A 51,919-nucleotide genomic window follows, 5' to 3' on the forward strand; every position below is an offset into this window, starting at 1 on the left:
ATACCCCCTACAGCGATTCAGGCTTTTTCTATTCACCTGAGTCACCTTCCATCATATGTGCCACAAAGAAAATTTTTCATTGAGAGAAAAGCTTCAGAGGTTATTAATTTCCCTCCCCACAAAGAGATTGACTGGCTCCATCGGCCTACAGTTTTTTACAGCTGATGTTTTGACAGTGTTTGACGGAATATAAATATAGGACCCGAGTGATTGAGAAGGACAATTAGTCTCTCTGCCTATTTGCTTGGCATTTGTAGGTTGAATTCTATCTTACTTTGCTATCAAAAAAGCTACAACTTCCTATAGAGCCTACTTTAAATGACTGTAATTACAACCTATTGTGTTTAGAATAATGTTTTTCTTAGAAAATAGAGAAAAATAGTATATTGCTATTGCAGTTTGCAAACTCACAAACCAGTATAGATACAGTATTTGACCATAAACCGCTAGGAAGAATATATGAAGGAACTTGAGAGCTTTTATAATATATAAATTTCAATTGTTTAATCAACAATTGAGGACGTTCAAATGTAGATTAGTACTTTTTCATGCAAGCCTTTTATATGGCACATTGGTAACACTTATTTAGAACGATGACACTTTTCGGAACAGTGATGTTGAAATCTTTGTCATTTGCTTTTTTTTTATTATTTTTTAGGAAATTTTCAATAAGAATACTTTTCCAGTTATCTTCTTTGTACTTTATTACCATTTAAATATCGAAAAAACTGATCATTACGGAAAATAATTAAATTTTTGTGTAGATATTTTGAAGTGGCTTTAATTAAATGCAACCATGTTATATTTGAGCGGGTTTTGTGCATGTACGACATTTTTCATAACTGATTGGTACTAGACATATATGTATTACTCCTATATTGCTAATAGAAAATGTTCGCAATGTGTTTTGAATTCGAAATCAAAACAAGACAGCCTATACAAATTTTTGTGATTGTAGCAGCATAAGTATGACAAGAAAAAATTTAAATTTAGGTACATTCGATTATTGAGTACAAAAACAAAAACGTTTTAAAAGCAATATGTCGGCACTCTGATGGTTGGGAATTAGCAATATAGAAGTATTACATATATGGTACTAGAAAAGTGTGTGCACACTCAGCAAAGGCTGCATTCATTTGAATGCTTATCCTGTGTTGAAAAATGTTTGTGTTTCATTCAATAACTTCATTCTTTCTTCGTATGAGTTCAGGAGTGCATTCTTTTTTCCACTACTGAATGAAGAATGCGTTAACTTTAAGCAACGTTCCTTAACAAGGAATGAATGAATGAAGAGCAAGCATTCTTAAATTAATGATTTAAAATTTCATATGATTATACAGTTTTACAGCTTTGGTGACCAATTTGCGAAATTTCAACCCAACCAAAGTCATTGTTTACTATATAGTTTGGCAGCTTAAATTGAGGTTATGTTGCGAATACAGTGGAAGGCAGTGAAATAGGCAGTCGAATGACATATAATGAAGGAATGGTGTTCGAAATTTTTTCAAAGTTAAAAAAAAATTGATAAAAGCTTTTATATATATAAAAATAATTATTTATTTTGCCGGCTTGTTTATCTCCAATATATTTCGGCTACACACCGGTAACCGTCTTCAGAGCAGACTGTTGACAAACATAAAACCTTTAAATTATAATTAAAATCACATTTTTAACAAATAATATATTTAAATTTTAATAAATAATAAAAATCAACATTAAAACAAAAAAACAACACAAAGATTCTACAACAAGAGCAACAATACAGCAATCGCTTCACTCTCGAGATGTTGCATATTATAAATACTCCAACTAATAGACGATTAAACTATAAAACGGACTCCGATCATCATTCCGCTCACTTATACAAACATTTACTGACAAACAGACAGTACACAACTCCACGTCACGCAGTGCAGACGTGTAAATAAAATGTATGTAAACAGTATTTTAGTTTTAATGTTGATTTTTATTATTTGTTAAAAATGTGATTTTAATTATAATTTAAATGTTTTATGTTTGTCAACAGTCTGCCCTGAAGACGGTTACCGGTGTGTAGCCGAAATATATTGGAGATAAACAAAACCATATGTGTTTTATTTAACATTGACCTAAAGCCGGCAAAATAAATAATTGTTTAAATCAAAAAGGTCGCTAAATACACTAATTTATAAATAAAAATATTGTTTTACTAACAACAAAAACGCCTTATATATTATATATATATAAATTCCTAAGGATTATGTCACTTTAAAATTTGAGCTAAATAATCTAAAGTTTTTTTTTGTAACTAAGTCGAGAACTGTGCGTGTCAATGTGCGAATTTTCGCCGATCAGCTGTTAGTTGCGCTACTTGGTAAGATCATATATATAATACTTCACTATCTTCCTTTTGTGCAAATTTTCTGTCAATCATTATTTGCTGAAACTGTGCAAATGTATTGTTACCAATATTAGCAAAACTAAGGAGTGCTGCCATCTCTAAGCCGATGCTAAGCAGTGACGTGAATTCACATCCATAGATCAATCATTATGTATCTACATAAACGAAACAATAATTGCGTCTACACATATGTACCATGTACGTATACGAGCAGCGGAGAGTCAATGCACAAACCCATGCATATATCTGAGATACTTCTATAAGTACGCAATGAGAAAAACTATAAAATTGTGCAATTGTAGTTACAGCTGAGAAGTTTGAGAGCTGCTGGACTAGTAGATTCTGGAAGCGCCTAGAAAAGGCGAAGGTTGAAATCAAAGAGTATAAAAGGCGGCAATTGTAGAGGCGCTGGAATTCAGTTTTGATTTGAGATTTCGATTAAGACGCTATCTAGCGAGCAAGAGCAGTATTATTTTGAATAGTAGAGTTTCATTGAGCTATCAATCAGTGTGGTTATTAAGCAAGCTATTCGTTGCACAGTTTGAATGTTATTGTGAAGTACTTTAATAAAGGCCATTTTGCATTATTACATATTGGAGTTATTTCCCTGTAAAAATCATTGGATCATGTGGTCCACTGGAGTACTTACATTTATACTCCACAGTAATGCAGCAATGGACCAACTCATGTTCCTACACGAACATATTGTAAGCCGATCATTGCTCGTTTTTAACGATTGTAATCACTACACGATGTTCATTGGACTGAGGGTACTCCATGTATTACTCTGATGTAATGCGGAGCTGGAGTATATGGTCCGGTCCTAGGACATCGCAATGTTAATTGGACCATATTTTTTCTATGAATTGTGGTTAATTTTGGAGCACTCGCTTGGTCCATAGCGAGTACTCCATACATGCATGCATGAGTACTCGCGATTTTTGCAGGGTTATTCAACAGTTTAGTGATTCGAACTTAGCAAAAGGGCAAATAAGTAGTGATGGAAAACTATCGATGGCACTATCGATAGTATCGATAGTCGGGCACCATCGCCGCCATCGATAGTTTGGGAAAACCATCGATAGTTTTTCGACTTTTGTTACCATGCCTAAATTTTTTTAAAAAACGAAAAAATGGATAAATTTGTCATTAGAACCAACGAAGGTAAGTTAAATAAAGCATACAAATCTTGCGTTTTAATTTTATTTTAACCCAATACCATTATTGTAGAAAATGAGTTCCCTGTTACAAATGCCGATTCGGCCGAAGTTGAAGCCACTGACGAAGCTGGCGGAAATGGGAGGATTAAGTGGATATCTTTGGTAAATATTTATAATTCCTAACGTTTGCATGAAGATGTTAAAACGTTTATCTTAAAGGTGTGGAAATATTTTAAAAAGTCTACTGACAAGAAGTTGGCTAAATGTCTTATATGCCAAAAAGATTATAGGACAAGTGGCAACACGTGCAATTTGCGTGACCATTTGAAGAGAATGCATCCCAACATGGAAAATGAAAATGATCGTTGCTCAAGCGGCTCCAGTAGCATCCTATCATCAATGCGTTCAGTAGACTCGCAATTCAAAAGAGGTGCAGAATATGATCCTACAGCATCGCGAAAAAAAGAAATTGATAAGGCTTTGGCTAGACTAATTGGAGCTGACTTGCAGCCTTTCAGTATTGTTAATGATAAAGGATTTAGAGCCTATACAAAAATACTAGATCCGCGGTATGTGTTACCGAGCAAAACCACTTTAAAAAACGCACATATACAAAATATGTTTGAGCAATGCCGGTCAAAGCTGCGTGATTTGCTCTCAGCTGTTGAGTACCTCGCTATAACAACGGATTGCTGAACTTCGGCCGCCACGGAAAGTTACATAACAGTAACGTGTCAATTTATTGACCCAGACTTTAGTATGCGAACGGCAGTACTATCAACTATGCCATTACTTGAAGCCACTAATCACAACGCTGACAACATTGCCAAATCTTTGCATTATATTTTTATTAACTATGATATTTTGGATAAGGTTACATACATTGTTACTGATAATGCTTCTAATATGACTAAGGCGTGCGAAATTTTGAAAAAGAAGAATCTTCCATGTTTGGCCCACACTTTGAACTTGGTAGTACAAAATAGTCTATTGCAAGACAAGGACAACATACATCTGGCTCCGCTCCTACAAAAGTGTAAAATGATTGTCACATTCTTTAAAAAAGTTCAAATGCAACTGAACTGTTTAAGAAGGCTCAAAATACCGAGACCCCTCTGAAACTTATACAAGAAGTTGCAACACGCTGGAATAGCTCATACATGATGATCAAACGAATATTGGAAACAATAGGTGCCATTTCATCGGTTTTAATGGCAAATAGAAAAGCACCTGAACCGTTTACCGAGGAAGAAATGGCTACGCTAAAGCAAGTCGAGAAAATACTCTCGCTTTTTTACACATTGACGGTTAGGTGTTCCGGAAACGGGCTAACAATATCGCTTATAATTCTTTTGGTCAATGGGCTTTACCGAAATCTTTGCGAAATGGAAACTAAAATAGGTATATATGTTTTAATTTTTTTTGCCGTTTAAAAAACTAAAAATCGCTATTTTTACCCTAACCAGATAACGTTACCGCTTTACGTTTGTGCAAAAGTTTAAAAGAAGGGGTTGTAGAACGTCTCTTTCCATGCGAGAAGAGAACCGCAACTAAAATTTCAACACTACTGGTTCCTCGTTTCAAGACAAAGGCTTTCATCTCAATCCTGAACGCGAACTCAGCTGCTATGCTTCTTGAATTAGAAATGAACTTTATAACACCTTCAGCGAGCGAACGGCCTATCGAAAATATTTCCCAACCCGGAGGTGATCCACTATTTCAATTCTTAGAAGATGCAAGGAATGAAGAGGTGACATCCCGAAAAGTAGACAATATAATCATAAAAAGACAATATCTTGAAAGAACCAATTTAATTCAGAGGGCGAGTATTTTAGATTTTTGGAGGGTACATATTTTCTAAATATTGAGTCAATTTATACATAACATTTTTTTAATACTTCAAAAGATGAGTTTATAACTATGAAGACGGTTGCTTTGAAATATCTCTGTATTCCGGCAACTTCGACAGAATTAGAACGCACATTCAGCAAATGCGGAGTTGTAAGTTCCGAACGGCGAAACATATGGATAAAATAGTTTTTCTCAATAAAAACCATTGGCTTTCTTGAAATACAAAACAAAATAATTGGGGTGTTCACAAGGTATTGTAAAGTATTATATCATTGTATAGTTTAAAACCGCTTTTATCAGCATTGTTGTTTATTGTACATAACTTGAATATCGCCGTACAGCTGGCTTTTGTCGCTATTCAAATTTTTTACAGCAAACAACAATGCTGATAAAAGCGTTTTTAAACTATACAACGATACAACACTTTACAACATATTGTGAACTCCCTAAATAGAAGTTAAGCGTTTATTTAAAAATACATACAGGCATATGTATGTATGTAATGTACATATACGAAGTAAATTAAATGTAGATACATATGTATGTAGGTACGTTGAAAACCTTTTTGAAAACCACAATGTCTATTTACCCTTCTCAAAATAGTTTTTAAAATAAAAACATACATAAAATTAACAATAAGTGTTTATTAGCAATATTATTTCAGAAATCAACTTTATAATTTTTGCTATATTCACTCATGAACTTCGCATAGTCAACTTAAGACAACTATCGATAGTTTATTCGATAGTCAATCTCAAACTATCGCAAACTATCGATAGGTCTGACTATCGATAGTTTTCCAACACTACAAATAAGAGGATTTGCAAGTAAATTCGTTACAGTATGTTCTGCGTATGCGAGGGCTTTGTTAGGTTAGTGAATTGTAGTAGCGTGTGTAAAAAAGTATTAAAGGGGTACCAATGGGTCACTATCCCCTTTACCCAACTTTTGCATACTAATTGTTATAAAATCTCAGTTTAGTCGATTAAACAATGAAAACACCAACAAATACAATACAAGGCTTGATGTCTTTATTATTTAAGCATGGGCTGCAGCCATACAAAGTACATTATTTACATAAATAGTACAAAAAAAAAAAAACAACAAGGCGAAGAATTCTTATTTTGGAAATGAAAAAATTCAAATATATATGTATGAAAATACACATATACATACATCCCAACAAGCATTTCTTTAAACGTTTTGAAAAATTTAAAATGAATTTGCTTGAACATACGATATAGTATAAACGTTTTAAAAATTTTACTTATTTTGAGTACTGGGCTGGCTGCTATTGGTGTTTAAATAATATCAATTTTGTAAATTTTACTAATACCAGCTGAAAACCTTACTACCGCTAACTAGATTTGTTTCCAATTTATGCCATTTGTTGCGCCTACGCATATTTTGTGCATGAGAAATTCGTAGTTGTCAGTTGACATTATTTGCTTTTTTGTCGCTTTTTGGTCACTAAGGGCTCAGTTACATACCTATATCTGCGCACTCAGCACAAATCGGTAATGCTAATCTGCGTAGTTCTTAAAACAATCAAAAATTTTATAATACTAATGGAAAACAAAAGCTTACTTTTTCATTTGGAGAACGAAATAGCCTAATGTACAATATTGATAGAAGCAAGACGGCTTCCCTTCAAAAAACGCAAATACTCCATAAATAATGTAAGGAATACTCCTTTGGGAGTATAAGTGTTCCAAAACTAATCTGTATTCATACAAAAATGTGCTCCAATTAACATTGCGATGTCCTAGGAGAGGAGTAGGTGATCCCACTCTCGCTTTGTTTGTGAGTGTTCCATAGAGTACATACGTGAGAGTACTTTCCAAAGTATTTTCACTCTAGTACTCCATGGAGCACCCACAGAAGATCATATGCCAAAGTACTAAAGAGGAATTGTGTCGGAAAGAATTATCGGAGTGAATTTAATTTAAAATGAAAGTGAATGAAGAGGGGCAATACAACTTTTATAATTTTTACTACGAATATTCTTATGTTATTTAGCATTTGCGTGAATAAAGAAACTAATATTTCTCTATACTATCGTATGTATACATAAAACCAGTGCGCGGTTGCATTTTATCAGAGTTGCCATAGTAAAATTTTATTATCAGTTATTTGTATGCAATATTTTACTTTTGGCAATTTTGTTCGATCGTCATCGTGTCGTGATCACGGTCGTTAAAAAACGAGCAATGATCGACTGATGGTGGTCCGCAAACGCATTGCAAAGGAGTATTGTTAGAGTACTTCAACATGAAGAAAATGGAACACGTAATCCAACAGTTTTTGCAGGGTTGTTGAAATATACATATATTTAAGACCCCTTTTTAAAAAAATTTAGCGACAGCCTTGAGATTTTGTCTCATTCTCTCGTTGTATATATGTACTGTAATGTTTGACAGGCTGCCCAGTTCAGAAGCGATGTAGGGCGGGGGGTTGTGTAAGTGTATCGAGGTTGATGGCTTTTTGCCAGGTATAGAACCGGTACGTTCCGGTAACAAAAACCCATTAAGGTACTAGCCCGACCATCTCGGGAACAATTAATATGACCACATTATACCTTCTAGACTATCCCGCCCTCCCTACCCCCTAGTTCGCCTTTGGGGTCGGCAGTGTAGTGTCTACACTTACGCTTACATTCTTTAGTATTCCAATCTACCAATACCAATAGCACGCACTACGGTTACGCTTACCCATTCTGTAATACTTCATACACTATACCAAAATCCTACCCCTACACTTACACGTTCTCTAGTGCTCTAAATAGTTTACCAATACATCACAGTACACCTGCAATTACAATCTGCATACCTATATCCTCGTTATAACATGTCATTTACAAGGTCTTAACTTACGCTTACTTACATCTTTCGCTTACTCAATATTGCCCCATACTGTGAGCAAAGCTGTTTACACACCACAGGATGATTTCTGCGTGAAATTCATAACGACTGATTTCAACTCATAACCGATCCATCTTTGCGTAATACTTTCGAGGAGTATTCACGATGTTACTACAAAAATAATAATACAAATAAGTAATTTCATTACTATTTTATTAAAACGCACATTCACGATATAAACTACTTAGCCTAAATGAAGTAATAAATAAAAGTATACGTTAATTTAATTTAAAAAGGTGTACATTTAATTAAGTAATAATAATTTGTATGTGATAGCTCGGAGTTTAAGGCTGATATTTTACTCCTACTAAAACCTTTGCAACAAATTGGCGGTTCCAACATTCATTTCATAATATTGACATTTGTCAATAGTAAAATAAGAGGGCTGTGTTGAATGTAGCAGTGCGTGGTACCATCTAATAGGTGCGATCACTCACAAATTGTTATCAGGATTCCGAGGAAACTTACAGTTTCGTTGTACCAAAGATATATCAATGTTAGAAACGTTCATTCCAATTGAAAAGATGGTTGATGTCATGTGAAAATACGTTACAAGCGGGACATACATTGGTATGTCGGGGTTGAGACTGAAACAGCTTGAACTTTTACTTATACAGAGTTTAACCCAGAACAAACCAACATTTTCATGGTATGTAAAGAGAATCAACGACTGCAAAAACTACATCTCCATGATCCAATCCTGTTGGAAATGCCAGTAAACTAAGACTCCCGTTGTATGAATCTCTATAAGTGCAACAACTATCAAGTCCAAATTGCTTTTATTTGTTGTTGCTTTGATAAAATAATATTTTACCAAGTATGTTCTTGTTGGTGTTTCTCGAGTGAACTTGGTAAGCTCGTTACTTATAGTTTTAGGTACTAGTTGCTAGCTGTGACGAACGATTTTGGTCGAATCTTCTGGGTTACCGAAACCTTTTTGTTAACATAGGGAAGCCAAAGCATAAAAAATGTACGTATACTTGCATACATTTATATTTGCACCATGATTTACCTTGAGTAGGTAAGATTGGCATTTATATACAAAAAGCTTTTTTACTTCCTTTATTTTTAGCATGACTTCGCTTTGGCATAAACTTAAATTGAAGTAATCTTTATGTAATATGTATACTATTTATAACCCTTTAACCTCTTGGATGCATTGTATATACATCAAACTATTTTCACAATCTTTCTATTTCAGTACGAACTATAATGGGTTTACGTGCACATTCTTTCTCGGTATTTTCATTTTGTTCTGCTAATTCTTGTTGCATTATTAATTTTGCAACTGTAAATTTAATAAGTGATTGTCGACGGAGTGAAAGTTTTTTAATACTACTTGCATATCCTAGAAATGTTAGATCGATTCCATCAAAATTGCCACCCATCAAGGGATCTTTAGAATTTTCATTTTGATATGAGCTAGATTTGGTATTAGTTGTAATATTGACATCGGTGGTTTCTGTTTCTAACTGTTGCGTGTCCTCTACATAATCGGATAGATCATAAGTTATGGCTTGATAAGGATCATTAAACGGGTCGTTTAACGCTTCATCCTTCTGAGCTTTTTTCACTTCCAAAGCTGGCTCGCTTTTTACGTTAGTTTTTAATCGACTTCGTTCCTGGGATCTTCTATCTTCTTCGAAATGCCCTTTAAACCTCTTCTTTATGATACGGTTTGAGGTAGCGTTTGTTCTTCTGCGATTTGACTTTTCTTTTCGTGAATTCCGTGAAATCGCTTCTTCGCTATTATTACCATCAGTGTGTAACATGTGCGATTTAAAATAATTCATTTGGCGTGCCCATCGCCAGGATCTATATCGTGCTTCTAGTCTTTTAGAAGTATTCCCACTGCGCAAATATTTTGAGTAACAATCTTTCAGAGTCCTCCATCGCTTTTTGGCCGCATCAACTAAAAATGAGAATCGATAACGTAAAATTATATGTATGCTTTTTTTTTAATTTTAAACCTGTGATATTTAAATCTGGTGGCAAACGACTTTTCAGTAATTCCCAAGCTACCTCTTTCTCGGTGCCATCTTTGATACGAACATATTTTCGATCATACAAAACTGGAAACTGTTTTATCTCCTCTATCAACTTTTCGGTAAATGTTACCATTTCAGCTGAAGCCAACATATTCAGATTAGTTGGAATAAACAACTTGTTGCGGGAAATATTTTACGTTTATAAACAATCAAGCTAAACAAAATGTTCGAAGACATTGTACAGGTCTACAAGTAGGATATGTAGCAGCACGCACATACACAGCCACGCTCACCTGATAAAATGCTTGTTCTTGTTCGTTTTTTGTGTGGATGCTATTTGGCACTGTTGTACTTCTTAGGACCAAAATAAGTTTAGTAGCTGCTATCGAAAACTGCTTAAAATTTTTTTTTCTTATATTACAAAGAAATATACTTATTTACTTTCAAACGAGCTCTTAATTACATCTCTCTTTAATAACCATATATTTTGGACAATTTTAATTAACAAATTGTGATACTTTATTACCGGGGACGATTGCTAAAACACGACCAAAACCGTCGGGGGAGGTATTAATAGACGCGTTTTGGCCTCGCTTCCAATAATTCGAATACTTTTCTCTTCGGACTATTGACAACAGGACAAAATGCGTCTATTCATTTTTCTTTCCGCTTTTTTGGACGGGTTATTGCAGTCGACCTCGGTTTCAAACTGTTTTTCTCGGAGAACTTTTGAACGGGTAGAAAAACTTAACTCACGTGTTTGTATTCTTAATACTGAAATAACTACGCGTCCTCAGATACCCCAATTGAAGACTTTTTTATAATTTTGTGAAGAACTCATATGGGTGCACTTAAAATTTCCTACTAAATTCGTTCAAAAAAATTTACCATCACAGCAACCCATATCTGATATTCCGATCCCTTTTTTGCTTCCCTGTGTCGCTTTCGACGAAGCAACCCCGGTAATTTTGACACTTCGTTCAGTGTCAAAACTCATGTTCCACGCAGGTTCCACTGGGTTCCACGCTAGTTTGACCCTGACCGAAGTGTCAAACTGCCGTGTGTTAGAAAGGGAAAGAAATTGTTTCCCTCTCATACATATCATACTTGTAAACCTGTACAATGGTTCGAAGATGTTTAACACCTTCGAAACAGCGATGCCACATTATTTTTTCTCAAGCGCGGTAAATAGGCTGCCAACTTTTCGGTTTTTTCGGCGATATGCTCGAATACCATAAGTGTGTAAATTAAACTTCCTTAACCCTACGCCATAGTCGTAACAATATCCATAACCATCTCCAATGTCATCGATTAATGATGCTTAAAACTAAAAATCGTCAAAATTTCATAAAAATGAAGAAAACGCAAAAAATTACAAACATATTCCACAAAAAATAAGTCTCTTAGTCATAACGTATCCAAAACAACGAATAAAATAGCCGTGTTTTTTAACACGCGTATATCCGTTTACGCTTAAACTTTATATTGACTGCTAAGAGACAAACTATAAATACACCTCTGAAATTGCTGCGCATAAATTTTGTCCTACTAAATTTCAATACGCATTATACTCAGATGTAACTGAAATATGTGTCTTTGTTTCACCCTGTACACTAATTCTATGTATTATATGTGTGTCCACAATTCATCGCAACTGATTCAGCTATATGTTATACCCTATGGCCATCAGAGCGTTGCGTCTCCGCTTTTCGGTACACCCTGTTGCTGTAGCTAGTTGTTTTACCACAGCCGCTAGATGGGTCTCCTAAGCATTATCTAAGCGAAGATAGGCGTTTTTTAACACGCGCAAACGAAACGTATACGCGCGTGTTAAAAAACGCGGCTAATATACAAAAAGTTATTAAATTCACCAACTGAAATATTTTTAGGCTATGGATATGGCGAGAAACCAAAATCCAAATGGTTGGCTATGGTATGGTCATGGCGTTAGAGTTATGGTATGGCACCTTTAATCGATTATATTGATTTCCATAAGGTAGGTTCGAACAGCTGTTTTGTCTGGTTATGGCTTTATGTTTATAAGTCACCATTAATTCGCCCTTTCGTCTTTACGATCAATAGCTGTATTTTTTTACATCTATATATATAATAAACTTAAACTTTATATGAATTGCTAATCGTTAAACTATATCTACTTTTTTGGCATTGCTGCACAGAAAATTAGTCCCTCTAAATTTCAATACGCATTATACTCAGTTGCAAGTGAAATGTATGTCTGTGGTCATCATTATGAGACAAATGCGATCCTCGACTGTGGTCGAAATAGCTGATCAAAGAAATTTTCATTCGGTATTATGACACTCATTCGATCAAGACTAGGGCGGGCGATCAATACTGCAACTAGCCAGAAGTATAAAACGCTGAAATGAATTTCAACGCGTAATTGTAGCTTTCTAAACATTGTAACTTTCTAAACATGTTTTTACATGTGTTAAAAACTAGACTTCATAATGACCATAGAAGCGCTCACGGACTTGCTATCCAGTAAAGATGAATGGCTGCAACAATGCACAAGAGCCAAGTCTATTCCAACCATTTTGAAACTGGCAACAATTCTCAGATTTTGCGCTAGGGATTGTCTCAACTGAGCGTCGGGTACCAGAATGCACTCGGGATTTTTTCCACCTGATCCTTTTTACAAGTTCCTTTTGTTATAAACGGATTTTGTCCAATTTTTGAAACCAGTCTTCCAAGCAGTTGTTTTGTATTCACGACCTTGGTCCGCCATGAATCAAGCACAACAAAATGTTCGATTGTCGAATTGTCTCAACTGAACATCGGGTACGAGAATGCACTTGGGATTTTTTCCACCTGATCCTTTTTACAAGTTCCTTTCGTTATAAACGGATTTTGTCCAATTTTTGAAACCAGTCTTCCAAGCAGTTATTTTGTATTCACGACCTTGGACCTATATGTAGAGTTCTTAAATTATATTGACTCAAATATTTTTATTTAACTTAATATTGTTATTAACTTAATATTATTAATATGTTTTACTAAATTTTCAATATTGATTCTTCTTTTTTCAAAAATTTCAATTATTATTAAATTTTTCATTAAGAAAATATAACATTTTCTTTTAAATAATTTTTGTGTAGATATTAATTTTAATAAAATTAAAGCATTCTACAATATATACGTTTAATACAAATAGTTTAAAATTACTATTAGGTAGCAAAAAAGTAGAAGATAAACATGGAACTTGGGGGTGGGGAGGGAGGGAATGGCCTGAAGGTTTAATATGGCCACATAAATCGTTCCCGAGATGGTCGGGCTAGCACCTTAATGGTGCTGTGGTACCGGAGCGTACCGGATCTGTATCCGGCAAAGGACCATCACATCGATAACACTCCCCAAACCTTCGGAGAGCAACCTTATCGCTACAACAACAAAAACATAAACACAAAAACGTTTCAACCAATTTTCTTCTAATTCGATACAGCGTCGACAACAAATTTCTATTCGCTTCAAAATTAGATACACAACGAAAATTTCGAGAGAGATTAGATGTCATAATACCATTTTCAAATTCGATTTTCGATAGCCAGCTAAGATCGAAAAATGCTCATAATAGAGGCCTATGTTTTACCTCTACACTACTCTATGTATTACCTCTACAAATGGGGCAACCGATTCAGCTATAGGTTATACACTATGCCCAACATAGGTGTGTGTCTCCGATTTTCGGTAAAACCTGTTCTGTAGCTAGTTATTCAACCCCTGCCGCTAGATGGGTATCTTAAACATTATCTAAGTGATGATAAGTTTTTTTTTTAGCCGCAAATGTAGATGTATATACGTGTCAAAAAAACATGGCTAATATAATTGGAAATTGAAATGTGAAAACCGGCGTGCAATAACTACGTGCGACTCTTGAATCAATTAAACTTTTTGCTTTTTGTCAATGCTGGATTTGTTTAGATTTCCATCTCAAAAAACCAATTTAATAAATGTCTAACGACGTATTTGCAAATATATATACTTGTACTATTTCGAGCTAGCAAAATAAAATTATTTTCTTAAATTTTTTTATAGTTTTTATTTTTGTCCTTCCTTTTTTATTGGCATTTTATTTCTTTAAATATTCATCGATCCATGGAAATGGGTGAGCAAATTTTTTGTAAAAAATGTTTGCCGTGCAACTGAAATTGATTTTAAAATTGAGGAATGGCAGCCCTCTAATACTGAAAGTAAAAGTATGGACCAGGAATAATCAATTCCACAAATATTCTTCTTTCAGCTCGAACTCGTTGGCACAAATTTTTTCCTATACCAAAGTCTTCTTTCAACTGTTAGTCTCAACTAACCGTTACATCCTTTCCGACATCCCTCTCTACAAAGAGAGCAAGTTTTTAGATCTCAGCAGGAATATCGGGAAAAAAACTTATCTCGCCGGTCCTCCGCGACATATTTCCATACCTTTAAAAAGGTTGTAGGAAATAAATTAATTTTGATAAATTTAAGATCAGCAGAGGTTGTCCTTATTGCTGCAAATGTATGAACACATTTGTTTGAAGCAATTTTTTATTTACAATTTATTTAATAGTTTTTGAAAAATTTAAACAACGTGACATCAAGACGGACAAGGCGACAGCTATTTCGATTATACCGGGTAAATCTCTTTAAAACCCTTTCTCTCGGGAGTGGGGTTTTAATCAGCACTCCTACGATGGTAGAAGTATTACAAACACATTCAGCCACGTCATGCCTTAGTTTCAAAGAAACTGGTATTTTCACTTTTGTTCTGTTTATAGAACTTTAAAGAATTAACCAATGTTGTCTATTTGTATGAATTAAGCGGGGGTTGCCTTTAAAAAGCATAGCTGCCCTCTTTTGAAAATTTGTCATATATCGAACTAACTTAAACTAACTCACATGCATAGCAAATGCATTGGTGAATTGTAGAAGGGAGAATAAAGATGACATATGCATATAGTTAAAGGGTAAGGATTGTGAACTCAGCTCTAGAGAACTCGTAACAACCCTAAGTGACGGCTGAGGTAACCTCAGCCACTACTTCTCATCCTATCTACCCGTTAGGCAAATAACTGTCAATGCGGGATGTTACCTTACAAATCCAACTGAATCTGCACAAATAATATATGAGACACAAATTGTTTGAGAAAGTGATACTAAGAATCGTACTGCAACTGTCTATAACGGGGTCGACAGCTAATGCATGTCCAAAACTGTTGAATGAGGCGTTTTGACCTTAAAATAACGAAAAACTCCTCGGACCGCTCCTGGAAGTGGGATCCATTGTGTATGAAACAATTGTGATATCTTATCCGTCCACTGCTGACAGGATGTTCAAGATGTCTACTCTTTAGCGTTTTGACTGAATGTTCAATATGGCGACGCACACGGTTGGTTGGCTATCTTCAGCTGGTGAAAGAAGGATATACAGAATGAGACGACGACAGTGGCTTTAAAAATCAGCTGTCTGGCCTGTTTGCATAACTTATTTTGACGGTTATACCAAAGATACCACACTTGTCTTAACCACAACAGTGAGATCTATCAAATTTTTACGCAGCCACTGACGCGTAAGCATATATGAGACTACTTTATTTTTGCTTGGATTCCAAGCTAAAAAACTGACGAAACTTTATCGAAACTTCAAAATACAAAAACAATTTCTATCATGAAAAAGCGAGACCACTATTCCCACAAAATGAGTGAGTTTGACATGTTTTTGTTTATGTTTTACAGTTATGTGTATTGGGCCAAGTTTTATAATTGTATAATAGTACTTTTTTGGAGCTTTCTGTTTTACATTAAAACTTTTAACAATAAAAACAATGCAAATAACACGCGAAAATTATTTCGGTCTCTAATGGTTCGCTTTTTCACAAGACCGATTTTAATTGTGTTTTTATGCACCAAATTTTCTAACTAGAAACAACATTTTCATGTGTCAGAAAAAAATAAAGAAAAAACTGCCGAATGTCAAAAAAACCTATCGAAATACAAACTGGCTCGTTTGTTTTTAATGAACTAGATTGTATTTCCCTTGTATTTCGTTAGTTTTTTTAAATATAGTTTACACAATTACACCAGTACTTACGCCGTATTATGAGGGAGTGCGACAAAAAATTGAAGATAAAATACAAGAAAAAATACACGAAAATAAAGTGGTGTCATATAGGTAGTAGAAAAACTTGGCTAGGTCGATCACCGCCTTGGGGATAACAATTAAAGCCTATCAAAACAATTTGAAACTTTTTTGGTAAATATTCTTTTTCTATATTAAAAAGTTTTCCGCCTTGGGATATTCATACCATGGGCAAAAGGCATCTTTGTATGCCTTTCCCGACTTTTATGGACGTTTTTTAGCAGTCCATCGCTCGTATTGACTGTTACTTTATTTTGGCAAACTCGTAAAATATTATGATTAAAGTGTTAATTACACTGGACAGGACAACCTACGCCTCTAACAGCAGCACCCTAAGATCCAGCCCTTTTGAAACTGCTACTTTCTCTGCACTCCCGTTAGAGGTCTTCTTTTAAGGTTCATGCACATTATACGACGCTACATGTAGCGACACGTTCCGACAAAATATTCGCGGCATTTTTGCTAGTTGGGTCAACTTCGTCGTGTCGTGTCATACGACTGTCGCTGTATGTGCACGGCTCCAAAAGAATACATGCAAAGAATATTTTGTCGCTACATGTCGCGTCGTATAATGTGCATGAACCTTAAGAAATATATTTGGCCAACTGTTTGCCTAGTTTGTTCTCCGCTTAAGCAAAGAGGATAGATATAATAAGAGACGTCAATGGAGAAAAAGTAGCGAATTTGCTCGCTCGAACGAAGCAACGAATGTTTGCTGAGACATAGTCGGTCAGTTGTTGCCCATTGATATTCGCATTTATTTTACTCATTTGTGTTGTATTCGCCTCGCGCCATTATGAATGTGGGGAAATATGCCAAATGAAATGAAGTCTTTGCAGAATTGCGTGTTTGTGAAGTTGCAGCAAATTGCAGAAATTTTTGTTTATTTCTGCTGAACAATTTCTGTACGAACAAAAACCAATTAATATGCCCAAATGTATAACTTTCATGATATGTATGTTAATTATTCATACATTTCTGAATTATCTCATCCCTTTTTATAAATAATTTAAAAAGTACAAAAAATGTATGCAAAGTAAAAATGCATGTAAGTACTGTTTTGCCGACGGCATATGCACACTAGAAATCTATGTATATTAAAGGCTTTTATGTTTGAAGATAATTAAAATGTTAGGAATTATTTAAATTGGAATTATAAAATTGGAATTTATTAAAGGTTGTTGGTAAAAATGTATTTATATTAACAACGTTTTGCCAACTCTCAATGAAATTAAAGATTTATTGGGTTTTTATCTGGACTATGGGTGGGAGGATTATTGGGTAAGTATTACTCAATATATCTATCCTCTTTGGCTTAAGCATGTCACCAAACGTCAAAATAGTATGTTGTTGTCATCTCCTTTTGTCAAATGCAAATTATTGGTAAATGTGAAAACTGTTTGTTCCGGTTCTGTTCGTGCGACCGTGTAGAGTATAACTACTTCGTTTGTAAATTCCCTGTATTTGCAATTGCGAAGGGAAATTTCGCAATAGAGGTAATTTGCCTTAAAACTTCCCTGTTTATGGTAATTTTTTCAGGGAAAACTGTTGTTAAAAAGAGCTGCCGTGTCATTCTTAATTCAAGTTTGGAAAGAGTAGTGATGATGTGAAGATCGTGGAAGGCGTAAATTGTACGCATAGACCACACAAGCGAAAAGCAAGCAATTGGATCAAAGAAATAAAGGTGTGAAAAACCAATAATCATTTTGGAAGCGAAAATAAGCCAATCCGTGTGAATTTTGATCGATATTCATAACTTAGTCTTGCTCAAGATGAGTTTTGTGAAAGTCTAATCGTCGAAGGAGATAAAAAGTTGAAAAATATTGATATTGTAAATAAAATACTACAACGATTTAAACTACCAAAAACCCAAGTTAAATATAAAAATAAAAGCAATCCTGTCCGTTGTGGAGTCGCTATTGTTTTTAAATTGCCGTTTTGTCGACCACATGACCGACGAGCTATCCAAGTGTGTAAAATTTGAACGGCATTTTACATACGAAAGTGGTGACCAACGGAGTTGTAAAAACTTTTATCAATAATTTTATTGTGTACTTTGAAATTAAATCAACAAATTCAATCAACTACCATTTTAATAAAATCACCAAAATCACAAAACCGAAAAAAGTGCAAATCGTAACGAAATATCAATACTCGTAATAAGCTTCTTCGACAAGAGTCGAAGCAACATTAAAACCTTGTGTGGTTAACTGAGGTGGAAAAGATCGGTGGAGTATTTGGAAAGCAAGAACATTACCCTTTGTTGTATAAGATTAAGCTAAAAAAAAGTGTGGTTTCTTTGTTTTCACTGTTTTTTTAATTGAATAAATTCAACACAAAAGCGAATTCCATTAAAAAGAAAAAAACTTAAGTGTGCTTGGGCTTTCAAACAGTGCAACGTACAGTGGAATGTGATCTCCTATAATAATTGTAAAAATTAGGCATATCTGAACAAAGTCCGATTTCTGGTTCCGTGAAAAGGATTAATCTATATAAAAAAGTGGCTGAAAAGGAATTTTCTACTGTGATTTTTCCATTATACGGATATTAAAAAAAATCGTTATTTGCCTGCCAGCCATTGTGCGTTCGTATACAAAACAGCTACATATGCATAAGAAACGATACACTATTATTCGCAAATTCAAATGGAATTTCGTACAAGATAGAGTGAGAGCAATAGTGACCAAAAATATTTACCAGTTTACAAAAAAACTAAAAACACGAAGAAGCTCTACAAAGTGAAAATATAGTGCAGCAGCCAAATAAAATAAGGTGGTGGAAAGGTTTACAAAGCGAAAAGTGAGTGTAATATTTTATAATTTATTCAATTATATTATCATATAATACACATACACATACACACACGAACACATATATATATATATATATATATATATGTATATGCGTGGAAGGAGGTAATGAAAGCAAAATTTGTATTTAAAATGCCCATCATTGGGCAAATGTGGCAACTCAGCAGTTTTATTAATGGTTATGTGCGAGTGTGCCTTGTTCATACTTCCACGTTTTACATATGATGAATTTCATATCAAAGGCTGAAAAAACGTACATTTTGAAGCCAACACCCTCAGAATTTGATGAAATTTTGCATGGGGTAACATCTTACCCACCCAAACACAACCTCAGTTTTAGAAATTGTATTTTCGAAAAATTGTGGGCGTGGCATCGAATTATCCGAAAATATTAGAAAAATGACAATAATAGGTACTTTTAAAGTGTGATTACTACGGAATGGCTTTACCGATTTCAAAGATCTTCATACCATTAGAAAGGTATTGAAATAAGCTTTCATACCATTAGAAAGGTATTGAAATAAGCTTTCAAAAAAATGCACTGTACAAATTTTTTAGTACACTAAAAAAAAAATTTTTTTTTAATAAAATTTAAAACTGAAAAAACACTTCAAAGATCAAGCGATTTTGAAAAATAAAATTTTATTTTAGAAAGGTCTATTTAATATATATAACATATCTGAAACCTAAAATGGGGGGTTTTTTTTTAAATTTATTTAAGTAAATGCATCTCTTGGTTACTTTCTGATATTTTGATATCACGCGTAAACTAATCAACCGATTTCAAAAATTTTTATACCGTTAGAAAGTTATTAAAATCACCTTTTGAAAAAATACACTGTAAAAAATTTTTATTCCAGTGGGGTGCACCCCAGCTAACATCAAAACAACGGCTCGAATACTTCCCGTACAAGGAAAAGGTCGGCGGCTCAAGGTACTTGAGAACATGGAGATATACAAATTAAAAACATTTGACGGCAGGATAATAAACGAATAAAGAAAGGTCGATTTAATATAAAAGCTAGAATGGTGTTTTTTTCTTTTAAAAAAATTTATAAGTAAAACCATCTCTTGTTAACTTTTTTTATTTTGCTATTTTTTTGAAAGCTTATTTCAGTACCTTTCTAATGGTATGAAGATCTTTGAAATCGGTAAAGCCATTCCGTAGTAATCACACTTTAAAAGTACCTATTATCGTCATTTTTCTAATAGTTTCGGATATTTCGATACCTTGCCACGCCCACAATTTTTCGAAAATGCAATTTCTAAAAATGAGGTTGTGTTTGGGTGGGTAAGATGTAACCCCATGCAAAATTTCATCAAATTCTGAGGGTGTCGGGTTCAAAATGTACGTTTTTTTCAGCCTTTGATATGAAATTCATCAAATGAGATAGTGTGCGTACACTTTTGGGCTATGTAGATATGTATATCGGGAGGTTGAACATATAGAATGGGCCGAATTAATAAAAGATGAACTGCTTCACTTAAATTTTAAAGCCTTTTTTATGCAATGTATGTCAAATTTTCGAAACTTTCTATTATATTGACGCTAAGGTTAAAACGAGTTTTTTTATATCTCTTCCAACATTTTTGGATGTGTAATAACTTTAAACTTTTACAAAAATCTTATTTTTTTCACACGACCCCATTTTTGCCTTGCATTGAAAATCCGGGCCTTAATATATGTACGGAAAACTATTATTCAAACCAGCAAGGAAATTCTTGTTCTATGAAAAGATGAAACGAAAACAAATTTTCATATATTTGATTAAATTTTTGTTGAAAATTCTTTTTTCATTTCATCACTTTACAGTGGGTACGAATACAACAACAACCACATGAAAATCGCCAACTTCAACTGCAAATATCTGACTGAGATAAAATTTTTCTTTTCCGCCTTCGGATTATTGTTCTCGAGATTAATACGCGTCTTTTGACCTCACTCGATATTTTTGGTAGCGTATTAGCAGTCGACCCCTCAACTAGACTTTTACCGAATTTTCCCCCAGATATAAAAAAAAATTTAATTTAAGCTTGGCTTTTGTCGCCTTATTTAAATTGTTGTTTGAGGAAACTCTCAAGGAAAAGGTAATTTTTTCGCAAGAATAACACATTTTCAAGTGGTTAAGATGAAATATATTAAGCAACTCTGCTAGAATTCGATGTTAATTTATTTCAAGAGCCCATGCGTGTACAGAATACTGTGACCTAGCAAGGAAATTCTTGTTCTGTGAAACGAAGTGAAAACAAATTTCATTGAAAATAAAGTGTTGTAAACAGGAGTCCAATAATTGCATGCGGAAAAGTCCGTGGGCCGCCAACTTTTGAATACATTCAAGTTTTTGTTTTAATCAACGCTACGTTTGTTTTCATTTCAATACTCACAATACTCATAACAAAAATTCTATATCGTCGGTCCAATGCCAAAGTCATGAATGAGCATATTTGATGTGTTGAGGAAAACGCATAAGATATTGTTGAAAATAGAGATTTAATTTTGTATTTTTCAACCACTTTTGGAAGGTTTACTTTTGTAAACCACTAAGTAATGTTGATTGAAAAATGATTTTTAAATTTTTTTTTTCAAAAAAATGCACATTTGTTGTTTTGGCTTGGCAAAATTTGACATATATATTTCGTTTAAACAAAAATGGCACATTCGTGACTTTGGCATTGTACCAATGATATGTGCAAAAATATATTATAATGCTTTTTCTGTCTGACTGTTTTGATTTTTTGCCTTCCCCTTAATATTATTTCTTCAAATAATTTTCAAAAAAATCTGTTCATGTAATCGGGTGAATCAATTTTTAAAAAGTGTTTTTCGTGCAACTGAAATTAATTATAAATTGAACAGTTAACGCTCCAGAAGGCTAGATATCATACTAGAAATGAACAGCTTATATATCATTTACACAGGCCTCAAATGCTACTTCCAAATGATTTATTTGAAAGCATTAACGTTGGCCTCATTTGCATCTCGCTTAACATTCCCTGCGAGACCCGATCGCGAGGACACCAATCTATTACAAGAAAATGCACTAACGTAATTGATTAAACAAAAAAAAAACTGAAAAATGACCCGCGAGTCCCTCCGAAACTGGGAGTGAAATCCAAATGCGCAGAATATCGTTTTGCATTGGCGGCCTTCGGCCGCGCTTATACAAAATTACCCTGGTCCAACACCGGTTTGGAGACCAAAACTATATCCGCGCAAAACACTTATGTTCACATTTTTTTTTTGTGGTACACTAACATTACAACAACCACAAGAAAATCGCCAACTTCGGAATTGTGTGGCCGCAATTCATTAAAAAATTTAGGGAACAACCTTGTAAAAAAATTCCTTGAAATATAAAATGAATGGCAGCCCTGCTAGATCTCAACTCTTCTCACAACAAGCACTGACAGCTGACAAAATATCAATTTTTTCGCAAATTGTGTTCACTGAAAAACTACTTTTGCTAAGATCTTTATTGCTAGTTTATTAAATATAGATGCGACTATTGCGTGAAATCTGTGCCAGTGAATTAAATATGGTAAGGAAGATTATAATTTATTGTTTCAGCATAATTGCTTTTGAATTAAAATTGCATGCAAATGCAGAATTTGTTATTGTTTTGGAAAACAAGCTACCAAATTTTATCGTTTCACGAATAACTATAAAGGGGAGGTCATTTATCTAACGAAAAATTGTATATCTTCAACACGTTATTCCTCTAAGATTAGTTTTTCGCTATAATTTAACATAATGTAATAATTTTCCCGACATAACCTCAAAACAAGCATGCTTTGCTTATATAGCTTTTACATTTTCGGTAGGTTTTTCAGATACAAGTAAACATAAATGCTCCATTTCGTATTGTTCATGGAACAAGTAAGGGTAATTCTATACGACAGCATCCCACTGCTAATACGCGTCCAAAAATATCGAGAGAGGTGTCAAATGACGCGTGTTGACATCAGTATTAATAATCTGATTATTGTTGTCGAGATTAATAGGCGTCTTTTGAGACACCTCTTTCAATATTTTTGGACGCGTATTAGCAGTGTCATGCTGTCGTATAGAATTACCCAAGTACTGAGAGATATGGTAAAAAACGTATATGCAAAAAGGTGTTCTGTAAATGAAACCGTTGGAGTGCAACCTGACATGAGGATCGACTGCTACGAACACCAAAAATGTGGGAGTTAAGCCCTATTAAAAATAATTCGAAATACTGTGGTTTACGCACCTGATTTAGACTGGGCCAAAAATCAAATTAACTTTCGCATTGGGATTAGTGATTTGGGAGTGAAAATGAGCCTGTAAAACGTTACCTAAACGTAAAGTTTTACAAGACGGAGCATCACCTAATTTGTAGCCAAAATTATCAAAGGTGATTGTTGTTGTCGTTGTTGTTGTTGTGGCAGTGCTTCGCCCCATCCAATAGGTGCGATCGATCACTAATTGTCATCAATATCCTCTACCGGGATAATGAGGGGTGGCGAAGATTTAACATTTTATTTCTGCAGAAAGTATTAGTTGCCATAGTCCAAATACACTAGCGATCCGTCTCTGAGGCCTCATTTCGTAATAGAGAATTTGGCCCTAAATCCGTTGTAATTGGGCAATTGATAATAAAAATTTCGAACCTAAAATCCACAGTCCCGACACTCGAGGTACAAGAAGGTGCCACCAAAATACTGCCCACGTCCGCAAACCCTCCCAAAGACTATACGATAGCATGACACTTTTAATACACGACCAAACATTCAATAGGAGTGTCAAAAGACGCGTATTGACATCGACAAAAATAATCGGAAGGCGGAAAAAAAAGTTTACCTCGCTCAAAAGATATTAACGAAACACCCAAAAAATGACACCTAGTCCCTCCGAAATCGGGGGTGTGATTCATAATATTTAGGTGAGGTTGACAATTGAGGTGGAGAAGCTGTAAATTGCGTTGGCAACCCCTTAAAATGGTTGCGCTACACAACTTCTAAAATTAGTTTGGTATTTTAGTCTCCTCTTACGATAGGCATACCTGCCGCGGGTATATTCTAAGCCCCATAACCCGCTGAGGGTGTTCGGACACCTAATTATACCCGCTTGTTGTTGTTGTTCTTGTAGCGAGAAGGGTACTCCCCGAAGGCTTTGGAGAGTGTTATCGATGTGATTGTTCTTTGCCGGATACATATCCGGTACGCTCCGGTAACAGCACCATTAAGATGCTAGCCCGACCATATCGGGAACGATTTATATGGCCACATTAAACCTTCAGGCCATCCCTCCCTCCCCACGCCCAAGTTCCCGTCGGCTTCTTATTGGGTATTCTGACAATGAAAAAAGAAATTTCCGGATTTGAGTGATGTAAGCCCGGACTAAACTGCTAATTTATTCCTATAAGAGCATAGATATTTCCAACAGACGTAACAGTTTTCTCAGGGACGTCAATATCAGCCGTGTTTTTTTACATGTTTATACGTTTACGTTTGCGCGTAAAACGCTTAAGCTCGCTTATATAATGCTTAGGAGACCCATCTAGCGGCAACTAGCTACAACACATTCCAGCCGGTTAGAAAGAGTTCAAAGGAGATTCACTCAATTCGCCCTTCGACGAATGTTCACTTTTGAATCGATGCCATCTTATGAACTTATACTACGTTTCCACCAAACCCAAACTCCGTGTTTGCCACTTTCGTAAGACTGTTAAAGCATGTCTAAAAATATCGCGAAAGCTATCGAAAAACGCGCTTTAACTTCGGTATCAATAATGCGAAAGCAAAAATCAAAAGTTGCATTTCTGCCAAGAGATATTTTGCATAAAAGTGTTGGCAAACACGGAGTTTGGGTTTGGTGGAAACGTAGCATAAGATGTAGAATTTTAAATATTCAGTGCCTTAATATTCGAAGGAAAATTAGTGGTATTTTCTTTATCAAAGACATTTATGACAACAAAATCGATTCTCCGGAACTACTTTTTCTTCTCCCCTTCTATGCACCTGAAATGTGTCGTAAGGGACAAATACATTTTCTACGTTCAAACGCATAGAACGAATTTTGGAAATTATGAACCTATTCACAGAATGATCTCCTTATGTAACTCTGCTTGCAATCATGCCGATTTTAACTCATGAAAAGAACATTTTAAAGCTGATGTTATTGATTACTTTCTTTTCAATTTATATGTTCCAGTATTCCTATTAATATATAAATGTTTGTACATGTGTATTTATTTAAGCAGTGGCGAATTTTTTACAAAAATTTCACACAAAAATTTTTGTTATAATGTCATTGTATTTATAAATGGTACCATATATTTTTCTACTTCGATAATTTTTGTTTAAGTTGTTACATATCTGTGAGGACTATGTCCGGTAGATAATAAATAAATAAATAAATAAACACATGATGTACCGAAAATCGCAGAAACAAACCTCTGGTGGCCATAGTGTATAATCCCTGCAAAAATCGTTGGATCATGTGGTCCACTGGAGTACTTAATACTACACTGTAATCCAGCAATGGACCAATTCATGTTTCTACACGAACATATTGTAAGTCGATCATTGCTCGTTTTTAACGACTGTAATAAATACACGATGCTTATTGGACTGTGGGTACTCCATGGATTACTCTGATGTAATGCGGAGCTGGAGTATATGGTCCAGTCCTAGCACATAGCAATGTTAATTGGACCATATTTTTTGAATGAATTGTGGTTAATTTTGGAGCACTCGCTTGGTCCATAGCGAGTACTCCATACATGCATGCATGGAGTACTCGCGATTTTTGCAGGGAACATATACATAGCTGAATCGGCATAGCATAGACTTGACTTGGCGTAAACTTGGCAACTTAGCCACGATTATACTCCAGTTAGCGCATACAAACTGGCATCATAATCAATAAATGTCAATTTGTATGACAAAATGTCAAAATGAAATGGAAACAAAGAAATCGCATCTCAAAATGTAAACGTCACTTAGAACTTACATAGAAAATCAAAATTCAACAGACTTCTAAGTCAAGTTTTGAGTAATCAGTAACATGAAATGCTCATTTAATAGAACTGTAAGTGACAGTTCTCAAGTCAAGTCAAGTCTATGCTAAGTATCAGTAATGGACCCTAAATTCGCTAGAGAGACTAACGAAACGTCGGGTTGGAATGGTGAAGTAAGTTGTTTTTATTTGCACCAAACGCTAATGGTCAAAAGAGCCTAAGTAAGCATTGGTGAATGTTATAAATAAATTGACCGGAAAATCACAAAAAAAAAAACTTACATTTCAAACAATTTCCCTCTTATTCGATACAGCGTCGACAACAAATTTCTATTCGCTTCAAAATTAGATACACAACGAAAATTTCGACAGAGATTAGATGTCATAATACTAGTTTTTAATTCGATTTTCGTTGTTCGATAGCCAGCGAAGATCGAAGATCGAAAAATGCTCATAATAGACACATACATCAGCTGGTCGAAATCACGTCTTATCACCAGCTCCTGTAACTTCGGGCGGGTGGCTTGGAATCACGTCCTTTCCAACCTCCCACACATCTCAGCCCTACTTGTTGTGTGTCAAATATACATCAGCTGCTCGAAATCAAGTCCATTCCGACAGCACTAATAATCAATTCCCGTTGCTCGGCATCACAGTCCATCCCGACAACTAATTTAATAATATATACATATTTTATAATATAATTTTGTTCAATTTGTGTGCTTCTGTAATTTATCTGTAATCCGTAACTATATTTAGTCTGATTAATTGTTAAATTTGTAGACTAATAAATAAATAAATAAATATTTCAGTGCATCTGAGTATAATGCGTATTGAAATTTAGGAGTACTAATTTTATGCGCAGCAATTTCAGATGATTAGATAAACTTTAACGCTTTTGGCTCCCTGCATGAATATTCCAATCCGATAGTAATATACGTTTTAAATTGACATTATTGACATTTGATAGTTTGTTTCTGAAACATTTTCGTTGACAAATCATAATTGAGTTGGATTGCATATTTAGTGGTCACGTATGCACGTTAAAAAACCAACAGTGGCGTACAATTATACGTTTTTATGTGGCTTCTCACAATTGTTCCTTTTTTTAAATATTTACTTTTTATTTCGACTTTAATAAAAATTTTAGTATGAAAAAAAAAATTCAATTTTAACTTTTATTTCGTTCTTTTTTAGGACCACCAATAGATGTACCGCCATAGCCCTCCACGAAGCGAACAAGGATCACACAGAAGGACAACAATACGAAGAAGACGAAGAAGCGTAAGCTAATGAGTAAAGTAGCTAAGGCAAGCTGAAAACAAAAAAGAAAAATCAACAGACTGATTAATAATATAAAACAAAATTAAATATAATATATGTATGTATATGTTAATACATAATATATATATATATACATATATATAAATGATTATATGTATGTACATGTAAATAAGGAAGAAAGCATAGAAGAGAATAAGAGCAGGTTTAAGGAAGGATAGAGAAGCAGGCTTACTAGCAGTAAGAAAGGGTTTGTGAGTTTGAAGTTGAAAGAACGGAAAAGCGGGTGCTTGCTCACGGAATCCAATCAGAGAAAAATAGGAGTAGCAACGACGACATTTTGCTACCCGCACACTGTTCCAGTTATCTATTTTAACGAGGAAGATCAGCTACAAGAAATCAGGAGCACATTGAATTTCCTAAGGAAAATACAATTGAAAAGGATCGCCCTCAATAAATAAAAAAAAAAGATATTAACTACGAAGTTTAAAAAAGGATTTAAAAATAAAAAAACGCTAATTAACGTTGATTTTATTGTGTGTGATATTTAAAAATTAAGCATTAATATAAACGCTAAACATTGAAAAGTGCGCATATTGAATAAAAAATAAAAATAATAATATAATACCAAGGATACAGCAACAATAACCAACAATAGAAAAAATCAGAGATAAACATTTAATAACAACTTTCAACAATTGCATACCTACATACATACGTACGTACAACTGTAAGAAGCAGAGGAAGCTGATAAGCAAAATTTAATTAACTATGACATACTCGCACAATAGCGTTAGTAATAATTTAAAAATGACAACAACCGCAGCAGCAGCAGCGGCAACAACAAATCGATTAAAAAATGTATCGTATGGTGGAGGTGGTGGCGCCGGTTGTGTTAGCAATGGCAGCAGCAGCCGCAACTCGCCACGAACAACAACATCACCTATAACTGCACATTCCAACAGTATTGCCAGCAGTACAAATTATCAATACTTTTATCAAAACCAACAACAACAATTACAAGATGTGTTGAGTTCTTCACCACCTGGTCATCCAATGTCATCGGGCTCATCAACGTCATCGTCATGCAGTGATTCATCATTAGGTTCTACAGGTATGGGCGGTGGAAATTTTTCGTCACGTCAACGTAAGCAACAACAACGGAAGCAGCAACAGCAATCCCAATCGCATACGCAATCCCAGTTCCAGGTGCAACAACGCAATTCACCACCACCTAAGAGCGATAGCGTTTTCTTTAGTAATAATAATCATTATCAAATGTATTTTGGTGGCAGCGGTAGACGTGTCGGCAGTAATCAAAAACAGCGTGACGGTCAAAGATCTCCATCCAACGCTCAAATACAACAGCAAATACGTCAATCGGCAGCTGTAATATTGGGTGGCGGTAGCCCCACTATTATTAATAGCAGCGGTGGTAGTAGTGCCGGACGAAAACAGCGTGCAAAGTTTACAATGAATAATAGCCCATTATTTGGTAAAGTATCACCAACTCAATTGCTCATACCCAGTGCGTTGACGCATTTTGCTGGTAGTAAATGTTTTGATGCACCAGCACCAACAGCATTACCAAAACCACCACAACATTGGACGCTTAGCAAGACAGCAACAGCAGCAGAGGAGAAAGCCATAGCCAGCAGCGCTGGTCCTGGCCTACATAGCATAACAACAGCGCGTAATCCAGCACTGGCAGCTGATGCACACACCTATAGTGGTCATGTGGTAAAGCATTCTAAACGCAATTTGCTCGATGATTTCGATACGCACAATTTGAAATTGTTGCTTAATGTGCAATCGTAACCGTTACGCACCATGCACACCAACAAACAAATAATAAAACAAACAAAATCCATGAACAACAGCAAACAATTTTAAAATTAAAGTTATCAGCAAAAATTTAATATGCAATAACAAAAGAGTTAATTTAAATTTGAGTGAAAAAAGAATACAAAAATTTAAAATACACAAATGCAAGGAATATGTGATATTCGCAATGAACCATGCATAATAATATAAATAACATATGTATAAACATAATAGATACATACATCAACAATTAACAAATCAAAACTGAACATTATTAGATTGCAACTAGATTCCATATAATAACTACAATTCATATAAGCTATATAATACAAAAACCACAATAGTCGAGTTTAGTTTTAACTGGAAAGCTGTAGAAACGCAGTGATAAACAAGAAAATAACTAAAATTCAACAATATATGTATGTTTGTATATGGATAAACAAACAGAAAGCAAATTGCGTTAGCTAAAACAACAACAACAACCACAACATATAACAAATGCTTGTGATCTCAAGTATAGACATATATGTAAAATAAAAAACTTTAATATTTACGTAAAAAAAGGGAGAAAATTCACACAATCAAAACGCTGAAAATGCAAAATTCCAAATTTCTTTTTTAATTTAGTAAATTTCAATATAAAAACATAATTTAAAAACAACAAACTGTAGACAATAGCCGTTTTCTTTCGTATTTATTTAATGTTGAACAATTAAAGAAAATTTTAAAATACAAATTATAAACCATAAAGTGCATTGCGTAGCGTCCAAAACTAACACCAATAAAAAAATAAATCAAAAACAACATGCTCAAGACAGTCGTGTGCAAACAACGGAATGTCCTGCCTTCTCATATACGACTGTCATTACCGGGAGCACTCACCAAAAACTTTGGGGAGCGTTTTTGCCATTTTTGCAACAACACTTACATATACTTCTTCATCCTTTTTACCTAAGATTGAGTGATTGAGCGCGTGTGAACGCATATTAACTACTTTAATTAATTTTAAAACCCAAAAAACAACGGCAACACAGTGTAAGCATTCATTTAAAAAAAATGTATAAATTACAACAGTAATTAAAGAAATGCTTGTGATCTCAAGTGTATAATATATAATAACTAAAATAGTAATAACTAATTTTTAAAATTTGTAACTGGCAAAGAAAGTAAAAAGTGTATTCAAGCCTACAAAACAACTAACTAAAACTTACATTTCAGCGAAAACACAAAATTTTAAAAATTTCTAAAAATTTTCTGCAACTTTAAAAACAATTGCTGTTTTTCAAAACCTTTTTTAAAAAACCTTGTTTTTGTTTTTTTAAATAACGAGAAAATATATAATTAAATTAAGTTCAATAGACCTACAAAAAACTCATGCAATGCAATAATAGCTTTAGTTGAATTCTTTAAAAAAATAAAAAATTAATAATTTGAGGCAGTTACTGCGAACAACGGGCGCATTTCCTATTTAATGCTGAACAATAGTAAAAATTCGTTAAACAAAACAACAACAGTAAAATTTCTGTAATAAAACAAAAATTGGTTATAAAGCTTCAAAACATATTTATTTTGCAATTTGCTAATTAAAGTTGAAAAAACAATGTACCTTATTGTTTGCAAATTATACTAACTTTCTAAAACATACAAACAATGAATATCAAAAATCAATTAATAAAAAGTAAACACCATAAACCCACCAACAATGAATGAACTAAATACACAATACAATATTATTTTGACTGCAAAACTTTTAATAAATTTAATAATTCAAAAATTTAGTCATAAAATTTAAAAAACTTAAACAAAATAATATATAAAAAAAAAAAAGAGAAACAAAATGCAATAAAAGCAATGAAACAACAACGAGCAACACATAAATAAATACAAAAATACCATTTATGCTGCGCCAACAAAACAAAAACAAACGACGGGTGTGTGTATTGAGCAAACAGCTCGCCATACGCTAAATAAATGCGTGCCAAACAACAACACTGGTGCAGCGAAAAGTACAGCACACATGTGCAACGAAGAGAACAACACGGTTGTGCATCGCAGAAAACAACAACGTTGCTGCGCCAAAAAATTACAACACTGTTGTACAGTTTAGTCAATAACTGGGTCAACAGCAGTTGCAGCTGCGTACAAATATAATTGAATGAATGAATGAATGCAGATAATAAACAAATATGTACTAACAGCAACAATTATGAAAAGAACAAAAAAAAAAATAAAAATACAAATTTCAACTGGGATTCCCTTTTCGAAAACACCTAAATCAAGCCTACTCAACAGCGGCGTTGAACTATACCAAAATTTATTTTACTTAACGATCGTATTAAATTTTTAATATTTTCTAACTTGATTTTTTATTATTACATAAACATAATTGTAAAAAATTTCAAAAGTAGATTTTTAACTGCAAACTTGTATAATTTTAGAATTTCCTTCTATATGTTTATATACTCGCACAATGTTGTATTATATAACTAATACAAAATGCGCCAACACTGGATCAGTCAGTTCTAACGTTGCCTTTTAACCACTTTTTTTTGTAGTCTACGATATGTATTTTTGACTAATGTGATAATTCATATAATTTGAAATACAGTTTTATACAACATGATTCAATTATTAGAGGCTTGCACGCTAGTGACAGAATTTTTTGGCGTAATTTTTTACTTGCCATAGTGACGCAGCATTGCTACAACAACAACAACAACGCAGCATGGAAAATCGTGCAGAATTTGTTTTTTAAGTTTTAGTCATCAAGTACTCAAAGTGGTATATTATTTAGAAAATGGCTATTCGTCAGAGAAAGAAAAACACAAATTTTTTAACTCGAAATGAAGAATTTTTGAAACATTCAAAAGGAAATACAAATATGTAAATTCTTTAACTTTTTTGCTGAATTATTCGGAAGAATAGGAATAAGCTTGTAAATTCTTATGCACTTGGACCATTTTTTTTATTGAACTAAAGGGCTATATATGAGTAAGAGCAGTTTTAGTTGTTATTTGAGTGGCCTACACAGAAACCTGTTTTTTGCAAAATTACTTGCATACCAGTGTATGAGAATGAGCTTCATTTATATTTATTTTTGGAAATAATTTATGCAGTTCGGTCTACTATTGAGACCATTTTGCCAATCAATTTCTAATCCATAATAATGGGGTTTAAAAAGCAATAATATTTACTGTAAATTGTAATCAAAGTTTGGTGTAAAAGTTAATACTTGATATCTTTACCGAGATAAGTAACATTTGATTAATATAAATTTAGTTGGTTTTCATTTTAACGTAATTGAATATTAAATTTTGAAATCAACCAAGTTTTCTTATTCCTTTTACAGTTTTTTCTTCTTTTACTTTCTAACAAAAATTCAAACAGCTGGTACTCTAGTTGCCACCTTAGCGCAAAAGAATCACATACCGCTGAGCGTGCTTTGTATACGAACTCGTTTTAGCGTTGGTTTGTTTTTTTTTTCAAACAACAAGTTAAAAGTGTGCTAAAGGTAACGACGGCAAACTAAAAGCCCAGACAACACGAAACTGTGATTACCCCAAATGTAATGTTGAAATTAGTAACTTTTTGATTGAAAAACTTTGGTTTTAGAAATGTATCATTTGAATTTTACACCATTCGATTTTCTGACCGTTTTATTGACTTTTAACTATCAATTGTGTTATAATTTTAGTTGGAGGTTAAAAAATCGGTCAGAAAACAGACTCATGTAAAAGAGCGTCTATTAACGAGCAAGTCACTATTGATTGAATCTTTTTTTTTTACATCAATGTGATTTAGTTTGAAGAAATTTTAAAATAAGTTTTATCAACATTTAATATATATTTAATTTTGGCAAGATTTTCTAATTATAAAATCAAAATAGTTTAAATTTAATACTACTTATGTAATGATTATATAAGTGATATTTGAAAGTGTTGGCGCATATGCTATGTTTCTTGTATGTATGTATATCTACTCACATTTAAATGCAATTGTAATTTTAAATAATATATTTATATTTATTTATATTCCTATTTTTTTTCTACATTTTAATTCAAACAACACTCTCAATGATATCTTGTGTTTGTACAATTACTTAGTAAACAAATTGTATTATATTGTAAAAAAATGAACAAGACAAATTTATACATACACACAACTCGAAAATAATTCAATACATTTTGAAATGTTTGTGTATTAGCAAATATATGTACATACATATATATATTTGCAGAATTTGTTGAAAGAAACCCAAAGATATATGTTAACAAATTTTAACTACCTAGTAAACTTTAAACAAAAAATTGTGTGCAAAGAGATGCTTTCCTAATCAACAAGGATAATTTGTAAAAAAAAAACTACAAATACAACAATAGATAAAAGACAAATTAAATACAAAAAATATGGCCGCAAGGCCTGAAAACTTAAACAAAAATGCGCTTTATTTTATTAATAACGAAAAAATCGGAATTTTATGCAAGGTATGCCTGCCAAATAAAAATTATGTAATACTTAATAAAAGGAAAACAAACTACATAAGAAAAACTGCAGCGCATGGAACAAACCACCACTCATACTTGCAAATATAATTGACGTATTTTTAACCCCTAAGTTCTAGGCAAACAACATCAAAACACCCAACACAAAAGTACGCCAAACTCATATCCCAATGTAGTATATAATACTTGTACATACATACAATAAATGCTTATAAGTATTTTATTGTAAGAATAAATACGCATATATTGGCGTCACATGGGTTACTTATTCAAACACACAAATGTACTGCAAACTAGATTTTTCATACAAATTTTTAAAACATTTATAAGAGATTGTGTAATTTAACAAACAGCATAAAACAAAGAACTAGTCCCTTGTGCAAAAAAAAAAAAAAAAAAACAAATAAGGAACAGTGGTTAGAAGTATAATTCTATAACACGTATGTATAATTTTCGGTCGTTAAATGATAATAATAAATCAAAAATGTGTATCGTACATGCATTTGTACTTAGTATCAGCAAAGTATTAAACAAACAAACAAAAACAATACAATAAGCGCATTCATCAAATTGCGCATATAGTGGGCGTTGGTAAGCTAGCCAAAGAAAAAAATTTACGCAAAACCGTTATAAAATATATTTAAAATAAAGTACCTATTTCAATAAAAGTAATATTTAACTTGGCAGCATACGCTGAAAATATTCGTTAATATGCTTCAATGCGAAGAAAAAATATTATATTTCCTTAGCAAGAATGTCTTATAAAATGCATCAACTTTTTTGTTTACTTGTAATCGTGTTTACGCTGTCCACTTCTGCGCTAGTTTGCCAGCTATAACCTAACTATGCTAGATTTGGCGAATACGCATATTAAGTTGAGATGGCAAAAAATTATGTGATTTTCATAGCCAGCAAATTTACAAAGCTGTATATTCGTAATTCGAAAAAACTTTATACAACTGCCTTAAAAACAGTAGCCTGATAGTAAAAGAGTGAGTGTGTGTGATGAACGTTTGCAGCTAAATAAAAAGAGGAGAAGAAAAAAGAAAAACACTTAGCCCAGTACCTTGTTTTTTATAGTTCATAAAATAATTAAGTTTAATTTTTTGTGTGTGGGCGGGTTTTTAGTGGATGGTGTGGAATAAAAAAAAAAAATTAATAAATCATAAATAAAAACACCATCGTACTAATAATTTATATTAAATACAAAAAATTGTGATGGAAATATAAGCATTTACCGGAAATCAGCCGGTACAACTGAAATGTCCGATATACGATTAAGAAAACTAAAAAATATATATTATCTATGTAGTATAAGTTTGACAGCCTTTTGAAGCATTATTGTTAATAACAGCAACAACAATATATATGTGACTAGCATTGATAAAATCAAACAACAAAATAATCATTAAATATCTACATATTGTATGTAGATATACATATATACCTAGTATTGTACATACACTACATACAGTTACTCACAAAAGTAAGTACACACTTGGTTTATGCTGAAAAAAACTCAAATGCAGTGGCTCACAGCTTAGTTGATAATTTTCATTCAAAATATCGCAAATTCCCTAACAGAAACCACATTCAAAAATATTTCAAAGGTTATTCAAAGATAAGGAGAATTAATCAAAATTTCAAAAATGACAATCAAAATTTTCAATTTTTTTTTTCAGAATTTCTAGAAAATTTTTGAGTATGCAGTGTTGTAGCCCAATAAATTTTAGTGTAATAATGTACAAGTTAGAAATAGCTCAAATTTTTTCCTAAATTTTCAGAATTTTTTTCAGTGAGGGTGTTGAGCAATTTCCCAAATACATCGCATGGACAAAAATGCATTTTGTATTTGGGAAATTGCTCAACACCCTCGCCGAAAAGAATTCTGAAAATTCAGGAAAAATTTTGAGCTATTTCTAACTTGCACATTATTATACTAAAATTTATTGGGCTACAAAACTGCATACTCAAAAATTTTCTAGAAATTCTGAAATAAATTTGAAAATTTTGATGGTAATTTTTGAAATTTTCCTTACCTATGAATAACCTTTGACATTTTTTTGAATGTGGTTTCTGTTAGGGAATTTGTAATATTTTAGATGAAAATTATTAATTAAGCTTTGAGCCACTGCATTTGAGTTTTTTCAGCATAAACCAAGTGTGTACTTACTTTTGTGAGTAACCGTACATACGTATATTTACTAAATCATTCATTTTCAGCGTTGGGTTTAGTATTGTAAATTGTAAGCAATTACTTAATTACTGATTACCATGACCCTACAAGTAAGTCGTTACTTTTTCAAGTAAGGCATGCCTTTTTCATATGAGTATCATTACCAGAATGTATTTTTGTTGAGGTTAATTTCATTACACATGGCAGGTAATTAGTATATTTCAATTAAGTTAGTAATTTGAAGTGATTGTAATTACTGTTTTATAGTTTTTACAATTTATTTCAACTAAAATTAAACATTATTAAAGAAATTTACTGCTAAAATATCGAAAAAATAAGCAGTTAATTTGCCAGTACCAAAATAATTGATTTCAAATTGCATTACACTCAAAGTAATTGTAGAGTGCGAACAATTACTTAGCGCAACTAATACAACTGATTTCTAAAATAAATTTAAAAGGGACTTAAGGATTTGATGGTAAGTTGCATTAACAAGTAAGAACTAGAATGAGCTGAACTTGATTTTTAACTGTAACGCAAGCAAAGTAATTGATTTTAAATTGCTTTACATTTATATATTCATAGTAATTGTAGATTATGAATAATTATTTCTGTGCATAGCGAAAAAAACTGATTACTTAAAGAAAAATTACTTCATTTTGGAGTACATTGCAAGCAAATTAATGATTTGAATAATTATTTCTGTGCATAGCGCAACTGAATATTGAAACTAAAATTACTTTTTAACCACATTAAAAGCACAGTAATTGATTTCAAATTGCATTAAAATTACAATTACATGTCATTGTATTATTCATAATAGCAAAACAACTAATAACTTTTTTTCATGCAGGATAACTAAATTAAAGGGTACTTTTTAATTAAATTACTAGCAAATGAATTTTTTAATTGAAATGAATCATCTACATGATGTAAATAAACCTTTTCAAATAATTTGATATAAATTTGATATACAAAACATTTTTTAAATTTTATTGAACAAATAATACAGAATTGCATGCCATACCTATTGGAAGAAAAACATACTTCAGTCTTTTTTTTACAAATTTCAATTACTCATAACTATCGTTACGACCAAAACTTCAACACTAGCCTTTCATACGTCTCAGGTGTTGCAGAATTTCAACTCGTTAATTAGCCCTTTCATTTACACTGCTGACAAACGAAGTGAAAGTCGCATATGCGGCAAAGTCTGAAAGTACGCTTATGGAGTTGTTGCTTTATAATTGCTCACCTTAATAATTTATACCCAGCGCTGATTCATACATACTGTGCGTATACAGAAAATGTTTCAAAATCTAGCTGTCAATGTACAAAACTAAAAATAGAAAAACAAAAATGCACTGAAACTGAACTGCTGTTGCCAATATTAGAAAATTAAAAATGCAAATATAAGTTGAAAACTTAAATGGTAATAATTTTTTGTATTTTGTGATGCTATATACTATGTTTGCTCTAGTATGTATTAGTTGTATTGTATTTTGCTTACTTTTTTTTTTTTGTTTTAATTTAAAAGTAAATTAAAAAACAAAACTACCAATGAATTATAGTAACTTGCTACTCTATGAATTTGTTTGTGAATGCTCCGTACAATATAATTGTTGAACTCCGTATGTAATGTGTGTAATATGTAATGTTAGTTATATAAATCTAAATTTGTGCATTTTTCTACGCCTTCTTCCAGGAAGGGGCCAGAAAGAATTGAAACAGAAATGATGATGATGTTGATGAAGAGTGTAATGAGAGCGCGCATTAATAATTGTAATTTTAAAAGAAACATTTTTTTATAAAAAAAATAATAAAAATTATGCATATAAGTAATAAAAAAACTGCGCTTATGCTGCATACAACGTTGTGCGATTTTGCATAAAATTTAAAAAATTTATACGTGGACACATGAATATGTGCAGAGTATCTATGCAACGTTTGATTTAAATAAATGGTAAATTCATTGATTTATATGTATTTCGTTAGATTTCAAGCAAATTCTCACAACATTGTATACCCTTAATACGCCAGTATGTAAAGAAAATTTGTATGGCTGGTTGAATGTATGTTGTTGTAGCGCCTCATTATGTTATGGCAGGTACGCGTGTGCGTTGAAATGTGGTACTACACAAAATTGTTAGCTTTTAACAATAACATTGTGAATTTGTATGTGGTACATGTATGTATGTTATGTATTGTGAGCAACTAAACGATGATGATGTTCGATTTTTTTTTAATTTCTATTTTTTGAATTAATAAATACATTTTGTTTTGCTGCACATAAACTACTAGGCACACATACGTACATATGTTATTGTGAAATTAACGCATGCATGCATATGTTATGTATAAAAGAAAAAAAAATACGACACATAATTTGCATTTTAAAGTTTTCTTAAAACGAAAACCTCTTAACTATTCGTTATAGACTTTCTCAGAGCAAAAGCATGTAACACAAAGGCAAATAAAATAGTAAATTGTGTATTTTGTATATATGTACATATGTACTAACACAGCAGTTGTTAATGCATATACATTTGCTTACATCTTTTTCTGTGAAAAAAGACTATACCTCCATTTTTTTTAAATTTAAAAGCGTAGTTCATTGCAAAACAAAAAACTACGATGAATAAAAAACGATTTGTAAAAATTCTTGTATTATTTCTAAAGTACATTAATTCATTATTTCTTCAACGAAAATGACGACGTGATATTTGATTGCAATCAATATTTTATTTTTGTTTTTTTTTTTCAATTTTATTTTTAGTGCTGCTTACTTTTTAGAAAACGAAAAAAAAAAATGAAAAACAACTGGAATTAATGACTGTATGGAATATATTTGAATGCGCGTTTTTAAAAGCGGTATGTATCAGAGCGGCGTGAATTTGCAGTAACTAATAAAAAAACAATAATTACTACGATTACTGTAATCATTAATGTATTGAGCTTAGATTACTATTTCGACAGTTGTACTTTTGAAAAACTTGCAGTTAAGATTACAGTACGTTAAGGCTAAAAAGGCTTTTAACGATTACAGTAATCGTAATATTAAAAAAAAAAATTACGTTTTCTATAATTGCAATTCAAAGCCTGTTCGATAATAAACACGACTTTCAAGCGTATTGAGTTACTTAACTGTAAGTCATTACAATCCAAGATTCTTCAATTAGTGATTACAAAAAGAATTAAACTGTAAAGAATTATTGTAATTGTAATACAAGCCACTTTGATTTATTGCAAACATTATTAAAAAATAATTCAGATTTCAATAAATATCATAAATGCAAAGATCACTCGCGTAATGCTTTGAAATACGCGTTAAAGTACACCTTTTTAGCAAAGTAATTAAGTAATAGCAATTTAATCAAGGCATATAAAAAACCATCATTAATTAATTATTTTCGAACTGCATACACATACATACATACCACTTTTAAAAACCAATATGTACTCTAAATATTTCGTGCAAAAATTAATTAAAAAAAAAAAATGAAAAAAAAAATAAACACACACAAATATTTAATGCAAACCCACATTGTGTTAAAGAAAAAGAAACTAAGAATTTTGCATTTTTAAGATGTAAGTTTTTTGTTAATGATTTTTGTTAAGAGTTATGTAAAGTAATAGTAATGGTATTATATATACCTGCCACACAGCTTCATCCTCTTGTTCTTAGTGAATTTTTCTTTTTAATTTCAAAGCAAGCGCTTTCTTAACTTTTTTTAAATTTGTTCTTAATATTTTTTTTTGCGATTTTCATGCGACCTTTGTATTGATAACCAATCGTCATTTGTTACTTTTGCCAATATGTATTGTAAAGCAAAGACAAAAGCCAGAAAGAATTATAACTTAATAATAATAATAAAAATAAAAAAAATATTAAAAAAAAATAAAACACCTTCTAGTACAAAGTCTTTTGCTCTTGAAGTAAGCACATTGCTTGAATGTTTTTTATTCTAACATGTATATGTATTTACTTTGGAATTTAAATTTTCCTTAAATGCGTGTGTATTGTAATGTAGTAACAAAACTTCATGCTACTTTTTTTTTTAAAGAGCTAAGTATACAAACGTCGCATCAAAATCAATTTGGTTTTTAAGTTTACTCAGAAATTTTATTTTGTATTTGTATGTGTTATATTTCAATATTACAAAAAAAAAGTGGTTTTAAAAATTAATTTTTCCAAAGTGTAATCAAAAAGCTTACAATGTTCTAACAAGTCATCTACAACTTCCAAAAATACATCTCATACTACAATGCCTTCATATTCAAATCATTTTCATAGTTTTATAACATAAAATAAATAAGTTTCTAAACAAATTGCAATTTTTTAATTCTAAAATATTAAAAATTTTGAGCTTTAAAATGATAAAATAAAGAGGATGACAACGCTGTTGTGTACAGGCATATTTTATCAATTATTATGGTTTGAAGTAACGTAAAAGCTTTAACAAAGACTTGATAAGTGAAATTTTAATAATAAAAAAATAAAAACATGTACGTTAAAGTAAACAAAAAAAAAAAAAAAAAACAGAAACGCCACACATACATGCAAACAAACACACAAACAGTTATCAATTCAAAAAAAAACAAGAAATCAAACACGCTTTATACCTAAATACCTATAAAGTACATTTACACATACACAGAGACACAAAACACACAACAACTCATAAATACAAAGTGTTAATTTTAAATGCATTCAACATTTGTATGTGCGTGATTCTGTCGTACAATTAAAATGTATAAAATATTATGTGCAGAAGTTTGTATATAATAAAAATATGTATATAGATATGCATATAACGCTAAAAGAAGCATGTATTCGAAGTCCAAAAGTAAAATATTGTACATGTTGATTGATGATTAACAAGAGAACGGCATCGAGCCAAGAATTGAAGTGAAGTTTTATTTCATATTTTTTTTTGTTTGAGAAGAGGTTTCAATGAGAATTTCGCATTCGAAAGTTCTGCAACTCGTTTCGTAAAACATAAACTGGCTCATATTTTATCTATTCTCTTTTTTTACACTCGAATAACGATTATTTTTTTAGAATTTCGTATTTTATTCTCGAATTTTGTTTTCGAACTTCGCTTATTATAGTCAAATTCATTTCGAACTACTTTTCGAATTATTTTTCTATCTTTTTTCTAATTAAATTTTCTAGTTCTATTATTGAATTCTATTTCCTTAGCTCGTTTACTATTTTCGAATTTTTAATGTTATTTTCGAATATTATTTGCGAATTTAGAATTTAATTTCCTTGGTCGGTTTTAGAGCTCTATTTCCGTATCTCGTTTACTGAAACTGTTTTCTAACTTCGAATTCTACTCTAAAACTTCGAATTTTTTGACTTGTAGCTATAGTTTCGAATATTACATGTCTATACAAAATAGCTACCCAAAGTCACAAATCCGCGTCTAAACTGGAATTGGAAGCAAGCTACAGAAGAGAAGAGAATTTCCCCTTTTCATTATTTTCTTAAAAACCTAAAAAAACTCCAAAATTTTTCCTTTAAAGTAACAATTAATCATGGGATGGAAGTTTTCCGTACAATAATAATTCATATTAATATATAGATTCTCATCGAAACCTCAGTTTAGTAACGTCAGAAATAAAGTCTAGGCGGAGTGTATTGTGTCAATATGCATATGTTCGAATATGTATTTTTTGTTTTAATTAAAATTTTATAATTTAAATTTTTTTTTGTATATGTACGTAACAATGTTGTTCTAACTTCTCTAAAAAAATACATTGTTACTATGAAAAAAAAAAGAAAAATGTATTAGAAAATTATCAAAAAAAAAAAAAAGAAAAACTAAAAAAAAAATATTTAATCGTAAAAATTGTACTTCCAAATGAGCAAATAAACAAAAAGTATGATGTTGTGAGAAGAGAAACAAGCGCAGAAGTAGCAATATGCAGGTATGAAGATCTAAAACAGTTTGAAGCAGAATAAAGAAACTCGTAAGATTTAATTTTAACAAATTTAATTTCAAAATCAACTATATTTATTTCATATGAGTAAAAATTTATTGATGTCTTTTTTGCGGTTGCAAGTTTAAATTTATATTCGAAATTAAATTTCGTACTTGAATTTGGTATTTAAAATTTTATTTCCGCATGCTGTTTTCCAATTCATAAATTTTTAAATTTTATATTCGAATTTTATTTTCGAATTTTATTTTCGAAATTCGAATTTGATTTTCGAATTTCCAATTTTATTTTCGCTTTTTTAATTCTATTTATTAGTTTAGAGTTAGAAACATATCTCGAATTTTGAATTATTCATTAAAATTTTGAGTAATATTTTTGAATTTAAATTTTATTTTCCAATTTCAAATATAATTTTCAAAATTAGATTTTTTATACGAAACCCATAGTTTTTTTCATCTAGTCTTATCCAAATTTTCTGGGAGACTCTTAGTCCACCTTTATTTAGTTTCTCTTCTCAACTTGCTACTTTTTAACTAAATATGCGATAAATAAAAAATATGCAATTTTGTGTGATAGAAAATTTTTAATCGAGCACCTTTAAAAAATCATGCAATCACAGTCAGCAAAAAAAAAAGGCAAAAATATTGGTTTTATAATAAATAAACGAATTTTGTATGTGTATGAAACAATGTTTGATTTTGCAAATTTTTTGTTGTTGTATTTTAAGAAATGTTTATGCCAGGATTCATTTGATTTATATATGTTAAAACATACAAATGTATGTAACAAAAACATCTCAAATATTTTTGTTTTTATTATGCAAATAAAAATTAAACAATAATAATTATAATGACGACAAACTCAAACTTGCTAAAATTTATTATTTTTGTTCTTTGCATAAAAAATTGCCGAAATTACATTTATATATATTTAAGTATAATCACCCCAAATTTAATGTCTGCCCAATTATATTAAATAAACTATGTACAATATATAAACATACACACCAACAAACACACATACGTACATACATTCATTAAAACATAAGTACATACAAACGAATCATTTTATTTGCAAAACAAAATGGGAAACATAAACTTGGGATAGCAACAAAAATTGTAACGAATTGTATGGAATTATTAGATCAAAAAGGAAAATTGTAAATGCAAAATGAAAACTCAAAAAAAAAAAAAACCATTCATTGCATAATTTTTTTATGCGATGAATAAAAAAAAATTGTAAAATTATTCTTAAAAAATATGTATTTTATTTCAATTTTAATTTTCAATCAAGAGTCAAATGAAGTCAGAAAATAGCTATCAATTATTTATAAAATTTCACAATAACAAACAACCGATTATACTATTTTAACGATTTTCAAGCATCAAAAATTGTATATTTCATTTTTATTTTCCTAAAACCAAAAATACGAAAACAGTGAAAACCCCCATATTGAAAAAGATAAAAATAAAACAAGAACAGAACCGAAAATATTTTAAATAAAAAAAAAAAAGTTGTACAATATGCTGAAATTTTATATTTTTGCAATTGTACAGCGCAAAAAAAAAATTTTTGTTTGTTTTTCTTTTCTATGTAAGTTTTTTTTTTCAGCAAACATCGTTTTCGTGTTTTGCAGCTAAACTACGAAATTGGCTGATTATTTAATATCATAAGCAACAAGAGATTTCGACGCCTGCACACTATGACAATACAAAGGGGGCACGCGCCCAAAATGGTATACTGGATATTTAATACTGTTGTGCAGTCAATTGTTATCTTTGCTTTCCTTAGTTAGGTGGCCGAAGACCACGCAAGGAATAGCAATAACAAAATGAAGCCAACGGGTGAGATGAGAACGTCCCATGCGGATGCATTTAATGCTTTCTCACTAATAGAAAATAGTGCCTTATTCTAATAGAGAAAGAGGCAACACTTGGTGCACAGACTTCAAAATATGTCTGAGCTTAAGAGCGGAAACATGGCAGAGCATATGAAAATAATCAGCCCAATTCTAAATATTCCCTCGGAATTTTGTTCTCGCGGATTTTTTTATTCCAGCGGAAAAATTCCTCCAACTATTTTCTCCTAGGGAGAACAATAATTGGGGAATAGGAATTTCGAATTTTCGACGTCAGCTGTTTTTTCAATTGCAATTTCGTTGCGCATTTCTTATTTTGTTTAAAAAATTGAAAAGTTTAATTATTGTTGCGAATTTGTTTGAAATTAAGAAATAAAATATAAACAATGCACAGTATTTCATTGAAATGAGTAATAAATTGGTGCCAGAGCAACATCAACAGAGGAGCATAAGAAGAGAAGACGGCAGGATAACACAAATCCGCCGGAGTTGCCTGCTTCCATTCAGCAAAGCAATTTTCTGGCGGCCAAGTCGAGTTGAATTCGTCTTTCATCATTGCCAAAGTCTATTTACGCTTCTTGAAAAATCCTTGCTGCCTCAAATATACCATTGCTTTGATATACCTTTCGACTTAAAATAAAGAATATTGTGGTAGAATGTACATATTTTAGCATAAATTTGTACGAATAAGTGTTCTTTCTTAAAAGAACCAATTTCCTTTAACTATTTCGATGCATTCCCTTTAATTTAACAAGTGGCAGAGAAATCTTCCTCTCACTCAAATTCATAGTACTTACTTTTCTGCCATAACCGGTTTCCGCAGTTTCGAACATTGTTCAGAATTGGAGGAAAGATAGAAGTGAAAAAACTCACTAGGAATTTTTATTTAGAATACCAGGAATGGGAGAAAGAAAAAACTCATCGAATTTTTGTTTAGGATTGGGCTGAATGAGAAAATTCACAGGAAATCTCGAATTGCAATGGGACCTACGCTCTGAATCTCACGGAATTTTGAGGTGTCCGTTCAGGCCAAAACCCATGCAATAGAAGTTTGTGGTAGAGAATGTTTACGAAAAGGCTTATCCTCGATGAGTATCCTCACTATGTCAGATAGCCAGCCAGCCTTACGTGACTTGCAGTCTTACACAATTACTTTTAGGCTAGTGAATGAATGCATTGGAGTCCTAAATAATATGGCAGCCAAAACAAGGTTTTGTTTAAGATGTATTCTTGGGCATTAGATACATGAACAGGCAGACTACCTAGCCAAGCAGGCTGCTTTAGCAGCATTCTTCCCCCGAAGGCCTTGGGGAGTGTTATTGATGCAGATACGTCACGTTCCGGTAACAAGCACCATTAAGGTACTAGCCCGACCATCTCGGGAACGATTTAGCCCTTTCGCCCCTACTGGGACAATACGTCCAAGCAAACTTCAAACATGTGTATAACTTTTAATTTTTATCCAATTACGCATTGAAATGCGCCCAATAAACCTTGAAGCCCTCTTTGATGATCAGTAACCGCATTCCGTTATTATTGATATCAATTTCCCGTTACACAATATTTTGCACAGACATGTCGCGAAATTTCATCAGTAACGCGTTGTATTTCAGTGTGAAACGTCTATCTGGTACCGTTTCTATTCGTAATATACCGCTTGCTGTGAAATGTAGGTGTGAATAAATATTATTCCTTCGAAATTGGAAAGAAATTATAATGAAAAAAGTAAGTTTTTTATATTTATAACTGCATTGGGACATATAATCGCAATAATGCATTTGTTTGGGATAATAATATCGCAATATTTGTTTATACCTTTAGATGTGTACACTTTTTTGGCCATTTTGGTATTATTGGGACTTATGCGTCCCACCTATAAACGTTATTGGGATTATATATCCCAGGATAACGGTAAGGATTCTGGTATGCCAAACATCTTATATTTTAGCCATATTACAGTATTTGCTGTCGTAATGATGAAACCCCCGCCTTATTTCTAAAAAAAAACTCAGGGGTGAAAGGGTTAGTATGATCACATAAGACCTTCTAGGCCATCCTGCTCTTCCACCCCATAGATCCATGAGGAACTTGGCGTTTACAGAGCCTCGGCTGTTAAAGAAGCAGGATTCGTCACGGGTAGGTGATGCTGACAATTGGGTTGAAGAAGCTATACATTGCGCTGGCAACCCCTTGAAAGGGTTGCGTTACACCACCCTTTGCGCCAATTTCGTATTTTAGTCGCATCTTACGACAGGTATACTTGCGCGCATTCTATGGTCTCGAGCCCTTCAGTGAACTCACAAAGGCAGCAACGAGAGTGCTAGTCAAACTCATTAATTTAAGCTGAGAGGACCTACGAGCTCTCACTGCGTACTATACTAGAGACTGTAGTCTACGATATTACCTAAGAAAGTTAAATCTGTCCGATACATGAATCTGTCGTTTTTGTGAGCTAAAGGATGAAACGCCGGTTAACATACTTTGCTAATGCATCACTCTTTCAAGGCAGAGATTCTTTCATCTAGGTGGTGTGATTCATTCTTGATATGGAGTAAAAAGTCTGAAATGTACTTAAATACATTAAAAGCCGTGACATACAGTAATAGTCTGAAAGGTCTAACACAACAGATCTAAGTACACCGAGACGTATTAATAATAATAATGATAAGAATTGTTGGGTAAATGTTGTAAGACCTACTTAAAAACAAAAAATAAGTTAAAATTCGTCTTCCCAAGGCATTTATAATTATAAGCCCACCACTGTAGGTTTGCATTATGGTATGAAATTTCCACAAAAGGCGAGCACACATTGTCGACAGAGCAGTGCGGATTCTTCAAATTAAAAAAAGGCTCATAGCTACACATAACGCTTATTTTTTGTTTCTGGCATTAAGTGAATACTTATGAAAAACAAGTAAGGAAGGCTAAGTTCGGTTGTAACCGAACATTACATACTCAGCTGCCAAATTACAGATGGCAAAAGTTTTAAATTACCTTTACTCTTTGTCCAAAATTTTACAAATTTTCTATTCTGCGTCATAAGGTCAACCCGCCTACCATCATCATTATCGCTTTATCCGTATTTGGTAATGAATTAGAGCACTTTCGGTTTTCCGAAATTTTCGATATCGAAAAAGTGGGCATGGTTATAGTCCGATTTCGTTCATTTTAAATAGCGATCTGAGATGAGTGCTCAGGAACTTACATACCAAATTTCATTAAGATACCTCAAAATTTACTCAAGTTGTGTTCACGGACAGAAAGACGGACGGACATGTCTAAATGAATTTCTTTTTTGGCCCAGATCATTTTGATATACAGAAGTTTATATCTATCTCGATTAGTTTATGCCGTTACGGGGTACCGTTATGCGAACAAAATTAATATACTCTGTGAGCTCTGGTCAGCTGAGTATAAAAAAGACAGAACACGATGTAGAATATGTCAAAACACAGTGGGCTAGAGGTGTATAAACAAAATCAAAGAGGATTTATTATAATAAGAGACGTCACTCGTTACTCGCAGCCATTTGCTCGATGTTTTTCAAGAGGTAGTCGCTGTGTTTTTTTTTTTTGGGCGAGATGTGCATAAAATATCTTCTATACATTTTCGTGGGGTATTTGTGTTTATTTTTCCGACTGTATTTAATTAACTTATTAATTCTCTTTCCAAAAATCACAGTTGCACAAGGTGCCTGCACCGCATGGATAAATGCGAGACCATTCAAAAATGTCCCTCTTAGAAAATATTCGATATCAATTTTTTTGATTTCCAGCGAGTTACTCGCCAATCGTAGCAAACTGGTGGCTCTTATTATATTTATCCTCTTTGGCAAAATGCTTAAACTTACTCTAGCTCGCTTTAAGTTTGAAAAACGTTTGCAAGTATTTAAACCGGTAATCTTTCGTTTTCGGGCAGAATACCGTTTTCAGTAGCGTAGTTGTTTTTGGAACCAATGGAATAAAACATTGTGAAAACCCATATCTAATTTTTTTTTGGCTAAAATTGACTGGGCTACAAAACTGCCTACTCCAAAAAGTTCAAAAAACTAAATAAAAAGTTCAAAATTTTCTCATATGTACGAGTTCTTTCGAAACCGTTCACATCTATAGAGATTTAAAAAAAAACACCGATTCCAAATTTTTGTGGTAGTTGAAATAGATAACAAAAGCAGCCCAAAACCATTTCAACATTCTATGTTAAAGTCATGAGGAGTGGAAGATTCAGAGCCGTTTTCCCAATATCCGTTCAATTTTTACTGAAAGTTTTTTTGGCAGAATCATTCGATGATCTATCAAAAAAGTTCCGGTAAAATGCTTGAAGTTGAGTTCGTTAAACGAGAACTTGTTCCTAAGCATTACCGGATTAAGGTTGGTTTAGCTGACAACATCTTTGAGGGTGACTTCTGCACTTAGCTACTTTGGAACACATCTCACAAATCCGAATATTCACAGAGTGACCCCTCATATAGCTTTGACATATCAAGCCCATTGAGCAATACTGTGGTATACTGCGCAGTTTTAGAAATAAAAAAATCCTTCAAACTGCCAAAGCAATGTAGTACTTTTCAGGCGGAAGTAGTAGCTCTGACTAAAGCAGTAGAAACACTGGAGGAAAAAAGCTTAAACTTCAACCGCGTAAATTTTTACATAGATAGCCAAACAGTAGTTAGATTATAATCATAGCACAGCATCTAAAAGTGTGCTTGAGTGTAAGCAATTCCGGAAAAAAATCAGAATAGGAAGATATATACATCAATGTATATTGAGTCACTGGGCATATGTGAATAGATGCAAAGGAAAAAGCGGATGACTTAGCTTAACTGGGCGCATTCTTCGAAGCTTGTAACGTAGACAATCCAATTAGATTGGGCAAGATTAAAAGAATGCGAGAGCTGCATATGATCGATCAAGCAGGAAAGGCGTGAATCCAAGTGCGGTCTGCAAAGTGTCGAAGATCAAATGCAACAAAGAGGGGACTGTGGGCTTACGATGGGTATTCCGACTGGACACTACCTTCTTGGGTTGCTTTTGAATTAGGCACTGTCAGTGATAGAAGATGTAGGAAGTGTGGGTTGGAGGAGGAAAAGATCGATCTTGCTTTGTGAGTGTGCCCTGCGCTCACAACGCTAAGACTCTAGCTATTAGTAGTGGCACAGCTAGATCTAGAAGCAGCAAAAAGCATAGGCCCTAGAGAGCTTCTATTTTATAATATAGGTTTTGGGTAAGGTTTTTCAATTTGGTCATTGAGCAAACTTCTGGTATCAGTATGGCTTCATTCAGTTTATATGAGGTCCTCAGGGACCAGCCAGTTCAATCCAACCTAACCTTGACAAACTCAATCGAGATCTGATTGTTTAAGATTCTGGATTTAGAGTGATAAGTGGCGAAGCCTCGCACAACCACCTTTATTAATTGTACTAGTTAGAAAATTCTGCTATGATAACGCGGCAAAGAATCAACTATAGAAATTTGTACAATGGTATTGTATAAAGCGTCATTAATACGTTAATTGAATGCGTACCGAAGTCGTGTAAAAACGAAGGCAGGAATGCAAAAAAGCTATGCAAGATAGAAACGTTCTGCCTTTTGGTCGGCGTAGTGCTTTTATCATCATTTATATTACTCGTTATGTAAAGTATAAAAATGTAAATAACCACGAAGTGTTGGTATGTACTATAGGTAAAACAAAATGATACCGAGACAAATTGCCGTTTAACCCTGGAATGCAAAGACGTCACAGATGGCCACCACCGAGAAGCTTAATCTATGTGCAAATACATATGTATGTAAATACAAATGTGTTCATGCATCTACTATGTATGTATATAAATCCCATATGTACGCCCAAATGCTTCTACATAACATTGTTTAAGTTTAAATCGAGGTTAATTTTTAGATATTTTAACTGTTCAACGATTTCTATCTACTGGAATACATTTGAAATTTATGCAATGAAAAGGTAGTGAAAATGTAAACAAATTTACCTGATAATATCAAGTCCTAACGGCAGCTTTAGTGTAACAAAAAAAAAAAAAAATTTACAGAAGAAAATCTTCAAGGTGCTAGAGCTCGTCCAGGGGTTGAAGTAAACCCACAACAGAAGTACAAGAAAGAAATAGTTCCGGGATTTTTGAGAAGAACTTCGCCGGCTTCTTATTCGTAACAGCCCATATTGTTTTATAAACGGCCTATCATTGCTAAGACATAATTATCATCGACTTTTCGGTTTGTTATCAGCTTGTTACTACCGAGTCATCGGCTTCTTATTGGTTTCTTAACGGCTTGTCATAGAAGGGTTACACATTTCCTATCGACTTTATATTAAAGTTTTATGGGTATCTGTATCATAAGAAGCCTAGGAGTCGTCGTTAACAAACCGATAACATGCAGATAACCAACTCCACTAAGAAATCGATAACTTTTTGATAAAAACCGATACATTTCTATGTAGTAACAAAATGGTAGCACTCTAAAAATAAATATATAAATTTTCTAAAACAAATTAAAATGCTATTTATAATATATCGATTGCTTTTGGTAACAAATCGTCAACTTTTCGATAATGCTCGGAGAATAAATTGGTAACTCCGATAACATATCGATAACTTTTCGATAATAACTCAAACACTTTGCGATTACAAATCGATTTATTATACTCAGCTGAGCAGAGCTCACAGAGTATATTAACTTTGTTCACATAACGGCAGGGCCGTAGAGAGAAAATCCGGGCCCGGAACTAAACAATTTACGGGCCTCCCATAAAAAATCCACTAATACATTTGATTAACTTGAATTAATGACATCTCATTTATGAATCATTATTGATCGATTACATCAAAAAAAATTTTTGCCACATGAACTAAATGATTTTTGGACTAAGAGCTGACAATAAAATTAACACAGAATATTTATTATTTATATTATTTTATTGTAACGTAGAAATAAAATTCTCTTTTAACAGCCACATATTGTTTCAAATAATCTTTTCTAGTTATTTGGTAACATTTTAGTACATTTATGATAAATAAAATGATGATTATAAATTTTAATTATTCAATATAGAAGGTTCTGATATCAAAGAGTGGCTTTTCTTGCTTTTTTCGCTGCAAAATTTTTTATAATAATATCAAAATTTAACTGTCTTGCCTTGTTTTTAAAATCAGACTGGATCATCCGTAATCATCTTATTTCCATTATCTTCAAAACGTCTTTTGGGTTTTCTCTTTCGAATGTCCGGAAACTTTGGCGAGATGTTCAATTGAATAGCAACTGTTTTGCATTAATTTAAAATTGTTTCCCATTGGTTCCTGATCAACTTCAAATCAGCTAATAAGGCATCTAGATGTCGGGGTGCCCCTATAAATTCAGAAAACAAAAATTCAGAAACACATTTTTTCAGAAAACATTAGTGAGAACCCTTTTTTCAGAAAGACAAAATTCAGAGGTCAAAACTCAGAAGTTAAATCTCAGAAGTCAAATTTCAGAAGTGAAAATTCAGAAGTCAAAATTCAGAAAGTAATCAGACGACAGAAAAAACATTAAATTTTTCTCAAAATTCAGAAACGTTCATTTATTTGGAAGGAATTATGTATAAAGGAAAAGTAGTAAAATCTTAAAGCATGTAATTAATTAAATCTTTTCGCGTTTATCTTTTTCAAATGAATTTACAATATTAAAAAAACGAAGTCTTTATATTTTATCTTGCGTTTCCGATATGGCTCGGCTGAAAATTGCTGCAGTTTTGTTTCTGTTATTGCATGTTCGTTTTTTATGAAATTAAATATGTTAGCATGTGTCCCAAACCCACTTCGAATTACGTTGTGCCACCTTTCGATAGAATTATTTGAACGGGCTTCGCCCAATTTAGTGATATTATACATATTCCATAATTCGATTGGATATAACGCCTTCTTTCGGCGTTGCTGTGTTCCAGGCTCAAAAAAATTTCCGAAGTCAAATTCACAAAGTAATCATTAAGCAAAAAACATTAAATTTTCCGTAAAATTTTATGTTTTTTGATGTCTGATTACTTTCTGAATTTTGTCTTCTGAAATTTTATTCCTGAAATTTGACTTCTGAATATTGATTTCTGAATTTTT

At 32.7% G+C, this 51,919-nt stretch overlaps 2 protein-coding genes across 3 annotated transcripts; one reads left to right on the forward strand and one right to left on the reverse strand.

Moving 5' to 3' along the window:
- Positions 1-8,458: 8,458 nt before the first annotated feature.
- On the reverse strand, positions 8,459-10,524 carry LOC137237836 (uncharacterized). Its single transcript, XM_067762099.1, has 2 exons — positions 10,283-10,524; positions 8,459-10,224 (listed from the first exon to the last, which is right to left on the reverse strand). Exons 1-2 carry the CDS (start codon positions 10,449-10,451, stop codon positions 9,494-9,496), a joined length of 900 nt encoding a protein of 299 aa, XP_067618200.1. The 5' UTR covers positions 10,452-10,524; the 3' UTR covers positions 8,459-9,493.
- Positions 10,525-18,030: 7,506 nt separating this feature from the next.
- On the forward strand, positions 18,031-40,556 carry aqz (aaquetzalli). 2 transcript variants are annotated; one of them, XM_067788389.1, is made up of 2 exons: positions 18,031-19,235; positions 27,429-40,556. In XM_067788389.1, the coding sequence occupies exon 2, from the start codon at positions 28,284-28,286 to the stop codon at positions 29,328-29,330; it is 1,047 nt and encodes a 348-aa protein (XP_067644490.1). In that variant the 5' UTR covers positions 18,031-19,235; positions 27,429-28,283; the 3' UTR covers positions 29,331-40,556. The 2 variants fall into 2 exon arrangements, with proteins under 2 accessions (XP_067644490.1, XP_067644499.1); XM_067788398.1 differs by lacking the exon at positions 18,031-19,235 and adding an exon at positions 22,640-22,785.
- The last annotated feature ends 11,363 nt before the right edge of the window (positions 40,557-51,919 follow it).

Source organism: Eurosta solidaginis, chromosome 1 (genome assembly GCF_040869045.1).
Source record: "Eurosta solidaginis isolate ZX-2024a chromosome 1, ASM4086904v1, whole genome shotgun sequence".
NCBI classification, from domain to species: Eukaryota; Metazoa; Arthropoda; class Insecta; order Diptera; family Tephritidae; genus Eurosta; species Eurosta solidaginis.

Bases quoted from the DNA above. Each gene is read 5' to 3' on its own strand.
- aqz (XM_067788389.1), top strand. From the start codon at position 28,284: ATGACATACTCGCACAATAGCGTTAGTAATAATTTAAAAATGACAACA.
- LOC137237836 (XM_067762099.1), bottom strand. From the start codon at position 10,451: ATGTTGGCTTCAGCTGAAATGGTAACATTTACCGAAAAGTTGATAGAG. The intron at 10,225-10,282 runs GTTTAAAATTAA...TCTCATTTTTAG, and splicing joins ACCAGATTTAAATATCACAG to TTGATGCGGCCAAAAAGCGA.